General features: G+C 34.5%; 7 protein-coding genes across 7 annotated transcripts; 2 read left to right on the forward strand and 5 right to left on the reverse strand.

Annotated features, from left to right (window-relative positions):
* Positions 1 to 1510: 1510 nt before the first annotated feature.
* LOC131930798 (uncharacterized) lies at positions 1511 to 3444 on the reverse strand. The gene is made up of 2 exons (XM_059287427.1): positions 3412 to 3444; positions 1511 to 1846 (listed from the first exon to the last, which is right to left on the reverse strand). The coding sequence occupies exons 1-2, from the start codon at positions 3442 to 3444 to the stop codon at positions 1511 to 1513; spliced, it is 369 nt and encodes a 122-aa protein (XP_059143410.1).
* Positions 3445 to 6605: 3161 nt separating this feature from the next.
* LOC131930808 (uncharacterized) lies at positions 6606 to 7841 on the forward strand. Its single transcript, XM_059287435.1, has 3 exons — positions 6606 to 6708; positions 7133 to 7198; positions 7519 to 7841. Exons 1-3 carry the CDS (start codon positions 6606 to 6608, stop codon positions 7839 to 7841), a joined length of 492 nt encoding a protein of 163 aa, XP_059143418.1.
* A 6872-nt stretch (positions 7842 to 14713) lies between these two features.
* Positions 14714 to 17277, reverse strand: LOC131930848 (uncharacterized). The gene is made up of 3 exons (XM_059287513.1): positions 17234 to 17277; positions 15478 to 15544; positions 14714 to 15146 (listed from the first exon to the last, which is right to left on the reverse strand). Exons 2-3 carry the CDS (start codon positions 15533 to 15535, stop codon positions 14827 to 14829), a joined length of 378 nt encoding a protein of 125 aa, XP_059143496.1. The 5' UTR covers positions 15536 to 15544; positions 17234 to 17277; the 3' UTR covers positions 14714 to 14826.
* Positions 17278 to 32276: 14999 nt separating this feature from the next.
* LOC131930856 (uncharacterized) lies at positions 32277 to 34650 on the reverse strand. The gene is made up of 3 exons (XM_059287522.1): positions 34613 to 34650; positions 33031 to 33097; positions 32277 to 32707 (listed from the first exon to the last, which is right to left on the reverse strand). The coding sequence occupies exons 2-3, from the start codon at positions 33086 to 33088 to the stop codon at positions 32388 to 32390; spliced, it is 378 nt and encodes a 125-aa protein (XP_059143505.1). The 5' UTR covers positions 33089 to 33097; positions 34613 to 34650; the 3' UTR covers positions 32277 to 32387.
* An 8758-nt stretch (positions 34651 to 43408) lies between these two features.
* Positions 43409 to 44816, reverse strand: LOC131930901 (uncharacterized). Its single transcript, XM_059287564.1, has 3 exons — positions 44773 to 44816; positions 44177 to 44243; positions 43409 to 43844 (listed from the first exon to the last, which is right to left on the reverse strand). The coding sequence occupies exons 2-3, from the start codon at positions 44232 to 44234 to the stop codon at positions 43525 to 43527; spliced, it is 378 nt and encodes a 125-aa protein (XP_059143547.1). The 5' UTR covers positions 44235 to 44243; positions 44773 to 44816; the 3' UTR covers positions 43409 to 43524.
* Positions 44817 to 48389: 3573 nt separating this feature from the next.
* On the forward strand, positions 48390 to 57777 carry LOC131930817 (uncharacterized). Its single transcript, XM_059287445.1, has 5 exons — positions 48390 to 48955; positions 49106 to 49393; positions 49595 to 50018; positions 50277 to 50480; positions 57721 to 57777. The coding sequence occupies exons 1-5, from the start codon at positions 48390 to 48392 to the stop codon at positions 57775 to 57777; spliced, it is 1539 nt and encodes a 512-aa protein (XP_059143428.1).
* Positions 57778 to 62307: 4530 nt separating this feature from the next.
* On the reverse strand, positions 62308 to 63717 carry LOC131930911 (uncharacterized). Its single transcript, XM_059287572.1, has 3 exons — positions 63674 to 63717; positions 63078 to 63144; positions 62308 to 62744 (listed from the first exon to the last, which is right to left on the reverse strand). Exons 2-3 carry the CDS (start codon positions 63133 to 63135, stop codon positions 62425 to 62427), a joined length of 378 nt encoding a protein of 125 aa, XP_059143555.1. The 5' UTR covers positions 63136 to 63144; positions 63674 to 63717; the 3' UTR covers positions 62308 to 62424.
* Between the last annotated feature and the right edge of the window lie 8372 nt (positions 63718 to 72089).

Consider the following 72089-nt stretch of genomic DNA (forward strand, 5'->3'; position numbering starts at 1 on the left):
CTGAGATCTAAGAACAGCAGTAGTTATTACCCATGAATTATATTAGCCGTTGTAGTGTGGGTTTTGTAGGAGTCAATTGCAGTGTTTCTTCCAGACTTTTTACTCGGGGGGGGGGGGGGGCACTTGAAATTTTCGGGGGGGGGGGGGGGGCGGACACTGTTAAAAGTATATATTTTCTATATAAATTATACACATTTCATTTCGTTCGGGGGGGGGGGGGGTAAAAAAATTTCGGGGGGGGGGGGGGCTTTGGCAGATCTAGATAATCTATAATATATTACTGCATTTGATCAGATTCGTCTACTTAAACTCTAAACGCAAACAGTATTACTAACACTAACAGTATTTTTATTTAGAAATTTCGGCCACATATTTATATTATCCAAGAAACTGTCAATAACAGTATAAGGATCTTCAATTCCTAAGAGTTCAAGTTTTTTAACGTATTTTTCGTTTTCCGCGGGTGTGGTTCTTTACATAAAGTGAACGCGTCCAGCACTGGTGAACAGCTGATTGTGTTTTCGTCTGGTGTACACCACCGTGGCGGCGGACGTAGGTATCACATGATTTAGGTCACGTGTTTGCAAGGACTCTATGACAACATCAACAGTAGCGGTCCCATAGGGGCCGCAACCCAATAAACCCAATAAATTATAACTTATTATTTATCCCCCCTGGCTGGTAACAATAATATGTGTTACATTAATATTAATGAAGTCACATTTATGACTGAGGATTAGAGTTTTTCAGGCATCTCTTCGAGTGACACCTCCACTTCACACCCTCCCCAAAGCAAGTCAAACGCCCAAGAACGAAATTGAAAATATATTTTATATAGAAAATATATATACTTAAACCAGCTTACTATGTCTTTATCATAGGTTTAGTCAAATGAAGCGCTTAGTGCATTAAAGAAATAACTCGTTCTCGGCCTATTTTGTAGCGAAGGCGCTTTATATAGTTTTACTTCCCTTGGCATTAAGACGACCTAAAATAAGTCGTGGCTTAAACGATTCTCATTCTATCAAGTTATTTATCACATTCTGAGGAACAACAAGGGCTAAAACTAGAACATTATGACCTGATATATTAGATGTTATCAATTCCTGTGATACATGTGCGGAGGGTGAGGCATTCACTAATAAGCGTCGTATTCTCTGATGATACTTCATCGACCAATTGACGTTGGGTTGATGTGTTTGAAGTTTAAAAGGTTAGTGTTCTTTTACGATCTGGGGTTGCTAGACCCATAATTAACATATCTCTTTTTCAAATTAGTATTCGAAAAAAAAAGAATATCACATCATAGAATGTATTTGAATGATGAAATGTTTTAACAAGCCTAAAAAATATTTCGATTTAAAAAACAAAAACTAAAATAAAATAACACCAAATACTTTTGCCACAATTATTTTTTATGAAGCAGAAATTAAAATATAATTTTAAAGACGTTAGTATCGGAGCAGTTATGTAAAAATAAAGAGCCGTCTTTAAAGTATGTTTAAGGTTACTAATCGAATGCATACCAGCGCACTTGGGCACTGTAGATCAATGAATCTGCCCATGTCTCCAAAATGATTTGAGCACTTGTTGTTGTGATCACTCCCATGTGAAGAAAATACCTCATGTTTACGTCTTTATTTGTATCTATAGCTTCCAATGATAACACTACAGTCGGTGGCGTCCCGTAAGGCTTGGCGAACTTGATAGTTTGAACACTTTGCTTATGATCATTGCCAGTCGCCTGATAGGTGTTGGAGTTTCCGAAGGAGACAAAACCTTGTTCTTTGTGACCGGCCACTTCTTCAGCCAGCTCTTGTAAACATACTGATACTGAAAAAGTAATCTGTTTGATTACAATTTTCAATTATTATTGTTGATGATGTTGTCGTATAATTATTTTTTTCAGTGTTCAATGGGGTGTCAGTAAAACGGACTTACATAAGATGTACCATTTATATTAAAACAAAATCATTACGCGTGTTACATAATTCTTTATATAATGGTTTAAAAATAATATATGTGTAGACTAAATTTACATTTTCAGAATGTCATTTTAAAAAATAAATCTTCGAAATAGATACCTAATGGTTTTTAACGTCAATTATATACCTAATAACTTAGATGGTGCATTTTTTACAGTAAAACTTGACACTTACGGTCAACGGAGGAAGTTACTGAGATTAAACCCAAGACAACAAGGAGAGTTCGGTACATCTTACTTTTCACTGAAACAGACATTTTAAAATAAAACATGTCAGTTTGTTTATATAAATATGTAATTAGTATACTGTACTTTCAAAAAAAAGTAATAAAATAAAATGAAATATCTAAATTGTTATATTTTATTGCGGTAATACTTTCATTTTGAAGAATTAAATGTAAGGGCAGTACATTTAACAAGTATGCAAATCATGTATTGTTTTTTCAATTATATTGACAGCACATAATTTGCTTGGAAAACTATGATGCAATTAAATTGCTGAAAGATATGGTGGATTTCAAAGTTGGCAAAAATTGACATACGTTAATTATTCGTGAATTTTTAAATCAAGAGTATATTTGGATTGTCTGTATTAATTATCGGTAAAAACAAATATTGGTTTTGGTTTTGCTATAAATATAATTTAAGCTGACATCGAATAGAAGTTACTTATTTATATAGTATTTACTAAAATAGAAGGTATAAAATAATCGGTAATGCTGCTTCTATTATGTTTATAAGGTAAAAGTTTTATACCTTGAACAATATAGGTCGTAGAATAATATGAGTCTACAAATGTGTATATTTTAATTATTGCGCATATCCTTTTTTATAAACAAAATTAAAATGTTACAAATCAAATATTGTCTATTCAATTACGACACAAATATAAAACCGTACACACTAAAAAGAAGCCATATAGAAAAATATTTGAAAAAAACCTTACAGCGAAGAATTCTTTCCCTTCAAAGGCAAAATTGAGGTATGCTGTTGATTTGAAAACCACAGTGAAAATGACTACATTTTATATACACGTTTTAACAATATCTAACCACTTATTCTCAGATTAGTTTCAAAACGTTTTAACAAAACATTTTGAAACAAATCTGAGAATAAGTGGCTAGATATTGGAGAAAAATGTTTTTCATTTTGTAGTTGTTGGATTCAAGCTAATTATGCACCAGCTTAGCTGAACCAACAGGTGTCCTTTATTTGTTTGAGTAGGCGTATGAAATACGAGTAAGATTATAATATAGAACGATAACATCGCATTTTTTAAACACCCCGCATTCCAAATATTTCAGGCGCCCATGTTTGTTGAATTAACCATTTTATTTTATTATAACTACGTAGATACTAACGAACATAGATTATATTTTTTTAAACTTTAATATTTATATTTAATAAGCTACGTCTGTTTAACTCACCAGATCAATATAGGCCCCAGCTTCAACATACATTCTGTAAAATTAAAATTGCAGCGATTCAAAATCTGTTATAAAAAGTGCCCTTTAACTAAAATGCTTTAATTGTATTTTTTAAAGTATTTTTTTAAAAGTATCTATACTGCAGATAATGAATTGTTATTTTATGTTTTCTTCCGATGAGGCATCACTCTAAATGTAGACTGCAACATTGTAATATAATAATACACTACTATTTTAAATACTATGTAGTGGATCCCTTTTCTAATAATTATGAGGAGTCCCACGCTTTTCTTTAAAGTTATTTAAATAATAATTTTTATATTTTAAAAGAAAATAATTTATTTTCTAATTTTTTCTTCATTATTGTACATGTTTTTTTTTCAGTACTTAATTTTTTTACAAGCTTTTATTTAACTCACTTCCTCGACAGTCTGTCTGTCTGTCTAGACGGAAACGCAGGAGTGAAAATTCGGACAGTTCTACTTGACCGATACGATTCACAGTTGGCACGTGGGTCAAGACATGAAGACAATGCAATCTGAAACTAAATTTGACTTAATTGGATGCCTAATTAATTTTTTATGAATTAATAAAAATTTGGACCGAATTAGTAGGCATGTCTAGCCAACCACACCACACGCGTCATCACCTTCAATAGCTGCGCCATCACGTAATGGCTGCGTTCAAAAACCATTGCGCGCCTACTGAACGTGATGTTCAGTAGGCGCGCAATGGTTTTTAGTCATGTAACTCTATTGTAAATAAAACATGTAAAGTACTGAAAAGAAAATTCATAAAAAACGTTTTAATAACAAGCTTTTACTTTTATGTAATGATGCACTAAAAAGTAGAAAATAAATTATAGACTACTATTTAAATAACTATAAAGAAAAGCGTGGGTGTCTTCCTTAACATTAGTAAAGGTATCCAATAGATACTAAAGTTACCCACGCTTTTCTTTATAGTTATTTAAATAGTAGTCTATAATTTATTTTCTACTTTTTAGTGCATCATTACATAAAAGTAAAAGCTTGTTATTAAAACGTTTTTTATGAATTTTTTTTATTAAGTAGAGTTGCTTGAGTAAAAAAAAAATTGCACCGAATGAACATGAAATTACGTGTATTATTGTGCGGAATAGTAGTAAGTCACCCTAATAATTACTGAAAATATTAACTAATTTATTAGAAAATTAGGTAGTCATCCAATTAACTCAAATTTGATTTGAGATTTCATTGTCATCGATCCTTGACCCACAAGCCAAGTTGAAAAAAATCGCAAGTTAATTATTTAAAGAAAAGCTTGAAAACAAGAGTTTTTATAATGCTTCAGCTTTTGTACAGTAGTGTAGCCTTTGAAGGAGGAAGCATTTGAATTATAACCTACTATATTAAAGTAAACATCTCAGGTTACTGAATTCTTTGAATCCACTACCAATGCGTGTTTAACCCAGACAATTTAACAAAAGGACATTTTTTGAATGTATTTCGCGAAAGCTACGTATTAATCTTCATAGTTACTGGTCAAATTTATTCCTGCTCCATCGACCTCTCACCAGCCCCCCCCCCCCCCTTTGGGATGTTTTAAAAATGTAAAGTTAAAACATCATTGTTAATATGATTGTACGTAAAATATACAAGATAAAAAAAAACATCACCCATTGTAGGTTTAGAAACACGTTAAAAATATAAATATAAACAGCGGTTACTATTGTTTTACCAACGCCCCATGAAAAAATTTAAACAATATTAATTCGCAGTGTTATTACAGATGTAACTTTTATTTACCGTAAAGTTATAAACATTATTGCCGATACTATAGAATAGACATTGAAAATCACAAAGTAGTAAAATAAAAAATTAAATTTCAAATTTTTTTCGCATTCAATATATTTTTTTTTTACTTTAATGTGTTCTTTTCTAGAAAACATCCATTTCATGAATTCTTTTTTTTAAAATTTGCTTAGTAAAAAGAATTTACTGTATGTGAAAAAAAAAGTTGACTAGTTGTTTTTTACAAAGCGTAGTAAAAATTTGAAAACACGGAATTATTTTCTGTTTAGAAGTTTATGTCAGACGTCATTGTGCTTCAGATGTGATGAGATACCGTTCGGCTCCAAAGCAAATGGACAATGTAGGCTGTTAAACACATACGCCCACTCATATTTTTAAAAAAAATTCATCTTGGATGAACACAGTTATCTTCGACACGTGGGTGTCTAAAATATTTAAATCATGCGGGTATTAAAATTAAATACAATGTTGCTGTTAGGTACTCCGTGGTTATTGTCACACGTCGTTACAAGCTAAATATCAAAGGCAATTTGGTTCGGCTCAAGCATAATTAGCTTTGATCAAACAACTACAAAGACATTTCAAAAATTAAACTGTCATTTTCTATAATATCTAACAAATTATTCTCAGATTAACTTTAAAAAATTCATGAAAAGTTGTATATAAAATGTAGTTATTTTTGGTAAGGTTTCTGTACAACCAGACATCTACAATTTTGCTAGCGAAAACTACGATTTTTCCATGTAAGTAGTTTTATAATTTTGAAACTTTTAATGCATAACAGTTTGTGTTGTTATCATTGGCTTGCACAAAGTGAACAGGTGGGACTCTGGGTGTTTTTTCTTTTATTTGACTATACTTTAACTTAATCTTCTTAAATCCTTGGTTGCGCAGTCACAATCAACAACGGTAGTATGTAAATGCATTTTGTGTCATACTAGCGTCCTAAACTTTAGATTGAAAACAAATAAGAGAAATCAGTTCTTCACAGGAGCCCGCTTCTGTCGACATTTAAAGAAACCTTGCGATAAATTACTAAAATTTGATACATTCATGTGTTGTAGTGACCGAGTTGATATCATGTTATCTATCACTTTATATGTATTTGTTTTTTAAAAAGTCAAAAGGCTTTATCAGCAACTTGTGAGCAGAATCTGTTGAGTTTTGGCAAACTTGCTTGTTGCTTCAAAGTTGTTATTAACGTTTTATTTAACTTATCGATGTTCAATTAACAGGGAATAAAACTCGAGACTTTCGATGTAAAAGTCGTATGCTCTACCATCCAACCAACCCATTCCCATTAGACTCGTATTATAATTTGAATTAAACTCTGTGGAGAAAATATATTAAGTACAAACATGTTTTTCGAAACATCATTATTTTATAATGCGTATTATCGACATGGTCGAGTCGGTTAAACTGATGGTTGCAGATGAGGCTCAACTTGTGGACAACCACTCATCTAAGAGAAACAATTTAAAAATCAAACAACTGCTGCCTTGCTGTTTGTTGTTAGTTAGACAGAGAATATAAAAACAAATGCTAAAAGAAAATAATCGAGGTCAACGGCATATACGGATCATAAAAACTTTACACGTAATAGGCCTACTTAATTCTATTGAAATGAATCTCTTTCAAGTGAAAAAAATTATAAAGAAGAAAAAATAGTAAATATGTTATTAATAAGTCACTTCAGTTGGATCTTTCGATAAAATTATTTTTCATCGCAAGCATGTGTATATTATGTATGATGAAAATAAGATAAAGCAGTAGGTTTAAAACTTCCTTAAAAAATTTCTTCTTCACAATGCAAAATATATGCTGCCAAATCTTTACTGTATATATTTATTAATGGTATTTTATAATAATTACTGAGATAAGAACATAACAGCCCATTTGATATACTTCATATCTAAATGTCTCTTCAGTAATAAAAATGTACGGAAAACTCCTTGTTGTGCTGGGTTTAATTTCAGTAGTTTCATCAACTGACTGTAAGTATTTAGTTGTTACTTTGCACAGATATCATGTATCCTTTCAAATCCTTTATTTTGTTTAAAAGCATTTTTGCTAATGCGGTTCAATATTTTTCTGCAAAGTAAACGTAGTCTGCAATCAAAATTATTGAGATAGTTTAAAGACGAACTAATTATATTATGTGTAAAAGAACATTTATTTGTTTCACCTTAAATAGTTCATGTTATCTAGATCACATTTTATTGATACGCTATAATAATTTTGTAAAAGAACAAAATAAAGAAGACATAAACACTTTATTAACCTCGACTTAAAAGCAACGAAATTACTTTTTCAGTATCAGTATGTTTACAAGAGCTGGCTGAAGAATTGACCGAACACAAAGAACAAGGTTTTGTCTCCTTCGGAAACTCCAATACCTATCAGGTGATTGGCAATGATCATAAGCAAAGTGTTCAAGCTATCAAGTTCGCCAAGCCTTACGGGACGCCACCGACTGTAGTGTTATCATTGGAAGCTATAGATACAAATAAAGACGTAAACATGAGGTATTTTCTTCACATGGGAGTGATCACAACAACAAGTGCTCAAATCATTTTGGAGACATGGGCAGATTCATTGATCTACAGTGCCCAAGTGCGCTGGTATGCATTCGATTAGTAACCTTAAACATACTTTAAAGACGGCTCTTTATTTATACATAACTGCTCTGATACTAACGTCTTTAAAATTATATTTTAATTTCTGCTAAATAAAAAATGTTATTTTATTTTAGTTTGTTTTGTTTTTTAAATCGAAATATTTTTTAGGCTTGTTAAAACGTTTCGTCATTCAAATAGATTCTATGATGTGATATTTTTTTTTTCGAATACTAATTTGAAAAAGAGATATGTTAATTATGGGTCTAGCAACCCCAGATCGTAAAAGAACCCTAACCTTTTAAACTTCAAACACATCAACCCAACGTCAATTGGTCGATGAAGTATCATCAGAGAATACGACGCTTATTAGTGAATGCCTCACCCTCCGCACATGTATCACATGAATTGATAACATACAATATATCAGGTCATAATGTTCTAGTCTACAAACACATTTTAGTTTTAGCCCTTGTGGTTTCTCAGAATGTGATAAATAACTTGATAGCATGAGAATCGTTTAAGCCACGACTTATTTTAGGTCGTCTTAATGCCAAGGGAAGTAAAACTATATAAAGCGCCTTTGTTACAAAATAGGCCGAGAACGAGTTATTTCTTTAATGCACTAAGCGCTTTATTTGACTAAACCTATGATAAAGACACAGTAAGCTGGTTTAAGTATATATATTTTCTATATAAAATATATTTTCAATTTCGTTCTTGGGCGTTTGACTTGCTTTGGGGAGGATGTGAAGTGGAGGTGTCACTCGAAGAGATGCCTGAAAAACTCTAATCCTCAATCATAAATGTGACTTCATTAATATTAATGTAACACATATCATTGTTACCAGCCAGGGGGGGGGGGATAATTAATAAGTTATAATTTATTGGGTTTATTGGGTTGCGGCCCCTATGGGACCGCTACTGTTGATGTTGTTATAGAGTCCTTGCAAATATGTGACCTAAATCACGTGATACCTACGTCCGCCGCCACGGTGGTGTACGCCGGACGTAAACACAATCAGCTGTTCACCAGCGCTGGAGGCGTTCACTGTATGTAAAGAACCGCACCCGCGGAAAAGGAAAAATACGTTAAAAAACTTGAACTCTTAGGAATTGAAGATCCTTATACTGTTATTGACAGTTTAGTGGATAATATAAATATGTGGCCGAAATTTCTAAATAAAAATACTGTTATTGTTAGTAATACTGTTTGCGTTTAGAGTTTAAGTAGACGAATCTTATCAAATGCAGTAATATATTATAGGTTATCTAGATCTGGTTAATGTAGATTCTCGATTCTCTGTTAAGTACAAGATTTAGTAGCAATAGATCTAGTAAAACCACACTACTGAAGCAAACGTGAGACCACTTAACCAGAGTTTCTTTCAGGCATCTCTTCGGGGGGGGGGACCAAACCCCCCCCCCCCCCCCCCCGAATTTTTTTTACCGCCCCCCCCCCCCCCGAACGAAATGAAATGTATATAATTTATATAGAAAATATATACTTTTAACAGTGTCCACCCCCCCCCCCCCCGAAAATTTCAAGTGCCCCCCCCCCCCCCCCCCGAGAAAAAAGTCTGGAAGAAACACTGCACTTAACTCCTACAAAACCCACACTACAACGGCTAATATAATTCATGGGTAATAACCACTGCTGTTCTTAGATCTCAGCCAATCTGGGTAACATGTTATAAAATTTAAGACCCTTATAATCCAGCAGGAAAGTGATCAGACACATTAATACTGGTGTTCAAACCTCATGATGACCAGCTCCACCTTTTTCTAGCCTACAATAAAACCAAAGAGGAGTCAGCACCACTGCCCTCCCCTGAAAATTTTTCACCTCCGTGATACCCAGCCCCACAGAAATAGTATCTCTTATATAATTTTGACCCTCGGGGCCCAGCAGGGAGAAGAAAGGGGAAAGTCCCACTGCTCTCCCCTCAACATTTCTCACTTCGATGTCATGTTATGTCATTTATAGCACACATGGCTTATCAGGGGAAAGCATTAAAGCAGATTAGTTAGTACCATCCCTTTTTACATCCAAGAATGTTAACTCTGGACAGCTACACACTAGATGCCTACTGTAAACTACTAGACTGTAGGCCCTATGTAGACCTGCAATTGTATCAATTGTAGACTGGGTCCATTGTTATTATTCTAAACCATCTCACTTATAATGTTTCTTTCTTGGTTTGTTTCTTTTATAAACAGTGGATTTTTTTTTATAAAAATTAGCCCATTCATTAACCTAATATTAATGTGGTTATTTATTGTTGGTTTGTATGATCTAGATTCTACTACTAGGCTACATAAACTTAGTAGACTAATTACTAGATATCCATTTGAATTTAATTAAACTCAGTCTAGTATCAGATACATATTGCTGTAAAAAGACACAAAGTAGGTAGGCCTTAGTAATTTATTAAAGCCTTCTACTACAATAATCTCAACTACATGCTTGTATAAACTTTTTAAAATTTAATTTAAGTAGCAGATTGTAGATCTAAATCTAGTCATATAATCTATTTCAATTTCAGAAAATTTCGTTTGCTAAAAAAATGATTAGATTATAGAGCGAGATTTTAGATCTTAGAGACAATTAATTGCTTTAATAGGCCTATTATGACTACTTTTGATTTATTATGGCTGTATTTTAAATCGAATGTAGATCTAAATTTTGTAATCAAATTTAAGTAAACAAGTAGATTCTATGTCTACCCAGCGGAGCCAGTCACCCTAAATCCAGAATCTAGATCTGTGGTCCGAATTTTGTTTACGCTATGTTTGGAGCTAAATTCTAGATCGAGACGTTAAAACACAATCATTAGGCCTACTATTAAATCTTATTATTCTTATTATTACTTTTGACTTTGTTTTTTACTATTAGTATTTGTAAAGGTCGAGCATATTTGTTTTATTAATAGTTATCTTTTATAATTAAAATAAAGTTTATTATTCTACTGTCCTTACCTGAAACAAAGTGTTGAGAACAGATTCGCATATTATTTCCGCTGCTTCACTCACACCGCTGCGATAAATATTAGCTAAAAATTGACGGCGTCTACGTTCTGTTAACTGTCAATCTCTATCATCTTGGTTTAATATAACCCTTGGCAATCGAAATAAAGGAATCCCTTTAGATCTGCCACTTCGAGTATCACAACCTTTCACCGCACAGATCACCATTTTGAATGTAGGTCTGTACACCGAGATGGCGGATGTTTACATTCACAAACGGACGTGACGTCATATGAAAGGACTCTATTACAAGCTTTTATTTAACTCACTTCCTCTGTCTGTTGTCCGTCTAGATCGAAACGCCGGAGCGAAATTGCAGGCACTTCTAACTGACATATACGGTTTGTAATTGGTTCTTGGGTCAAGACTTGAAGACAGTGTATCGTGACATTAAATTTGACGTTATTGGTCGCCTGATTAATTTTTTATCAATTAATTAAAAGTTAGACTAAATTAGTAGGCAGTTCTATCCACACGCGTCCTCACGGCAAAAGCGCATCATCGCGTTCAATAGCTGCGCAATGGATTTAGTCATTCAGCTTTATTGTAAATAAAAACATGAAAATTACTAAAACAAATTCATAAAAAATGTTTCATTAACAAGCTTTTATTAGTCATCTAACTCTATTGTAAATAAAAACATGTAAAGTACTAAAAAAATTCATAAAAAACGTTTTAATAACAAGCGTTTATGTTATAATGCACTAAAAAGTAGAAAATAAATTATACACCTTCTATTTACATTACTATAAATAAAAGCGTGGGTCTCTTCCTAAATATTAGTAAAGGTATCCCATAGATAATAAAGTGGCCCACGCTTTTCTTTATATTAATTTAAATAGTAATGTATAATTTAATTTCTACTTTTTTAGTGCATTTATACATAAAAGATTTTTATTAAAACGTTTTTTATGAAAAAAAAATGTTGCATGCTCTTCGGTGAGCGATTTTTACCTGTGTTTCATGTCATGTGACATGGGATTATGTGTAGTTCGTACCTGTAGCCGTGTCAGTCAGACCCAAGGCTGCTGTGGACACGGAGGGTGACGTTGCCTATAGGTAGATCATGACAATGTAGACCTAATGAAGGTAATGTGGTAATATAAATTATGTTTATTATTAGAATACTTATTTGTGTATTCCTGCTAGTGTTGCATGTTGCACACTAGTTAGGTTGAGTATTTAAGTATTTAGTATTGTACTACTTATTGGTACTTGTTGGCTGTACTGTGTACTGGCCGTAACATATTTTATTACACCCGTGTTACTGTGTAGCGTACAAGTGGTATTTCCAGTGATGTAACCTATTGTTTACATTTAAGGGTTCTGTTTTCGCTATGTTCTACATTGTTTTTATGTGTTCTACTGTTCTCTACTGTCCTACATTGCCATTTATGGCTTAATGTTAATGTCAATAAAGCCAGTACTTGACAACACCAGCGTCATTTCATTATGTGCTTTATCTCAGGGTCAGCCCAAATATAACACTCACTCAATGGGGATACTTATTACCCATTGAGGTGTTGTGTTTAAAAGTTCACACGTCGTCACAAAAAGCCAAACGCTCCCCCATAAAATGACGTCCCACCTCAGCCTACAACCCCCCCCCCCCCCACACACACACACACAAAATTGCTGTTAACTTTTTTCTTAAAACATCGATATGTTTTCTAAAATCTTGACAGAACTCTGTCAACATAGAGTATTTTGATCAATTCCTATTACAATTTTTTGAAACCGTTTTCTAAAACGCGAAAAAAAGTCTAAAACTCGTTTTCTAACATTAACTTTTTTATAATGCAAAAACGTCACACCATCTGTACCCCTCATCACACACCGTCACAAAATTACGGACCCCCCCCCCACTCCACCCTACGAGTGTGACGTCGTTTATAGACGACCCCTGGGCAGCTTGAACGACTGCTCCCCTTTTGAGCATTTTCAGCAGAGCTGCGCCTTTATTGGAGATTTAAGTCAAATAAAATGTAAGCATGTTAGGACTGCTGCAAAGACAAAATATAATCACCTTTCAGAATCTACGAATTGAAGCTGTCAACCACTAGATCTAATTTTATGTTTTGTAAATGGGCCAACCTAATTTTTATAATTCACTTCATGCTTACTTTTTTGCCTTCTCGGTGCCTAATTGAATACTATGCAAGAACATGGCTCACATTGTCAGTCAACATCTTTAGGTCAGCTGATATGGGCAGAGGCGTAGAGACCCATTCTGCACCCCCGGTGAAGTATCAATTTTTCGCCACTTCGTGAATAAACCGGACTGTGGTCTCCAGATCAGCGGGTGCCCCATATAATTTTTTTTCCCTGAGTGGGGTGAGCAGGGGCCAGTGTCTGACTCGCGCCTGGCTATATAAAGAACATTCCTGGAGGACGTGCTCCGTATTTTCCGTGGCCTTGCCACAAGGGCATATTTCGCCACACCCAATTTTTAGTTTTTTTATGCATGTGTTGATTTAGTCTGTTATGGTCTGTTTTAAGTCGAAAGATTATGTATTGTTGTTTTCGTGTCAAATTTTAATATCCATCATCTTTGTAGTAGTGAGGGTGTGTGTCAGACCACATTTGCGTTTGTTTGTTTTTTAATATTCTTTTTATTTCTTTTGGGTGTAGCGAGTTTTCTGGATGTTTTTTCTTTCCCCCATTTTTTGCCAGCAGGTCCGCAATCTCATTACCCTGGATCTGGCAGTGGCCCGGGATCCACTGCAGCACAATTCTGCTGCAGCTATTTATTAGCCTTTCTAGTGCTGTCCTAGGTGATTGAGTATAGGACTCTGGATTTTTTAGGGATTGCAGGACAGATTTGGCATCTGTAAGAAATACTATCTGACTATTTGGAGATTCGGGGTGTTCTGACAGAAGGTTTTCTGCATGCTCTAAAGCTTCTTTTTCTGCCCTAAAATTGTCGGATAGGCTGCCTGTGGCTATTGACTTTTCAAGGCTTTCTCCGCTTGGCCATTTAATAAGGACGCCAGCCCCGCCATTTTTTGTGGCATCTTCAGCTGAGCCATCTGTGAATACTCTAATCCAGGTATTGCTGGGGTACTGATCCTTAATGTGCTTATTTGTTATTTTCTTTAGTTCTTCTTGATCATAGTCAGATTTTTTTCTATGGTGTCTATTGAGTCACTAATGGTTAAATGACAGTGGGAGATCCAAGTCGGGGAGCATTCATTATCCCGTAAAAGATTTTCTTGTGGTGCCACACAATTGATTTTGAAAAAGTTAAATCATATTGTGTAAAATTTGATACTCCAACTTGAAATGGACTTTTTAATTTTTTCTACCCCTTTTGGCGCCCCCTTAAGGTCGACCGCCCCACCCGCATTCCCCAGCAACGCCATTGATATAGGACATCTTTCCAAGATTTTTTGACTTTTCATTTTAAATAGGTTGTTACTATTTTTATCTGAGCCTGTGTTTCATTCAATAGTATGTTGTCGAGAACAGCTTTTGTAAAATCATATGTCTTTTAAAAAGCTTCACGAAAGCGGCTCTTCTTTTATATATATTATTTTGTGTTAAATGTATGATAAAACTCAAATATGTTAGTGGACTAGATCATTATAACCTGACATATTTTATGTTATCATTTTCTGTGATACAGGTGCGTATCTGATGTTTTCAAGTTACATGGGCGAGGCATGCACTAATAAGCATCGTTGTTTTGCAGTTTTAAAAGTTGAGGTTCTTTTACTCTATGGGGCTGTTAACCCCGCAATTTACCAACCTCTTCTTCAAATTAGTATTGAAAAAAAGGAATATCATAGAATGTATTTGAATGATAAAATGTTTTAACAATCCGAAAAATATTGCGATTTTAAAAAAAAAAGACTAAAATAAAATAATACCAAATACTTTTGCTTTTTATTGAGTAGAAATTAAAACATAATTTTAAAGACGATAGTATCAGAACAGTTATTTAAAAATAAAGAGCCGTCTTTAAATTCTGTTTAAGATTTCTAATCGAATGCATACCAGCGCACATAGGCACCGAAGATCTGTGTGTCTGCCCATGTAGCCAAAGTGATTTGAGCACCTGTTGTTGTGATCTGTCCCACACGAACCGAATACCTCAAGTTTGTGTCTTTACTTGCATCCATAGTTTCCACTGATAACACTACAGTCGGTGGCGTCACGTAAGGCTTGGCGAACTTGATAGTTTGAACACTTTGCTTATCATTCCCAGACACCTGATAGGTATTGGAGTCTCCAAAGGGGACAAGACCTTGTTCTTTGTGACCGGCCACTTCTTCAGCCAGCTTTTGTAAGCATGCTGGATCTGAAAACGTAATTTCGTTGATTACAATTTTAAATTGATGTTAATAACGTGTTTATATCGTCTTTATTTTGTTGTTTAACAAAATTATCATGCGTATCAATAAAATGTGACTTAGATCAAATGAAAAATTTATAGTGAAACAAATAAATGTTATTTTATACATAGTAGAATTAAGTTCGTCCTTAAACAATCTAAATAAATTCGATTGTAGACTACGTTTACTTTGCAGAAAAATAAATTGAATCCCATTATCAAAAAATACTTTTTTAAACAAAATAACGAATTTGAAAGGATACATGATATCTGTCTAAAGTAACACCTAAATACTTACAGCTAGTTGATGAAACTGCTGAAATTAAACCCAGCATAACAAGAAGTTTTCCGTACATTTTTTATTACTGAAACAGAAATTTAGATATGAAGTATGTCAAATGGGCTATTATGCACATTTCGCAGTAATGATTATGAAATACCCTTAATAAAGATATAAATCAAAGATTTGGCAGCATATATTTTGCATTGTGAAGAAGCTTTTTTTTAAGGAAGTTGATATTAAAAGTATTGACTTATTTATATATTTACTTTTTTTCTTCTTTGTAAATTTTTATTATGAAATAGATTCCTTTCAACACAACTAAGTATTAATTGCCAAATTGTTAGGATCCGCATCAGTCGTTGACTCCGGTTTAAGAATAATTTTTTCTTGTTGAATTTGCTTTTATAGAGTCTGTCCAACAAACAACAAACAGTAGTTTTTAAGTTGTTTCGATTTGATGAGTTGTTGTCCACAGCTGTCGAGCCACATCTCACAACCACGAGTTTAACCGACCCGGCCAAGTCGATAATACGCATTATGGTGTAATCACACTATAATGTTGTGTCCGAAAAAAATGTATCACTTTATATATTTTCTCCACAGAGTTAAGTTGCAATTATCATACGAGTCTTGTGGGAAGTGGGTGGTTGGATGGTTGAGTATACGACTTTTACCTCGATAGTTCCGAGTTCGATTCCCGGTTAATAGAACATCCCTAAGTCCACCCAAGCTGTAATGGTTACCTGAATCATGTTCGGCAAAGTAAAGGCGGCTGGGCGTTGAGCCGACCACACAATCACTTTATATTCCGTCGTCACTAAAACAGGCGTACAAGCTAAAGGGTCCAAGGTGGAGCCCCATCTGCTAGGTAATCAGATTGTATACCTAGATATGTATCCCGTACTACTTAAATAGAATTACATGCGAAGGACGAATAAAAAAAAAACGTGTATAATTTTGAAGCAACAAAAAAGTTATCCAGAACACAACAGATTCTGCTCACATGGTGGCCAAGCTTTTGGATTTCTTAAAACAAAAACAGATATAGTGTCAACATGGGTTTTGAACCCAAAACTGACGGGATGGACGACATGCTCTCAACTCGGTCACTACAACACATATCAATGAATCAAATTTTAGTAATTTATCGCGAGGTGTCTTTACATGTAGACGGCAGCGGGCTCCTGCGAGGAACGGATTTCTCGTTCACGTCCACTGTTATTTGTTTTTAATTCAATATAGGGTAAAGTACGCTCGCAGGACACGACAATGCACTTACATACTACTTTTAGCGATTATGACTGCGCAACCAAGGATTTAAGTAGATTGAAATAAGTATCGTCGCATTTTTAAAAAAAATGAATACTCGAGATACTAAGAGGACGGGTCTACGACAAATTCCCGAAAGACACTTGCCCGAATGCCGTTTGCCCGAAGGCCGATTTCCAGAATGGACACTTGCCCAAATGCGACAAATGCCCGAATGGCATTCGGGCGTTTGTCGCATTCGGGCAAGAGTCCATTCGGGCATTTGTCGCATTCGGGCAAGTGTCCATTCGGGCATATGTCGCATTCGGGCAAGTGTCTATTCGGGAAATCGGCCTTCGGGAAAACGGCAATCGGGCAAGTGTCTTACGGAAAAACGTCCGGCTCCCTAAGAGGACTATCTGACTCCCTAATCTTCAATGTCTGGAAGCGACTGACAACAACACAAATTGTTATACATGAAAACGAACATTTAAAGCGTCAAAATTACAAAACTACTACTTACAGGGAAGAAATCGTAATTTTTACAAGAAAAATTGTAGATGTCTGGCTGTACAGAAAATAACTGCATTTTATATACGTTTTCATGAATTTGTTAACATCAATCTGAATAATAATGAGTTAGGTATTGGAGAAATGTACAGTTTAATTTTTTAAATTGTCTTTGTAGTTGTTTGATCAAAGCTAATTATTCTTAAGCCCAGCATGTGAGGACAAACAACCACGCACTAATTAGCAGCAACATTGTATTTTAATACCCGCATTATTTAAATATTTTAGGCACCCACGTGTTGAAGATAATTACTTTTATCCGAGATGTTTCCAAGCATACTTTTGACAACCTACATTGTCCATCTGCTATAGAGCTGAACGCTTTGTCATCACATTTACAACACAGCTATTTCTGACATAAATTTCTAAACAGAAAATCATTTGTGTTTTTAAATGTTTACAACACTTTGTTTTTTTTTACACTATAAAATAATTTTCTTTTTAAGAAAGCAAATTAAAACAAAATATATAATAATATCTTTATAAAATGGACGTTTTCTAAAAAAAATAAAAAACATTAAAGCATTAAAGTTAGAAACTATTTTGATTGGAAACAAAGAACTCCCAAATTTATAATTTTACCACTTTGTGTTTTTTCAATTGTCTATGCTATCGTGTCATTAATAATGTTTTTAAATATTCAGTAAATAAAGCTTCCGATTGTAATAGCACTGCGAATTAATATCTATATATATATATATATAATTCTCTTCTGGGAGCCGTTAGAAAACAAGCTGCAAGCGCGCGCCTTGCAGTCCCCTCTTTTCCTCTCTATCGCTACCACTCCCATCCCCCCCCCCCCCCCTCACATGGTCAGGTGAGTTGTAGTTCACGCTAAATGTTTAGTTGGTGACGGCTATTAGGGGCAGATAATTCAGTTTGAAACTATTTTAAACTTAGAGGAGGTAACTAGGAGGAGGCTGCTTTCACGGGGGGGGGGGGATGGGGGTTTAGTGTTTTAAAGCAAATATTTTCAGTGGCAGCATTGGTAAAGTCGAATTCACAAATTATGAATTACTGAAAAGTAGAAAAAACAACTAAATAGCGGCGTATGATACACCGCGGGTCGGCTCGTTGTTTAAATTGTTTCATGGGCCGTTGGTAAAACAACGGTAACCGCTCCAGTAATTTATATTTTAAACGTATTCCTAACCCTACAACAGGTGTTGTTTTATCTTAGTTGTTCATGTGTCATGGACTTGTCCATGAGTCTGAAGAATGTATTTTCCATCCCCTTTACCCCCCTCATCCCCTTCTGGCCATTCGGCCAACGGCCGATATGTTATCTTGTTACTGCACGCTGTGATAGGCTTGAACGCGTTCATCAGGCTTTACATCGGACCGTACACGGAACATGTGTTAATGTGTATGCCCATATCTCCGTATAGGGTTTGCTAGCAACGAATGTTAACACTAGACAGGAATGAAAAAACACAGGAAAAAAAACACAGAAAAAAAAGTCACAGGAAAAAAGTAACAGGAAATAAACCGGGAGTGATCTCCCCTAAACTTTCTCGAATATTCTAATATAACACTACGTGGGATGTCAACTCTGAATATAGACATGATTTTTGTTTACTTAAACTTTTAAAAATAGAATAAAATCTAGTAGAAAAAAAAATGCGCACCAAGCTAGCACCAAAACCAAATGTGCGTAATAGTGCGCAATATTATTAGTACTTTAAAAATTTACATTAGTTTTTTGAGAAATCGGAAGTAGCGTAAATTACCTTTCCGGTCAACGGAAATTACTCAAAATTTAACAGAAGGTAGAGATCTAGATCTTTTACTTACATGTGAAATTTCATTTATCTATCTGAAATAGTACTCAAGTTATAGGCTTTTGAAAAATTCAAAGTAGAAAAAGTACCACTTCCGGTTGTCGGAAATCGCTCAAAAGTTGATACGGATCTACGATTTTGATATAATACTTATATATGAAATTTCATCAACCTAGCTGTAACGGTACTCAAGTTATCGTGTTTACACACGGACACACACACAGACACACAGACACACAGACACACACACACACAGACATACGGACAAGATTGCAAAATTATGTTTTTCCGTATCAGTGAGGTGTAAATCGTCGAGATCTGTAAAAATCTCGATTTTTTTTTGCACGATTACAATACTTTCTCTATACTTCGTATATACGAGAAAGTAAAAAAGTCACAGGAAAAAATGACACAAATATATATTTGCATGATATTTGTTAATACTTTTATGTATTAAATATTTAGAGAGTGCAAATTAACTTAGGATTAATTAAATGTAATGTAATGTGTGTAGGCTGTATACACATAGGAATTTTTATAATTCATCAAAAAATATTTATTATGAAGTATGTAGATTGTAATTATTTTAAACTTAAGATTAGAAGCATTTAATAGAATGCTCCAAAGTCCACGTTTTTCATCGTGTTTTTTTTAAATATCAATATTAAATTACCGTGAAATGGTAAGTTCATCTGACTTGCTGCCCTCAACTCATGGCAACAATAGTTATATTTAGTTCAACCACCTTTACTGCCCACATTTATCACGCTCATTACATAACATAACTTGGGATCAAAACAGAAAGCCGACAAGGTTCAAAGGCTGTCATTGACACATAACGTCAACAACACAAAATATGTTCGGACAATGCCTACTGAGGAGAAATGTGCCTAAATTTCTTTTATAATTAAATTTTCTACCGCGTATTTAACTAAATACGTAACAAAAGTTGAGATTGTTGTGATAATTATCTTAGAGAATTTTACTTACAATTGTTATAAATCATAATGCTTTTAACGTCAATAAATAATTTATGCGATCAAAAAATACAACCCACAACAATAAACATACAAAATTTTACAATTCATAACAAATTAATAAAAATATTTCTAAAAAGATTTTTGTGACTTTTTTTTCTGTGACTTTATTTCTGTGACTTTTTTCCGATAACATTTTTCCACTGTGACTTTTTTCCTAGCAAAAGTTGTGACTTTTTTCTGTGTTTTTTTCCTGTGACTTTTTTTTCCGTTCACCCATTCCCTTAGGCCCTGTACTTGACCCTATTTACACAGATGTGTTATTCACGGTTGAATGAACATTGGTAATCTATGGCTCATCGGTTCGTCACGCAGCGGTGGGGTGGGGTGGAGGAGCGTGTCTAGCCTCAAGCGTTGTACCCAGTGTTGTGAAGTAGGCTATTATCATAAGGCAATAAACTTGTGTAAGCTATAATTTAAGTATGGATAGACATTTTATTGAAGTGAGAAGACCGGCTAACAAACAAAACTTGATCTGGTTTGATGATAGCTGTTCTGAGAATACCACTTGATTGATTGGATGTGTAATACTTAATAGTCATAAATTCATTTCCTGTTGTATACATATAAACTTGTGTAAGCTATAATTTAAGTATGGATAGACATTTCATTGAAGTGAGAAGACCGGCTAACAAACAAAACTTGATCTGGTTTGATGATAGCTGTTCTGAGAATACCACTTGATTGATTGGATGTTTAATACTTAATAGTCATAAATTCATTTCCTGTTGTATACATATTTTCTGCGTACATAGAAAAATCTGTCTAAAATGTACTACATAAATCAAAGCGTATTTTATTAGTCAAATAGTTCTTCCACACATAACAAGAAGTCCTTTTCTGTTTACTATAAGAAGGAACACACAGTGCCTTTTTCCGCTCTTCTTTTCACGTTTTCTCAACTTTGCATTTTTACTCAAAATTCAACATTCAAATCGCTAAGGTTTTAGAACCCTTTGTCATACAAGACTAAAACATTTCACGTGCATTTAGCATTATACCCTTTACAAAACTACGTTTGTACATTAAGTTTACTACAATACTTTAGGAAAAAATGATATTTAGGTAGCACCACCCCCTAATTTTTGCAAATCAATTTACGAAAACATGTGTATTAAAAATTGAGTACGAGCTATCGCAATGAGTAAATGCAGAAATATATATTTTGGTTTGAGAAATCTAAATCTTTCATCCGCTTTTAAAAATCTCTTATTGGAACAAAGTTATAGCGCTTTGAATAGGTGATATTTTTCACACCTTTTCGCGGTTTCCATGGCTATTGACGGCTATATATTATTTTTGTTTATAATTTAACCACTATAAACATATGAACTTATTCAACGTCAAAGAAATGTGTTAAAAAAATTCTATCCGTGGTGCCTATCCTTAACTTTAAAAAAAAAGTGTAAATAATGAGGGGGGGGGGGAGTATTAAATGTAACAACTAACCTTGAATATTATTATATATAGATCTATAGCTATCGCAAAACACACGAAAAACATGAATATTAAGTGCGAAATTGTTTTAGTCATGCAACTTTATTTAATAGAAAAATTTAAAATACCAAAATAAAAGGATATAAAAACTTTTTAAGCACAAGCTTTTTATGTAATAATGAAGCAAAAATCAGAAAATAAATTATTTTATTTCAATATATAATAGATTGTAGGAAAAAAGTCACAAGAAAAAAAACACAGGAAAAAAACACAGAAAAAAAGTCACAGGAAAAAAAGTAACAGGAAAAAAAATCACAGGAAAAAGTCACAAATATTTTTACATGGAATTTGTTAATACTTTCATGTATTAAACATTCAGAGAGTGCAAATTAACTTAGGATTAATTAAATGTAATGTAATGTGTGTATGGTGTTACGCTTAGTAATTTTTAAAATTTATCTACAAATATTAAGCATGAAGTGTCTGAGTGTAATTATGTTAAACATAATATTAATAGCATTTAATAGAATGCTCCACAATCCGCGATTTCCATCGTGTTTTCTTTTTTTCAAATACCAACATCTAACTTACTGCCCTCAACTCATCGCAACAATAATTATGCTTAGTTAAACCACCTTTACTGCCCACATTTATCACGCTCATTACATAACAAAGCATGGGATCAAAATAGAAAACCGACAAGGTTCAAAGGCTGTCATTGACACAAAACGTCAAAAACACAAAATATGTTCGGACAATAATGTGCCTAAATTTCTTTTATAATTAACTTCTATAACCGCGTATTTAACTAAATACGTAACAAAAGTTGAAATTATTGTGTAAATTATGTTAGAGTACTTTTACTTACAATCAATAATGCTTTTAACGTCTATAAATAATTTATGCTATCAAAAAATACACCCACAACAATAAACATAAAGATTTTTACAATTCTTGACAAATAAATCAAAATATTTCTAAAAAGATTTTTGTGACTTTTTTCTGTGACTATTTCTGTCACTTTTTTTCCGCTAAAAAAAATTCGCTCACCATATAATACACTATTATTCAAATAACTTTAAAGAAAAGCGTGGGGTTATCTCATAAATATTTGAAAAGGGACCCAAATACACAATAAAAAGACCCACGATTTTTAAAAAAATAGTTATTAAAGTAGTAGTGTATTATTATGTTACAATGTTGCAGTCTACATTAAGAAAGATGTCTCTTTGGAAGGCAACATAAAATTACAGTTCAGTATCTGGAGTATATATAATTTTAAAAAAGCAATATGTTTACTATTAATGCATTTTTGTTAAAGGGCTATTCTTATATCAGATTTAGAAACGGGGCTTCTATTAATCTAGTGAGCTAAACAGACGTGGCATATAAAATATAAATATTGAAACTTAACAAAAAAATAATCTCTGTTCGTTGGTATCTACGAAGTAGTTAATAAAATAAACAGTTACATGGAATTAAACAGCCTTGGGCGTCAGAAATGTTTGAACTGCTGGATGTTTTAAAAATGCCATTTTATTTTTCTATAGGACGCCACACTCGAAAGGGGGTGGGGGGTCCGTAATTTTGTGACGTTGTGTGATGAGGGGGAGGGGGGCTTAGATGGTGCGACGTCACACTTTTGCATTATAAAAAAGCAATATTAGAAAACGAATTTTAGACGTCATTTCGCGTTTTAGAAAACTGTTTTAATAAATTGTAATAGAATTACTCTATTTTGACAGAGTTTACACAAGATATCTGAAAAAATATCGATGTTTTAAAAAAAATTAAACTGCAATTTAAGGTGGGGGGGGGGGGTTGTAGGCTGAGGTGTCACGTCATTTTAGGGGGGGGGGTCTGGCTTTTTGTGAGGACGAGTGATGTAGGTGAAGGGGAGGTAAAAATCGTTAAAAAAGCGTGACGTCATTTAGGTATGACCCAACAGAAAATTCTTTATCTTTCGTTTGCCTTCATAAACAAATAAATGACACCTGTTGGTTGAGCTCAGCTGGTGCATAATTAGCTTGAATCCAACATCTACAAAGACATTAAAAAGATTCAATTGTAGTTTTCTCCAATATCTAACAAACTATTCTCAGATTACTTTCAAAATGTTTTGTTAAAACTTGTATATAAAAATGTGATCTTTTCTCAGTTGTTTTCTAATCAACAGGATACTTCATTTTCGCCTTTTAAGAGAAAGACTTGTTCCCTGTAAAGTTTTATTTTTGTTATATTGTCTATAAAGCTTCCCATTAATGTGTAAGGTTTTATATTAGTATCGTAATTGAATAGAAAATATTTGATTTGTGTTATTATAAAAAAGATATACCCCATTATCAAAATATACGAAATGTATTCCTAAGCGAATTGTGGCCTAGATGTTCATAACGAAAGCGTGTGGGCATGGAGAGATTGTGTGTGAGAATGGCCTCCCCTTAGAAGTGTGTGAACTGTAGTGTGTAAGGTGTGGTGTATCGTCAACTTAGGTTAGAATGTAGTCCGTTTTTATCGTGTGAATGTTCACTGTTTCTCTGTATTATTTTGGAGATTTTATTGGACTGTTACAATTGAACTGCGTGGATTCCGTTTTCATTTGTGTTATACCTGATTCCAAAAGTAAATGGAAAGCTGTGTGTAACATCATATTTATCTACGACCTACATTGTTCAAGGTAGAAAGTGTTCGCTATAAACATATTAAGAAGCAGCATTACAGATTATTTTATGATAAGTGTTATTTTAGTATATACTAAATAAATAAGTAACTTCAATTAATGCTTCGGTTAAAATTATATTTATTGCAAAACCAATATTTTTCTTTATCAATAATTAATACACAAAATTCACACATTACTTTAATTTAAAAATTCAAAGAATAATTAACGTATCTCATTTTTACAAGCTTTTATTTAACTCACTTCCTCTGTCTGTTGTCCGTCTAGAAAAAGATTGAAACTTCTAGCTGACAGATACGGTTTGTAGTTGAAATGTGGGTCAAGACATGAAGACAATGCAACAAGACATTAAATTTGACTTAAATGAATGCCTAATTAATATTTTATGAATAATTTAGAATTTTGACCAAATTAGTAGGCAGTTCTTTCCAACTACTCCACACGCGTCATCATGTTCAATAGCGCGTCATCACGTTCAATGCACTAAAAAATAGAAAATTAATTATACACTACTATTTAAATCACTATAAAGAAAAGCGTGGGTCTACATGAGAGAATCTGCACTATGTGTAGAGCTGTAAAATAGTAATTAGGTAGAGAACAATTTTGTTTTCAGACTGTTAATCACACAGACGTTAATTAATGTATTGATTTATTCATTGGTAGAATAACCACATTAATTATAAAAGTTTAAAACAAAGACTTTAATTTAAGTGAATAGTGATATCACATGATATGTGTACTTTTTAGTATAATAAATGGCGGCTTCAATACAAGATTTCGTTTCCCATTCAGATCTTTAACGCGTTATAAAGCTAATATTCTGTCTGCCTTAGCTTTAACAATACGTCCGTTTGCTATTTTTATTACGTTTCAACGCTATTATCAATATGTTAACAGTTCTTTTTATTTTATTATACAATACATTTCTCTGGGTCTACAGATCAGCTGTCGAAGGAAGAAAAAGATACGAATCTAGATCTAGATCTTCTAGAGGTCACTAGACTTAACGTAAATTCTAGATCTAGACTTAATGTAATTTCTACATCTAGAATCTAGAAACTATTTCAGGTCTTAATTATTTTATATAAATCTTTGTTTAGCTTTAATGATCAACTTATTCGAGAATGCATGGGATTTATCTATCTAAGTTCTATAACTAGATGTAGATCTACGGCAAAATCTCGACTCAACGTAAATTCTACATATATATCTAGATCTAGATCTAGACTTAACTTAAATGCTACATCTAGAACCTAGAACTAGGATCTATATTGACTATATACTAAACTATTTCATGCCTTAATAATTTTATATAAATCTTTGTTTGTTTAGTTTTGGAATTGGCTAATTTGGGATATAGGCCCCTAATTAAATTTTAAAAAAATAGGACCTATTCGCGTAACGGGTTTCTTACTTTGCAGTACAGTATAGGGCTAATTTTATATTGCGTCCTCTCAGTATTATCTTGTTCTAAATACGCATTTTGATTTTTTCTAAAAACTCGACCCTATGATGTAGAAAAGCACTATGTTCAATCTCCACTTATCTACGTGACTCTAAGTCATCGGCTTCCTACCAAACTTTTCAATTTGACATTATTCTAACTACAAGTTGATGCATTTGGCCAGTATAATCTTGTTCTATGTCAATTTTATAATATGATTCTGTTCTAACAGTATATAGTTAACGCATAAATTTTCCTTGGATACGCTAGATTTATAATGTTCTACTAGACTACCCGTTATCTAGTTAGATAACTGTGGGTTTCGGGGGGTCATCCATAAATGACATCACGTCTGTCAGCACTTATCATCCCAAAATAACCAGACCCCACATTCAAAAAGAAGTTTTTTATATTAAAAAAAACTCTACTAAACTCTACTTCACCTGCCCAGTGCCCCGCTAAGTCTCAGACATGTTTGTATTTAAAAAAAACGATTCCGGCCGGGCATGGCTCTGACCACACTATCCCTTCATATGCTGAGAACATAGAAACAGGTGAACTCTACTTCACCTGCCCTGTGCCCCGCGAGGTCCTGATATTCAACCTTTTATCATTAACATATAGGCCTTAAAAAACAATTGAAAAATTGTTGTAAAAAGAAAATAAATCTTTTTACTATTACTAAATTCATTATTCTAAACTTTTATAATTAATGTGGTTAATCTACCCATGAATATATCAATAAATTAATTAACGGATTTAAATTAGTTTGTAATTAACAGTGTGTTTAAGAAAGAACAATATTTACCACTTAAAATCTTATTTTACAGCTCTACACATAATGCAGATTCTCCCCAATAACAAATCAAGAAACAAACAAACAAAAAAATTAGTTATCAAACGTCACTATTCAGTCAAAGTTTAGCCATTGTTCTAAAACTTTGAAATTAATGTGGTTAATCGACCTATGAATAAATCAATAAATTAATTAACGTCTTTAAATAAATGTGTTATTAACAGTCTGTCTGCAATCAAACATTATTCTCTACCTACATACTATTTTACAGCCCCCCCCCCCATATAGAGCAGTTTCCTTACAGTACCAAATCAGACAAACAAACAAAAAATATTCAAACATGTAAACAAACTTGAGTTTTAGAATCTAGTAGTATATATGTCCGATACTGCCAATGAAATTAGCTGTTTTGTCATGTGACTTGTGCGTCGTTGATCAAAATGGCGGTGTGTGAACATCTTTTAGTCGATTTTGGTTGTCATGCAAATAAACTGACTGAATTGCCAGATCCTGAATAGTAAGTATATTTATCTTTTATATATTGTCTTAATTGTGCTATTTTACACATATTTAGTTCAAAGTTTGTTTGTTAAAATATCTTAGTTGATAATAGGCCTAATATTGTTAATGTATACCGTAGTATACGCCTATACTCTATACTAATTGTATTGTTTAGTAGTATAGTATCTGTAGGGTTTAATTTGTATTTATATTATCAAAATCATAATGAGGAGGTGTTCCAATATATGGATGATGAAAACAATGTCTTTGTTACAGATCAAAATGTGAAGTAATTCATTGTTAGTAACTCATTAGTCTTAAAACCATGAATATAAGTTTATTCCTGGTTTTCAGTTTAGTATTAGTGTAGCAGAGGGGGGTGGGGGAAATAAGTCCTTCTGTTTTTGCACTTTGTACTGATGCAGTCTATCTTTATTTCTATCCACAGAGAAGTGCGAAAGAGAACAATAAAAACAACAGAGACCTGGTAATGCAGTGTCAATGATATGGGTATTGGCGCTGCCTGTATTCAAGTTGCGCAGCATCATTATGAGAAAAGAAACAGTGTTTATGTATATTCTCAATATTCAATTACAAGATTGGTTGTTTTTGCATTAGGAACTGTGTACATTGTGTAAAATTAATACATTACTTTTTAAGCTAATCCTGAGTTTTGCATTTATTGTATTAATACTTTAATTCCAGTTGTATCACAAGGCTGGGGGCGTGGTATGATCCGCACGTGACGCCATTTAGAGGGCGACACTAATGTGAAAAACACTTAAATTTACAGTCAATATAATTTTTTATCCAGTTAATCTTAAAATAAAATTATAGGGTAGAGGGTGACACAAAACCAAAAATGTAAAATTGTAAGAGGGTGGAGGGTTGACACCCTCAGTTACCACACCGAGCGTCAACCTAACCAGACTCACAGCTTGCTGAATCAATTTATGTTAATGTATGCAGATAACCCAAAGTTACAGAATAAACTTTACATTTTAATGCACAAACCCACTTATAAAGAACTGTAAAAACATTACTTGTCATGTAATGTACTCTAATATATAAATTTTGCCATGGAAGTGATAAAAAGTGAAAATAAATGACCAAGGACAGTCAGATTTACAAAAAGAAGATAATACTCATACACAAGTATGTTATTACTCATAAAAAAGTACATTACACTTCTGGAAATCTATTGAAACTGGCTGTAAAAAAACAAAATTTGACTTAGAACATTATACAATTTTCTTATCCTGATCTAGTTGATAGTATTTTGTTCTATCTCAAAAGTGAAAAATAATTATTTTGGGTTTCTGTTGCTACATAAAGTCATAAAAATAGCATCAATGCTCATTGTTTAATGCCCTTTAACATTTTATCAAAGAATAAATGAGTTTAAAATATTTTTAATAATAAATCAGACCCCGTGAAACTTCAAATGCGTTTTTCTAAAACTACATTTTGGGGGGTAGAAGAAGATAATACTAGGTAGACGATTGGTTAGTCAGTGCTCCTATAGCTAAGATGTTAGTGGAATGGCTGCCATGCGGGTGGTACGGGTCCGAGACACATCAAGACAAAAAGTTTAAAAATCTCTAGATGTTTTTTTTTTTTTAACATGAATGACGAAGTTGCCTATCGGGACCTCGCGGGACACAGGGCAGGTGAAGTAGAGTTCAGATGTTTCTTTGTCCTCAGCATATGAAGGGATAGTGTGATCAGAGACATGCTCGACCGGAATCGTTTTTTTAAACGATAAAAACACGTTGAGTTGAGTAGGTCACCTGTGACGTCAGAATATAAAGGAATAGTGTGGTCAGACCCATGCTCAGCCGAAATCGGTATTTTTAAAAAGATAATAAAACGTCTTATTGAATGTGGGTCTGGTTTTTTGCAACGATAAGTAACAGACGTGATGTTGTTGTTGTTTTTTTTGGATGACCTCCGAAACCCACAGTTATCCAATGGATGACGGTAGTCTAGTATACTACTAAAACTCAAGTTTTGTTTGCATTTTTAATATTTATTTTTTTTTTTTTTTTTTTTTTTTTTTTTTTTTATTTTTTTTTTGTCCGGTTGGCTAAAGGAGAGAAGCTGCACTATGTGTTGATGCTGTAAAATATTAATTAGGTAGAGAATTTTTTTTGTTTTCAGGCAGACTGTTAATCGCAATTTTTTTAAAGAAATTAATTAATTTATTGATTTTTTCCTTTGGTAGATTAACTACATTAATTACAGTGGTGTAGGCCAGTGTCAGCAAACGTCAGTAAAAAAATGTATTAATGTGTTTTTAAAATATTTTAAAAACTATATATAACTGAAATTCTCTTTTCATCTTCAGCAGTTTTTCTTTTGTTTCAGAAACATTTCTCATGGATGGGGGAAGAGGGGGGGGGGGGGGGGGGAGACTCTTGAAACTTTTTAAATGATCGCGATGGGGGGGGGGGGGCGATAAAAATATAAGGAGGAGGGGGCGGACAATAGTTTAAGTATATATTATCTAAATATAGTATTTTTTCTATTTCGTTCTTGGGGGTCCCTCGAAGAGATGCCTGAAAAACTCTAATCCTCAGTCATATGTGTGACTACATTAATATTAATGTAACACATATTATTGCTACCAGCCAGGGGGGATAAATAATAATGATGTTTTTGCATGCTCTTCGGTAAGCTATTTTTACCTGTTTCATGTCATGTGACATGGGATTATAGGTAGTTTGTGCCTGTAGCCGTGTCAGTCAGACCCAAGGCTGCTTTGGACACGGAGAGTGACGTTGCCTATACGACTGGTAAGTAGGTCAATAAACTGTTCTACGTCTCATGCAAGTTTTATTGAGCTGTAGAACATGTTGGTGACCTACTTACCAGCCCTATATGTAGATCATGACAATGTAGACCTAATAAAGGTAATGTGGTAATATAAATTATGATTAATTATTACAATACCTATTTGTGTATTCCTGCTAGTACTGCATGTTGCACACTAGTTAGGTTGAGTATTTAGGTATTTAGTATTGTATTACTTATTGGTACTTGTTGGCTGTACTGTGTACTGGCCGTAACATATTTTATTACACCCGTGTTACTGTGTAGCGTACACTTGGTATTTCCAGTGATGTAACCTATTGTTTACATTTAAGGGTTCTGTTTTTGCTGTGTTCTACGTTGTTTTTATGTGTTCTACTGTTCTCTACTGTCCTACATTGCCACTTATGGCTTAATGTTAATGTCAATAAAGCCAGTACTTGACAACACCAGCGTTGTTTCATTGTGTGCTTTATCTCAGGGTCAGCCCAAATGTAACACTCACTCAATGGGGATGCTTATTACCCATTGAGGTGTTGAGTTTAAAAAGACACACGTCGTCACAAAAAGCCAAACCCTCCCCCATAAAATGACGTCACATCTCAGCCTACACCCCCCCCCCCCCCCCCCCCACACACACACACACACACACAAAACTGCTGTTAACTTATTTCTTAAAACATCGATATTTTTCTAAAATCTTGACAGAACTCTCTCAACATAGAGTATTTTGATCAATTCCTATTACAATTTTTTTAAACGGGTTTCTAAAACGCGAAATAACGGCTAAAACTCGTTTTCTAACATTGCTTTTTTTAATAATGGAAAACGTCACACCCTTGGCAGCGTGAACGACTGCTCCTCTTTTGAGCATTTTTAGAAGAGCGGCGCCTTTATCGGAGATTTAAGTCAAATAAAATGGAAGCAAGTTAGGACTGCTGCAAAGACAAAATATAATCACCTTTCAGAAACTACGAATTGAAGCTGTCAACTACTAAAGCTAATTTTATGTGTTGTAAATGGGCCAACCTAATTTTTATAACTCACTTCATGCTTAGTTTTTCGCCTTCTCGGTGCCTGATCACCTTTCAGAAGTCACGAATTGAAGCACAAAATGGGCCAACCTAACTTTTATAACTCACGTCATGCTTACTTTTTCGCCTTCTCTGTGCCTGATTGAATACTATGCAAGAACAAGGCTTACATTGTAAGTGAACATCTTTACATAATAATAATGTTCTTTATGTCATACATGTAGCTGATGGATATACGCAGAGTTTCTTCCATGCATCTCTTGAGGGGGTTGGGTTGGCTACGTATAAGCCCCCTAAACGAAATAGAATGTATATAGAAAATATATACTTCCCCTGGATGCAGAAGTTTTTGGAAGAAAAACTGGATATACTCCATAAGTCACAGCTGATTACAAGTAGGCCTACAGGCCTAAGTTTGTTTGCTCGTGTTTTATTTGCCATAAATTAAAGGAGTGATCTATTTTCTTTTTCTCCTATCATTGAAGTATTTGTTTTGCCATTGCCTATCTTGTGCGGTTTTTAGCAAAAGTCGAAACTTTTAGCAAAGTCGTAACGATGCCGTCTGGTACTTTCTTTCAACAGAAAATGACAGGTCACTCGAAGGTCAGCTGATATAGGCAGCAGCGTAGAGACCCATTCTGCGCCCCCGTGAAGTATCATTTTTGCGCCCCCCCCCCCTCGCCCATTTATAAATATGGTTAAAGTTCATGAAAAAGCACCCCCACCCCCATACTCCCCTGAATTGGAAAAGTTAGTGGCACTTTTTACCATTCACTATCCCGTAAAGGATTTTCTTGTCGTGCCACACAATTGATGTAGAAACAGTTAAACCATATTTATGTAGAATTTAACACTCCAACTTAAAATGAACTTTTAAATTTTTTCTACCCCTTTTGGCGCCCCCTTAAGGTCGACCGCCCCACCCGCATTCTCCAGCAACGCCATTAGATATAGGACATTTTTCCAAGATGGTTTGAATTTTCATTTTAAATAGGCTGTTACTATTTTTATCTAAGCCTGTGTTTCATTCAATAGTATGTTGTCGAGAACAGCTTTTGTAAAATCATATGTCGTTTAAAAAGCTTCACGAAAGCTGCTCTTCTTTTATATATATTCTTTTTGTTATCGACTGTATGTATGATAAAACTCAAATGTGTTTTTGGACTAGATCATTATAACCTGAGATATTGTATGTTATAATTTCTGTGATCTTATGTTTACAAGTTACCTGTACGTGGCATGCACTATTAAGCATCATTGGTTGATATGTTTGCAGTTTTAAAGGTTGAGGTTCTTTTACTATCTGGGGCTGTTAACCCCGCAATTTACAAACCTCTTCTTCAAATTAGCTTTAAAAAAAAGAATATCACACCATTAAATGTATTTGAATGATGAAATGTTTTAACAATCCGAAAAATATTTAAATTTAAAAAAAAGACTAAAATAAATTAACACCAAATACTTTTGCCACTTTTGCTTTTTATTGAGCAGAAATTAAAACATAATTTTTAAAGACGTTAGTATCACAACAGTTATGTAAAAATAAAGAGCCGTCTGCCGTCTTTAAATTCTGATTAAGATTTCTAATCGAATGCATACCAGCGCACATAGGCACCGAAGATCTGTGTGTCTGCCCATGTAGCCAAAGTGATTTGAGCACCGGTTGTTGTGATCTGTCCCACAGCAACCGAATACCTCAAGTTTGTGTCTTTACTTGCATCCATAGTTTCCACTGTTACCACTACAGTCGGTGGCGTCCCGTAAGGCTTGGCGAACTTGATAGTTTGAACACTTCGCTTATCATTCCCAGACACCTGATAGGTGTTGGAGTTTCCAAAGGGGACAGAACCTTGTTCTATGTGACCGGCCACTTTTTCAGCTAGCTTTTGTAAGCATGCTGGATCTGAAAACGGAATGTCGTTGCTTACAATTTTAATTTGATGTTAATAACGTGTTTATATCGTCTTTATTTTGTTTTTTTTAACAAAATTATCATAAAATGTGATTTAGATTAAATGAACTATTTATAGTGAAACAAATAAATGTTATTTTATACATAGTAGAATTTAATTCGTCCTTAAACAATCTAAATAAATTCGATTGTAGACTATGTTTACTTTGCAGAAAAATAAATTGAATCCCATTAGCAGAAAATACTTTTTTAAACAAAATAAAGAATTTGAAAGGATACATGATATCTGTCTAAAGTAACAACTAAATACTTACAGTCAGTTGATGAAACTGCTGAAATTAAACCCAGCACAACAAGAAGTTTTCCGTACATTTTTTATTACTGAAACAGACATTTAGATATGAAGTATGTCAAATGGGCTATAATGCACATTTCGCAGTAATGATTATGAAATACCCTTAATAAAGATATAAATCAAAGATTTGGCAGCATATATTTTGCATTGTGAAGAAGACTTATCTTTAAGGAAGTTGATATTAAAAGTAGTGACTTATTTATATAATATTTAATATTTTTTCTAAATTGGTAAATGGAATAGATTCCTTTTCAACAAAATTAAGTATTAATTGTCAAATTGTTATGATCCATATAGGTCATTGACTCCGATTTGATCCTGTTATTCTTTTTGAATTTGCTATTATAGTCTCTGTCCAACTAACAACAAAATTACAATACCGCAGTTGTTTCTCATAGATGAGTGGTTGTCCACAGCTGTCGAGCCTCATCTTCCTACTACGAGTTTAACCGACCCGACCACGTCGATAATACGCATTATGGTATATTCACACGTTAATGTTTTATCCGAAAAAAATTTATCACTTAAGTTCGGTTCCAATTATAATACCAGTATTGTGGGAAATTGGTGGTTTGATGGTTGAGTATACGACTTTTACCTCGATAGTCCCGAGTTCGATTCCCGGTTAATAGAACATCCCAAAGTCCACCCAATCTGTAACGGTTACCTGACTCATGTTAGGCAAAGTAAAGGCGGCTGGGCGTTAAGCCGACCACACAATCACTTTATATTCCGACGTCACTAAAACACGCGAACTCTAATTCTTCTACCCCTATGGGCTATCAGGTTCGAAAGATACTTTACTTACTTTTTTTATATTCTTGTAATCTAGAGATAGTTTAAATTTGTCGAATAAAAATAAAAAACTTTACTACATATTACATGTTTGATGAAAACCAGTGTCATGCGATGAAATTTCCCATCGGGGACAAGCTAAAGGGTCCAAGTTGGAGCCCCATCTGCTGGGTAATCAGATTGTGTACCTAGATGTGTATCCCGTACTACTTAAATAGAATTACATGCGAAGGACGAATAAGACAACGTGTATAATAATTTTGAAGCAACAAAAAAGTTTTCCAGAACACAACAGAATCTGCTCACAAGCTTTTGGATTTCTTAAAAAAAAAAAAGGAAAAAGAGTGTCAACATGGGTTTTGAACCCGAAACGGACGGGATGGATGACATGCTCTCAACTCGGTCGCTACAACCCATATCAATGTATCAAATTTATCGCGAGGTGTCTCTACGTGTAGACGAGCTGTGACGAGCTGATTTCTCGATCACGCCAACTTTTATTTGTTTTTAATTCAATCTAGAGTTAAGTACGCTCAAAGAACACGTCAATGCACTGCGCGACCATGGATTTAAGTAGATTGAAATAAAGTATCGTCACATTTTTAAAAAAAACTGAATACTTGAGACACTAAGAGAACTATCTGAGTCCCCAATCTTCAATGTCTGGAAGCCACTGGTAATAACATAAATTGTTATACATGAAAAACGAACATTTAAATCGTCAAAATTACAAAACTACTACTTACAGGGAAGAAATCGTAATTTTTACAAGAAAAATTGTAGAAGTGCTGGCTGTACAGAAAATAACTGCATTTTATATACGTTTTCATGAATTTGTTAACATCAATCTGAATAATAATAAGTTAGGTATTGGAGAAATTTACAGTTTAATTTTTGAATTGTCTTTGTAGTTGTTTTAACAAAGCTAATTATTCTTAAGCTCAGCCGGTGGGGACAAACAACCACGGACTAATTAGCAGCAACATTGTATTTTAATACCCGCATTATTTAAATATTTTAGGCACCCACGTGACGAAGATAATTGCTTTTATCCAAGATGTTTCCAAGCATACTTTTGACAACCTACATTGTCCATATGCTTTACAGCCGAACGCTTTGTCATCACATTTACAGCACAGCGTTTTCTGACATAAATTTCTAAACAGAAAATCATTTATGTTTTGAAATGTTTACAAAGCTTTGTTAAAAAAATAGTAAACTTTTTACCATATATATAAATTATCTTTTTAGTAATCAAATATATATATATATAAATATATATATAAATATATATATCTTTATAAAATGGACGTTTTAAAAAATAACACCTTAAAGCATTACATTTAGAAACTATTCTGATTGGAAACAACGAAATCCCAAATTTATAATTTTACCACTTTGTGTTTTTTCAATTGACTATGCTATCGTGTCATTAATAATGTTTTTAAATATTCAGTAAATAAAGCTTCCAATTGTAATAGCACTGCGAATTAATATTGTTTAAATTGTCTTATGGGCCGTTGGTAAAACAACGGTAACCGCTCTTGTAATTTATATTCCTAACCCTACAACAGGTGTTGTTTTATCTTAGCTTGTTTTTTTACGTGTAATTAAACCAACAATGATGTTTTAACGTTACATTTAAAAAACGTGTAAAAGATGGGGACTAGGGGGAGTATTAAATGTAACAACTAACCTTGAAGATTATTACATATAGATATATAGCTCTCGCAAAACACACGAAAAACATGAACATTTAGTGCGAAATTGTTTTAGTCATGCAACTCTATTTAATAGAAAAATGTAAAATACTAAAATTAAGTATATAAAAAACGTTTTATGAACAAGCTTTTTATGTAATAATGAAGCAAAAATCAGAAAATAAATTATTTTATTTCAAAATATAGTACACTATTATTTGAATAACTTTAAAGAAAAGTGTGGGGTCACCTCATAAATATTTTAAAAAGGGACCCAATAGACAATAAAGTGACGCACGATTTTTAAAATAGTTATTAAAGTAGTAGTGTATTATTATATTACAATGTTGCAGTCTACATTGGAAGGCAACATAAAATTACAGTTAAGTATCTGGAGTATATATACTTTTAAAAATGCAATATGTTTACTATTAAAGCATTTTAGTTAAAGGGCTCTTCTTGTAACATATTTGGAACCGCTGCAATTTTAATTTTATCAAAATGTATGCTGAAGCAGGGGCTTCTATTAATTTGGTGAGCTAAACAGACGTGGCATATAAAATAAAAATATTGAAACTTAACAAAAACATAATCTCTGTTCGTTGGTATCTACGAAGTACTTAATAAAATTAACGGTTACATAGAATTTAACAGACTTGGGCGTCAGAAATGTTTGAACTGCTGGATATTTTTAAAATGCCATTTTATTTTTCTATAGGGGTCGTCCATAAATGACGTCGCACTCGTAATTTTGTGACGGTGTGTGATGAGGGGGAGGGGGGAGAGGTAGAGATGTTGCGACGTCACACTTTTGCATTATAAAAAAGCAATGTTAGAAAACGAATTTTAGACGTTATTTTGCGTTTTAGAAAGCTGTTTTAATAAATTGTAATAGAAAAAAAAAAGTACTCTATTTTGACAGAGTTTAGACAAGATTTTGGGAAAATATCGATGTTTTAAAAAAAACATTCAACTGCAAGTTTGAGGGGGGAGGTTGTAGGCTGAGGTGTGACGTCATTTTAGGGGGTGGGTCTGGCTTTTTGTGACGATGTGTGACGGAAGGGTGGGGGGAGGTAAAAATCTCCAAAAAGCGTGAAACATTTATGGATGACCCCATAAAAAATTCTTTATCGTTTGTTTGCCTTCATAAACAAATAAATGACACCTGTTGGTTGAGCTCAGCTGGTGCATAATTAGCTGGAATCCAACAACTACAAAGACATTAAAAAGATCAAATTGTAGTTTTCTCCAATATCTAACAAACTATTCTCAGATTATTTTCAAAATGTTTTGTTAAAACATGTATATAAAAATGTGATATTTTTCTCAATGGTTTTCAAATCAAAAGGATACTTCATTTTCGCCTTTTAAGAGAAAGACTTGTTCGCTGTAAAGTTTTATTTTTATACAGCTTCCCATTAAGGTGTAAGGTTTTATAATTGTATCGTAATTGAATAGAAAATATTTTATGTGTGCTATTATAAAAAAGATATACCCCATAATTAAAATATACAAAATATATTCGTAAGCGCATTGTGACGTGGCCTAGATGTTCATAACGAAAGCGTGTGGGTACGGAGAGATTATGTGTGAGAGTGGCCTCTCCTTAGAAGTGTGTGAACTGTAGTGTGTAAGGTGTGGTCTATCGTCAACTTAGGGTAGCATGTAGTCAGTTTTCATCGTGTGAATGTTCACTGTTTCTCTGTAGTAGTTTGGAATTTATATTGGACTGTTACAATTGAACTGTGTGGATTCTGTTTTTACCTGATTCCAAAAGTAAATGGAACGCTGAGTGTAACAAGCATAATATTCTACGACCTATATTGTTCAAGGTAGAAAGTGTTCGTTATAAACATATTAAGAAGCATCATTACAGATTATTTTATGATAAGTGTTATTTTAGTATATACTAAATAAATAGGTAACTTCTATTAATGCTTCTGTTAAAGTTATGTTTATTGCAAAACCAATATTTTTCTTTACCAATAATTAATACAGAAAAATCACACATACTTTAGATTTAAAAATTCAAGAATAATAATCGTATCTCATTTTCTCAGTAGCGTAGCAAGAGGGGGGCGGGGGGGGGGAACATATGTTCCCGGGCGCCGACCTTAGGGGCGCCAAAATGGGTTGGAAAAATAAATCGAAATCTCGAGGGGGGTGCAAATCGAAAAGTTTGTCCCCGGGCACCGGGAAGGGTCGCTACGCCTCTGCATTTTCTATACTCACTTCCTCTGTCTTTTGTCCGTCAGTCGGCCGCCTAGAATTAGATCGAAACGCTCGAGCGAAATTACTGGCACTTCTAGCTGACAGACATGTTTCGTAGTTGAAATGTGGGTCAAGACATGAAGACAATGCAACATGACATTAAATTTTGACCAAATTAGTAGGCATTTCTATCCAACTACTCCACACGCGTCATTCATCACGTCCAATAGCGCGTCATCACAATCAGTGCATTAAAAAGTAGAAAATTAACTAAACACTACTATTCAAATCAATATAAAGAAAAGCGTGGGTCTACGGGAGAGAATCTGCATTATGTGTAGAGCTGTTAAATAGTAATTAAGTAGGGAACAATTTTTGTTTTCAGACAAACTGTTAATCACAAATTTATTTAAAGACGTTAATTAATTTGGTAGATTAACCACATTAATTATAAAAGTTTAAAACAATGACTTTACTTTTAGTGAATATTGACGTCACAGTATTTGTTTACTTTTTAGTACAATAAATGGCGGCTTCAATAGAAGATTTTGTTTCCCATTCAGATCTTTAACGCGTTATAAAGCTAATTTTCTGTTCGCTATAACTTAACAATACGTCCGTTTGCTATTTTTGCTACGTTTCAACGTTATTATCAATGTTTAAACAGTTCTTTTTATTTTTTTATTATGCAATACATTTCTCTAGATCTACAGATCAGCTGTCGAAGGAAGAAAAAGTTATGAATCTAGATCTAGATCTTCTAGGTCACTAGAATTAACGTAAATTCTAGAACTAGACGTAATGTAAATTCTACATCTAGAATCTAGAATCTATTTTAGGCCTTAATTATTTCATATAAATCTTTGCTTAGCTTCAATGATCAACTTATTCGAGAATGCATGGGATTTATCTATCTAGGTTTTAGATCTAGATCTACGGCAAAACCTAGAATCTAGACCCAACGTAAATTCTACATCTAGATCTAGATCTAGACTTAACGTAAATTCTACATCTAGAACCTAGAACTAGAATCTATATACTTCCTTCCTTCCTTATACGGAAACCGGCTCAGAAGGTTCACTTCCTTTAGCGAGGCAAACTCTACCATAACACCAAGTTCCCCACATATCGGTCGTTCACTTCTGTGGGCTCTCACCGGGCTTTCCTTCCCCACCCACCAGACGCGGGATGTGGGGACGTCGTCCTACCGCCTGGTACCCAGCTTGATCGCGGGGGGCGTTCGGTCGTTCTTTGAGCTTAGCGCATACAGCAGCTCTACTCGACTAATTCAAAAACCTCTAGTTGTCATTCCACGCTCACTAGGGGGGTCATGAGCTTGGTCCGACTAGTGGCACTCTTCCGAAGCCACGTGAAGACCGCAACTTAAAGTCAAGATATCTGGTTAGGGTCGAGAGCAAACGCCTCTTGGTTCCCGGCAGTCTTGCACCTCTCCTCCGCCACGCTGTAGGGGAATTGGGAGTCCGACATACCAGGCTCTTCGGAACTAGGATCTATATACTAAACTATTTCACGCCTTAATTATTGTATATATTTCTTTGTTTAGCTTTGGAATTGGCTAAATTGGGATATAGGCCCTATATTAATTTAAAATAATAGGACCTATTCGCGTAACTGGTTAGTCAGTGCTCCTATAGCTAATATGTTAGTGGAATGGCTACCATGCGGGTGGTACTGGTTCGGAACACATCAAGACAAAAAAATTTTTAAATTCGCGGAATACAGAGCAGGTGAAGTAGAGTTCAGATGTTACTTTGTCCTCAGCATATGAACGGGTAGTGTAGTCAGAGACATGCTCGGCCGGAATCGTTTTTTTTAAACGATAAAAACATATTGAGTTGAGTAGGTCACCTGTGACGTCAGTATATGATGGGATAGTGTGGTCAAACCCATGCTCAGCCGAAATCGGTGTTTTTAAAAGATAATAAAACGTCTTTTTGAATGTGGGGTCTGGTTTTTTGTGACGATAAGTGACATGTTTTTTAAGGATGACCTCCGAAACCCACAGTTATCCAATGGATGACGGGTAGTCTATTATACTACTAAAACTCAAGTTTGTTTACATATTTGAATATTTTTATTTTTTCTATTTTTTCCGATTGGCTACAGGAGAGAATCTCCACTATGTGTAGAGCTGTTAAATAGTAATTAGATAGAGAACAATTTTTGTTTTCAGACTGTTAATCACAATTTTTTTAAAGAGGTAAATTAATTTATTGATTTATTCATTGGTAGATTAACCAAATTAATTACAATGGTGTAGGCAGTGTTTCTTCCAGACTTTTTTCTCCGGGGGGGGGGGGGGCACTTGAAATTTTCAGGGGGGGTGGGGCGGTAGACTTTCTTCGGGAGGGGGCGGACACTGTTAAAAGTATATGTCTTCTATATAAATTATATACATTTCAGTTTGTTCGGAGGGGGGGGGGGGGGCGGTAGAATTTTTTAGGAGAGATGCCTGGAAGATACTCTGGGTGTATGTCAGTGTCAGCAAACGTAAGTAAAATTGTATATTAATGTGTTTTTACAATATTTTAAAACCTATATTTCTAACCGAAATTCTCTTTTCATCTTCAGCAGTTTTTCTTTTCCTTCAGAAACATTTCTCATGGATGGACGGAAGGGGGAGGGGGTGACTCTTGAAACTTTTTAAATTATTATTTAAGGACGATGGGTGGACACTGGTTTAAATATATATATTTTCTATATAAATTATTTTTTTCTATTTCGGTCTTGAGCGTTTGACTTGCTTTGGGGAGGATGTGAAGTGAAGGTGTCCCTCGAAGAGATGCCTGAAAAACTCTAATCCTCAGTCATAAATGTGACTTCATTAATATTAATGTAACACATATCATTGTTACCAGCCAGGGGGATAAATAATAAGTTGTAATTTATTAGGTTGCGGCCCCTAAGGGACCGCAACTGTTGATGTTTTTTGCATGCTCTTCGATTTTTACCTGTGTTTTGTGTCATGTGACATGGGTAGTTCGTGCCTGTGGCCGTGTCAGTCAGACCCAAGGCTGTTGTGGACACGGAGAGTGACGTTGCTTATAAGGCTGGTAAGTAGGTCAATAAACAGTTCTACGGCTCGTGCAGGTTTTATTGAGCCGTAGAACATGTTGGTGACCTACTTACCAGCCCTATAGGTAGATAATGTAGACCTAATGAAGGTAATGTAGTTATATAAATTAAGATTAATTATTAGAATACCTATTTGTGTATTCCTGCAAGTACTGCATGTTGCACACTAGTTAGGTTGAGTATTCATTTAAGTATTATTATTGTACTGCATATTGGTACTTGTTGGCTGTACTGTGTACTGGCCGTAACATATTTTATTACACCCGTGTAATAGTGTAGCCTACACGTGGTATTTCCAGTGGTGTAACCTATTGTTTACATTTGCTTAAGGGCTACAGTTCTGTTTTTCTGTGTTCCACTGTTCTACTGTCCTACATCGCCGTTTATGGCTTGATGTTAATAAAACCATTAGTTGACAACACCAGCGTCGTTTCATTGTGTGCTTTATCTCAGGGTCAGCCCAAATGTAACACTCACTAAATGAGGATATTTATTACCCACTGAGGTGTTGTGTTTAAAAGGTCACACGTCGTCACAAAAAGCTAGACCCTCCCCCATAAAATGATGTCACACCTAAGCCTACCATCCCCCCCCCCCCCTCAAAATTGCTGTCGAATTTTTCTTAAAACATCGATATTTTTCCAAAATCTTGTCAGAACTCTGTCAACATAGAGTATTTTGATCAATTCCTATTACAATGTTTTAAAACCGTTTTCTAAAACGCGAAATAACGGCTACAACCTGTTTTCTAACATTGCTTTTTTTATAATGCAAAAACGTCACACCATCTGAACCCCTCATAACACACCGTCACAAAATTAAGGACACCCCCCCCCCCCCACCACTTACCCCTACGAGTGTGACGTCATTTATGGACGACCCCTGGGCAGCGTGAACGACTGCTCCCCTTTTGAGCATTTTCAGCAGAGCGGCGCCGTTATCGGAGATTTAAGTCAAATAAAATGGAAGCAAGTTAGGACTGCTGCAAAGACAGCAAAATATAATCACCTTTCAGAAACTACGAATTGAAGCTGTCACTAAAGCTAATTGTATGTGTTGCAAATGGGCCAACCTAATTTTTATAACTCACTTCATGCTTAGTTTTTCGCCATCTCGGTGCCTGATCACCTTTCAGAAGTCACGAATTGAAGCACAAAATGGGCCAACCTAACTTTTATAACTCACGTCATGCTTAGTTTTTCGCCTTCTCGGTGCCTAATTGAATACTTGAAGAACATGGCTCACATTGTCAGTCAAATTCTTTACATAATAATAATGTTCTTTATGTCATACATATAGCTGATGGATATACGCAGAGTTTCTTCCATGCATCTCTTGAGGGGGTTGGGTTGGCTACGTATAAGCCCCCTAAACGAAATAGAATTTATATAGAAAATATATACTTCCCCTGGTTGCAGAAGTTTTTGGAAGAAAAACTGGATATACGCCGTCAGTCACAGCAGATTACAAGTAGACCTACAGGCCTAAGTTTGTTTGCTCGTGTTTTATTTGCCATAAATTAAATGAGTGATCTATTTTCTTTTTCTCCTATCATTGGAGTATTTGTTTTGCCATTGCCTATCTTGTGCGGTTTTTAGCAAAAGTCGAAACTCTTTTAGCAAAGTCGTAACGATGCCGTCTGGTACTTTCTTTCAACAGAAAATGACAGGTCACTTGAAGGTCAGCTGATATAAGCAGCAGCGTAGAGACCCATTCTGCGCCCCCGTGAAGAATCATTTTTGCGCCCCCCCCCCTCGCCCATTTATAAATATGGTTAAAGTTAATGAAAAAGCACCCCCACCCCCATCCTCCCCTGAATTGGAAAAGCTAGTGGAACTTTTTACCATTCATTATCCCGTAAAGGATTTTCTTGTGGTGCCACACAATTGACCTATAAACAGTTAAACCATATTTGTGTAGAATTTAACACTCCAACTTAAAATGAACTTTTAAATTTTTTCTACCCCTTTTGGCGCCCCCTTAAGGTCGACCGCCCCACCCGCATTCTCCAGCAACGCCATTAGATATAGGACATCTTTCCAAGATGGTTTTAATTTTCATTTTAAATAGGCTGTTACTATTTTTATCTAAGCCTGTGTTTCATTCAATAGTATGTTGTCGAGAACAGCTTTTGTAAAATCATGTCATTTAAAAAGCTTCACGAAAGCGGCTCTTCTTTTATATATATTCTTTTTGTTATCGACTGTATGTATGATAAAACTCAAATGTGTTTTTGGACTAGATCATTATAACCTGAGATATTGTATGTTATAATTTCTGTGATCTTATGTTTACAAGTTACCTGTACGTGGCATGCACTAATAAGCATCATTGGTTGATATGTTTGCAGTTTTAAAGGTTGAGGTTCTTTTACTATCTGGGGCTGTTAACCCCGCAATTTACAAACCTCTTCTTCAAATTAGCTTTGAAAAAAGGAATATCACACCATTGAATGTATTTGAATGATGAAATGTTTTAACAATCCGAAAAATATTTAAATTTTTAAAAAAAAGACTAAAATAAATTAACACCAAATACTTTTGCCACTTTTGCTTTTTATTGAGCAGAAATTAAAACATAATTTTAAAGACGTTAGTATCAGAACAGTTATGGAAAAATAAAGAGCCGTCTTTAAATTCTGTTTAAGATTTCTAATCGAATGCATACCAGCGCACATAGGCACCGAAGATCTGTGTGTCTGCCCATGTAGCCAAAGTGATTTGAGCACCGGTTGTTGTGATCTGTCCCACACGAACCGAATACCTCAAGTTTGTGTCTTTACTTGTATCCATAGTTTCCACTGATAACACTACAGTCGGTGGCGTCCCGTAAGGCTTGGCGAACTTGATAGTTTGAACACTTTGCTTATCATTCCCAGACACCTGATAGGTGTTGGAGTTTCCAAAGGGGACAAGACCTTGTTCTTTGTGACCGGCCACTTCTTCAGCCAGCTTTTGTAAGCATGCTGGATCTGAAAACGTAATGTCGTTGCTTACAATTTTAATTTGATGTTAATAACGTGTTTATATCGTCTTTATTTTGTTGTTTAACAAAATTATCATGGGTATCAATAAAATGTGACTTAGATCAAATGAAAGATTTACAGTGAAACAGATAAATGTTATATTATACATATTAGAATTTAGTTCGTCCTTAAACAATCTAAATAAATTCGATTGTAGACTACGTTTACTTTGCAGAAAAATAAATTGAATCCCATTAGCAAAAAATACTTTTTTTAAACAAAATAAAGAATTTGAAAGGATACATGATATCTGTCTAAAGTAACAACTAAATACTTACAGCTAGTTGATGAAACTGCTGAAATTAAACCCAGCACAACAAGAAGTTTTCCGTACATTTTTAATTACTGAAACAGACATTTAGATATGAAGTAAGTCAAATGGGCTATTATGCACTTTTCGCAGTAATGATTATGAAATACCCTTAATATAGATATAAATCAAAGATTTGGCAGCATATATTTTGCATTGTGAAGAATCCTTTTTTAAGGAAGTTGATATTAAAAGTAGTGACTTATTTATATATTTACTATTTTTCTTCTTTCTAAATTTTTTATTATGGAATAGATTCCTTTCAACACAACTAAGTATTAATTCGGGCATTTGTCGCATTCGGGCAAGTGTCCATTCGCGCGTTTGTTGCATTCGGGCAAGTGTCCATTCGGGCATTTGTCGCATTCGGGCAAGTGTCCATTCGGGGAATTGGCCTTCACGAAAACGGCATTCGGGCAAGTGTCTTTCGGGAAAACGTCCGGCTCCCTCAGATTACTATCTGAGTCCCCAATCTTCAAGGCCTGGAAGCCACTGATAACAACACAAAATGTGATACATGAAAACGAACATTTAAATCGTCAAAATTACAAAATTACTACTTACAGGGAAGAAATCGTAATTTTTACAAGAAAAATTGTAGATGTCTGGCTGTACAGAAAATAACTGCATTTTATATACGTTTTCATGAATTTGTTAACATCAATCTAAATAATAATGAGTTAGGTATTGGAGAAATGTACAGTTTAATTTTTGAATTGTCTTTGTAGTTGTTTGATCAAAGCTAATTATTCTTAAGCCCAGCATGTGAGGACAAACAACCACGCACTAATTAGCAGCAACATTGTATTTTAATACCCGCATTATTTAAATACTTTAGGCACCCACGTGTTGAAGATAATTACTTTTATCCGAAATGTTTCCAAGCATACTTTTGACAACCTACATTGTCCATCTGCTATAGAGCTGAACGCTTTGTCATCACATTTACAGCACAGCTATTTCTGACATAAATTTCTAAACAGAAAATCATTTGTGTTTTTAATGTTTACAACACTTTGTTTAAAAAAAAATAGTACATTTTTTACACTATAAAATAATTTTCTTTTTAAGTAAGCAAATTAAAACAAAATATATAATAATATCTTTATGAAATGGACGTTTTCTAAAAAAAATAAAAAACATTAAAGCATTAAAGTTAGAAACTATTTTGATTGGAAACAAAGAACTCCCAAATTTATAATTTTACCACTTTGTGTTTTTTTCAATTGTCTATGCTATCGTGTCATTAATAATGTTTTTAAATATTCAGTAAATAAAGCTTCCGATTGTAATAGCACTGCGAATTAATATTGTTTAAATTGTTTCATGGGCCGTTGGTAAAACAACGGTAACCGCTCTTGTAATTTATATTTTAAACGTATTCCTAACCCCAACAGGTGTTGTGTTACCTTAGCTTGTTTATGTGGCATGGACATGATCATGAGTTTGAAGAATGTACTTTCCATCCCCTTTATCCCCCTCATCCCCTTCTTGTCATTCAGCCAACGGCTGATTTGTTATCTTGTTACTGCACGCTGTGATAGGCTTGAACGCGTTCAACAGGCTTTACATCGGACTGTATAAGGCACATGTGTTAATGTGTATGCCCATCTCTCCGTATAGGGTTTGGTAGAAACGAATGTAAATACTAGACAGGAAAGAAAAAACACAGGAAAAAAAAGTCAAAGGAAAAAAAGTCACAGGAAAAAAGTCACAGGAAAAAATGTCACAAATATATATTTGCATGATATCTGTTAATACTTTTATGTATTAAATATTTAGAGAGTGCAAATTAACTTAGGATTAATTAAATGTAATGTAATGTGTGATGGCTGTATACACATAGGAATTTTTATAATTCATCTTCTTTCTTCTTCTTCTTCGTTCTTAATTGAGAATATGGTGGAGGATTCAGACAACAAGTCCAATTTCGTGAATAAACCGGACTGTGGTCTCCAGATCAGCAGGTGCCCCATATAATTTTTTTCCCTGAGTGGGGTGAGCAGGGGCCAGTGTCTGACTCGCGCCTGGCTAAATAAAGAACATTCCTGGAGGACCTGCTCCGTATTTTCCGTGGCCTGGATGTTTTTTCTTTCTAAAAATAGTTATTATGAAGTTTGTAGATTGTAACTAGACTACCCGTCATCCGTTGGATAACTGTGGGTTTCGGGGGTCATCCATCAAAAAACAACACGTCTGTCACTTAGAGGCATAGCAACCCTTCCCGGCGCCCGGGGACGAACTTTTCGATTTGAAAACCCCCCCGCAGGATTTCGATTTGCAACCCCCCCCCCCCCCCCAAACTTTTGATGTGCACCCCCCCCTCAAGATTTCGATTTGAACCCCCCCCCCCACTCAAACTTTCGATTTGCACCCCCCTCAACCTTTCAATTTATTTTTCCAACCCATTTTGGCGCCCTTTAAGGTCGGCGCCCGGGGACATATGTCGTCCCCCCCTCCTCGTTACGCTACTGCAGTGTCACTTATCGTCACAAAAAACAGACCCCACATTCAAAAATATGTTTTTTATCTTTTAAAAACACCGAAAACACCGATTTCGGACTATCCCTTCATATTCTGACGTCACAGGTGACCTACCCAACTCTACTTCACCTGCCCAGTGTCCCGCCAAGTCTCAGACAACATGTTTTATCGTTTAAAAACGATTCCAACCGAGCCTGTCTCTGACCACACTTTCCTTTCATATGCTTAGGACAAAGAAACAGATGAACTCTACTTCACCTGCCCTGTATCCTGCCAAGTTTAGATAGGCAACTTTATCATTCACATCTGAAAAAAAAAATTGAAAAAAAAATATCATTGACGTATTGGACTAGAACCTGTGCCACCCGCATGAGAGCCGATTACACTACCAACTTAGCTATTTTCTCGTGACGTCACAAGTGAATTTTTATACTATACTATGAGTCTCCTTATGCAACTTGATTTACGCGCATAGATCTAGAACTAAGTCTAGTAGTAGTAACTTTCAAATTAAATTTTATCTTAAATTAGCCAAACAAAGATTTTTATATAAAATAAAGAAGGTCTGAAATTATCTAGATCTAGATAGAATTATCTAGATCTAGATTCTACGACTCGTTTGCTTAAGTCTTAAGTTTAGTTTTTCTTGCTAGATCTAGAATCTAGATTTTCTAATAGGCCCGGGAGCGAGCATTTCAAAATTACCATATTCCAAACAAATATGTATATGAAATAATAAAGGTCTAAAATAGTTTAGTATATAGAAAATCATTATTAACTAAATCTAGATAGAATTATCTATATTTTAGATCTACGACTGAGCTATATTTAGAATTTACGTTTATAATTTAGCAAAATTAGCGGTATCGAAGCCGCGTATGAATCTTAAGCTACGCAAATAGGCCCAGATCCAGCATTTCAAAATTTGCATAGTCGAAACAAAGATTTATACAAAATAATAAAGGTCTAAAATATTTTAGTATATAGAAACTCATTATTATCTAAATCTAGATAGAATTATCTATATTCTAGATCTACGACTGGTTTGCTTAAGTCTCGTTTTTTTTTGGATTGTATTTAGATCTATAACTAATAAATCTTTGATTTGACCTAGATGCTAGATCTAGATCTAGATCTATAAATAACTTTCTTGGACAGATTGTAGATGTAGAGAAATTTATCGTAAAACTAAATGAAAAAGACAGTTGAAAATTGATATAAGTGTTGGAACGTAATAAATACAGTAAACGGACGTATTGTCTTGGGGGAGCTACCATCTCCTACCGAGCGCGTCCCCAGGTGGCGGATAGGGGAGAGGCCCTTAGATATGAGGGTTAGCTGTGAATACCAAATAAACAGCCGTGGACCAACTGGTTTGTGGTCATGGAGGATGAGGTGGGATATCCATTGGTTAGGATATCTAATAAAAAAACATCTCATAAATCCAAGGAAATGACTTCAACGGCGAGCATGGGGCGCTATAACTCCAAACCCGGGCAGATGGGGCTCGTTAGCTGGGGACAGCAACCCATCTAGGAGAGACAACTCCAAAATCAAACAGCTACTGCCTTGTAGTTTGTTCTTGGGTGATCAAAGGCTATGGAAGCAAATCCAGAAAGAAAAGCAGGCTGAAGTCGGAGTCAACGGGCCATCTAGTATGGCGCATAACATGCTGGCACGCACTGCTTAATTTTATGATGGAGGAAAGAAATAGGACTAACAGAAGTGGCGTCCTGCCTGTGGAATCCCGCCGCGCAGGTAGGGGGCCGGGCTCTCCGCTTCGAAGGAGCCCACAAAAGCGAGCTGGTAGTTCCTCTATTCTTGCCTGGACAGCCAGGGGCAAGGATCAGAAGGTAAATTATACTGGCCAAAATAGTGAGGAAAACAACAAATTACTTGTTATCCTGCAGTGGAATGCAGAGGGAGTTCATAAAAAAAAGGAAGCCTTAAAAATATTCCTACATGAAAATAAAGTAGACGTTGCTTGTATTCAAGAAACTCACCTCAACAACAATCTTCGCTTCTCTATTAGAGGATACACCTGCATAAGGCAGGACAGGGAAAACAGACCTAAAGGAGGTATCCTCATTCTCATAAAAAATGACATTCCAACAACAGATATCGTTATACCAAACTCAACAGCATCTGAGATAATGGGCACCAAACTCATACTTGCAGAAGGTAACCTAAATATCTTCAATTGCTACTGTCCTCCTGATAAGGACCTGGAACTGGACCGCATCTCCCTGCCAAACAGCGAAGAGTGCCTGGTTGTGGGAGACATGAACAGCCACTCCCAGAGCTGGGGTTACCCTGACCTCAATGCTAAAGGAGAGGAAATTGAAGAATGGCAAGCAGAAAATAGGCTCATCCTTCTAAATAAACCTGATGACAAACCAACCTTTTACTCAAGGTCTTGGTTAACCACGTCTACCCCCGACCTAGCTTTTGCTACTAATGGAATATCCAAAAAATGCAAAAGAGAAGTTGCAGATCAACTAGCCACTAGCGACCACCGACCAATCCTGATCCAGATAGAAACATCAAACAGGCCAATTGAAGCCTACCCCCGCCCTAGATGGAACTACAAAAAAGCTAATTGGGAGCTCTTCTCTTCCCTCACAGACTCCTACACAAGACCAATCAACTGTAAAACCAAACAGGTGAACAAGTCATACACAGCCTTCTCAAAAGCAGTTCTGTTAGCAGCCAAAAAATCTATTCCAAGGGGAGCAAGGAAAAATTATATCCCAAACTGGACTCCAGACCTCCAGATACTCCATGACGAGACAATTGATGCTAGAAACATTGTTGAGGAAAATCCCACAGTAGAAAATAACATAAAATTAAAATCAGCAAACGCAGTTTTTAGAAAAAAGTATCTAACTGCATTGAGGAAAAGCTGGCAAGAAAAAACAGAACACCTCAATGTAGATAGAGATGGTCATAAACTATGGAGTATTGCAAAAAGGCTAAACCAAGAAGAAAACAGAGCTACTCCCATAGTCATCGACATTGAAAACACGATCAAAACAGAAAAGGATGCAGCAAAAGAATTTATAACCCACTTCAGCAAAGTGGGACAAATAAATATCAGCCACCATAGAGTAGAAGAGGTTAAAAATCAAACTGAAGTTAAAGAAAAACTACAGAAAGTCTCTCCACCCTCCTCCACTGGAATGATAGCTCGAATTAGCAAGAAGGAGCTCGGAGAAGCAATGAAGCTCCTCAAACTTAAGCAAGCTCCAGGCCCTGACAAAATCTCAAATGATATGCTCATGCACCTGGGCCCCAATGCTAAGAAAAAACTGCTCCAAATATTTAATGCAAGCTGGAAATCTGGGAAATTCCCAAATATTTGGAAAAAAGCAATCATGATACCTGTTCTAAAAATAGGAAAACCCAGGAACAAAGTCGATAGCTATCGCCCAATAAGTTTAACAAGCTGCGTTTGTAAACTGATGGAAAGAGTAGTAAACAACAGACTGACCTGGTTTCTAGAATCGAACAATCTACTAGCAGACGAACAGGCAGGCTTCAGGAAGTGCAGATCTACTGAAGACCAAATCACCTTCATTTCTCAGGAAATAGAAGATGGCTTTCAAGAAAAAAAACCAACCTCAATAGTGTGGGTCGACTTTGAAAAAGCCTTTGACAAGGTTTGGGAACAAGGCTTAATTCTAAAGCTAATAAACCATCAAGTATCTCATAACATGCTAAACTGGATAAAAGGTTACCTAAGCAACCGAAAAGCATCAGTCTCCATGCAAGGAAAAAGAAGTCACACAGTAACTATAAAAAATGGAGTCCCTCAAGGAGGAGTCTTGGCTCCTACTCTCTTCCTCATTTATATAAATGACTTAAATGAAAACATCCCAAGGAGAGTAAAAAGAAGCATGTTTGCAGACGACCTTTCACTAATCAGCACAGAGGAATATATTGGTACCTCAAAATTTCGTCTTCAAGAAACACTTGACAAGCTCGGCAAATGGACCAAAAACTGGGGCTTATCCATCAATACCAAGAAAAAGACTTATTCAATCTTCACCTTATCAACTAAACATCAAAAAATGAAACTTACCCTAGAAAACCAAGAGCTAGAAAAAAATGACCACCCCAAATACCTAGGAGTCACTTTTGACACTCGACTTACCTGGAGAAAACAAATAGAAAACACACAAAGTAATGGGATCAAAAGACTTAATCTAATGAGGAAACTGGCAGGAACAGACTGGGGAGCAAATCACCACATCCTGAAAAAAACCTACACCAGCTATGTGAGACCTACGTTAGAATATGGTGCTTCGGCTTGGGGCTCAGCAGCAAAAACAAATATTAGCAAAATTGACAAAGTTCAGAACATTGGATTGAGAATAATGACAGGAGCCATGAAAACAACACCCATAAAAGCTATGGAGGAAATAGCCGCTCTTAGCTCAATAGAAGAAAGAAGAGAATCAAAAATCCTCACTCAATACACAAAGCTAGAGGCACTGGAAAACCATAACCTAAAACAAAAACTCCAGAAACCCAGTCCATCAACCAGACTACAAAGAACAAGTTTCATCAAAGAAGCAAAGAATCTGAAAAAGAAATATGAAATCGAAAATATCATTCCTGAAGCAATAAAAACTCAAAACCTCTCCCCGCCTTGGATCTCCCACTGTCACTTAACCATTATTGACTCAATAGACACCATAGGAAAAAAAATCTGACTATGATCTAGAAGAACTTAAGAAAATAACAAACAAACACATTAAGGATCAGTACCCCAGCAACACCTGGATTAGAGTTTTCACAGATGGCTCAGCTGAAGATGCCACAAAAAACGGCGGGGCTGGCATCCTTATTGAATGGCCAAGCGGAGAAAGCCTGGAAAAGGCAATAGCCACAGGCAGCCTATCCGACAATTTTAGGGCAGAAAAAGAAGCTTTAGAACACGCAGCAAACCTCCTGTCAGAACACCCTGAATCACCGAATAGTCAGATTGTATTTCTTACAGATGCCAAATCAGTCCTGCAATTCCTACAAAATCCGGAGTCCTTTATTCAAACACTTATGACAGCACTAGAGAGGCTAAAAAATACCTGCAGCAGAATTGTGCTGCAGTGGATCCCGGGCCACTGCCAGATCCAGGGTAACGAGATCGCAGACCAGCTGGCAAAAATTGGGGGAAAGAAACCACAACCGGAAATTTCGCTACACCCAAAAGAAATAAAAAGAATAATTAAAAACAAACAAACGCAAATGAGGTCTGTCACACACCCTCACTACATTAAAGACGACGGCTATTACAATTTAACACGAAAACAACAATACATAATCTTTCGACTCAGAACAGGCCACAACAGACTAAATCAACACATGCACAAAAAACTGAAGGTTGGGTGTAGCGAAATGTGCCCTTGTGGCAAGGCCCCGGAAAACACTGAGCACGTACTCCAAGAATGTACTCTGTATAGCCAGGCAAGAGGCAGACACTGGCCCCAGCCCACCCCACTCAGGGAAAAATTATATGGGACACCTGACAAACTGGAAACCACAGTCCGGTTTGTCCACGAAGTTGGACTTGTTGTCTGAATCCTCCACCATATTCAAAAATTAAGAACGAAGAAGAAGAAAGGACGTATTGTTAAAGTTAAAGCCGACAGAAAATTAGCTTTAGAACGCGTTAAACATTGGAATGGGAACACAATCTTCTTCGATAGGCCGCCATTGTTGAGGTAAAAAAATAAACACATCATGTGACGTCACTGTTTCCGTCGAGTCTAGTGGTTTTTCAAATCTTTTTTTTAAAAAAAGTGGTTAATCTACCTATGAATAAATCAATAAATTAATTAACGTCTTTAAGTAAATGTGTCATTAACAGTCTGTCTTAAAACAAAAATTTTCTCTACCTACATACTATTTTACAGCTGTCCACGATGAATACAAGTATTCACAATACTCGATCAGCCAAACAAAAAAACAAACAAACAAAAAAACAAAAAAAAAATATTCAAACATGTAAACAAACTTGAGTTTTAGTAGTATATAGATAGATTAATTTAAACTTAAGATTAGTAGCATTTAATAGAATGCTCCAAAGTCCACGTTTTTCATCGTGTTTTTTTTTTAAATATCAATATTAAATTACCGTGAAATGGTAAGTTCATCTGACTTGCTGCCCTCAACTCATGGCAACAATAGTTATATTTAGTTCAACCACCTTTACTGCCCACATTAACACGCTCATTACATAACAATACTTAGGATCAAAACAGAAAGCCGACAAGGTTCAAAGGCTGTCATTGACACATAACGTCAACAACACAAAATATGTTCGGACAATGCCTACTGAGGAGAAACCGACCAGAGAATAGCCTAGGGCAAAATGTGCCTAAATTTCTTTTATAATTAACTTTTCTACCGCGTATTTACCTAAATACGTAACAAAAGTTGAGATTGTTGAGTTAATTATCTTAGATTATTTTTACTTACAATTGTAATAAATCATAATGCTTTTAACGTCTATAAATAATTTATGCTATAAAAAAATACACCCACAACAATAAACATAATTTTTTTTACAATTCTTAACAAATAAATCAAAATATTTCTAAAAAGATTTTTGTGACTTTTTTCTGTGACTATTTCTGTGACTTTGTTTCAGATAAAAATTTCGCTCACCATATAATACACTATTATTTAAATAACTTTAAAGAAAAACGTGGTGTTATCTCATAAGTATTTGATAAGGGACCCAATACACAATAAAAAGACACACGATTTTTAAAAAAAATGTTATTAAAGTAGTAGTGTATTATTATATTACAATGTTGCAGTCTACATTTAGAAAGATGCCTCATCGGAAGGCAACATAAAATTACAGTTCAGTATCTGGAGTATATATAATTTTTAAAAAGCAATATGTTTACTATTAATGCATTTTAGTTAAAGGGCTATTCTTAAATCAGATTTGGAACCGCTGCAATTTTAATTTTTCAAAATGTATGCTGAAGCTGGGGCTTCTATTAATCTAGTGAGCTAAACAGACGTGGCATATAAAATAAAAATATTGAAACTTAACAAAAAGATAATCTCTGTTCATTGGTATCTACGAAGTAGTTAATAAAATAAACGGTTACATAGAATTTAACAGCCTTGGGCGTCAGAAATGTTTGAACTGCTGGATGTTTTAAAAATGCTATTTTATTTTTCTATAGGGGTCGTCCATAAATGATGTCACACTCGTAATTTTGTGACAGTGTGTGATGAGGGGGAGGGAGGGAGGGGTAAAGATGGTGCGACGTCACACTTTTGCGTTATAAAAAAGCAATGTAGAAAACGAATTTTAGACGTTATTTCGCGTTTTCGAAAACTGTTTTAATACGTTGTAATAGAATAAAAGAATACTCTATTTTGACAGAGTTTACACAAGATTTTGGAAAAATATCGATGTAAAAAAAAATTCAACTGCATTTTTGATGGGGGGGGGGAGGTTGTAGGCTGAGGTGTCACGTCATTTTAGGGGGGGGGGGGGTCTGGCTTTTTGTGAGGACGTGTGATGTAGGGGAGGGGGAGGTAAAAATAGTTTAAAAAGCGTGACGTCATTTATGTATGACCCAATAGAAAATTCTTTATCTTTCGTTTGCCTTCATTAACAAATAAATGACACCTGTTGGTTGGGCTCAGCTGGTGCATAATTAGCTTGAATCCAACATCTACAAAGACATTAAAAAGATTAAACTGTAGTTTTCTCCAATATCTAACAAACTATTCTCAGATTACTTTCAAAATGTTTTGTTAAAACGTGTATATAAAAATGTGATATTTTTTTCCGTGGTTTTCTAATCAACAAGATACTTCATTTTCGCCTTTTAAGAGAAAGACTTGTTCACTGTAAAGTTTTATTTTTGTTATATTGTCTGTAAAGCTTCCCATTAATGTGTAAGGTTTTATATTTGTATCGTAATTGAATAGAAAATATTTGATTTGTGTTATTATAAAAAAGATATACCCCATAATCAAAATATACAAAATGTATTCCTAAGCGTATTGTGGCCTAGATGTTCATAACGAAAACGTGTGGGCACGGAGAGATTGTGTGTGAGAGTGGCCTCCCCATAGAAGTGTATGAACTGTAGTGTGTAAGGGTGTGGTGTATCGTCAACTTAGATTATAATGTAGTCCGTTTTTATCATGTGAATGTTCACTGTTTCTCTGTAGTAATTTGGAAATTTTATTGGACTGTTACAATTGAACTGCGTGGATTTCGTTTTCATTTGTGTTATACCTGATTCCAAAAGTAAATGGAAAGCTGGGTGTAACATGCATATTATTCTACGACCTATATTGTTCAAGGTAGAAAGTGTCTATATATATAATTCTCTTCTGGGAGCCGTTAGAAAACAAGCCGCAAGCGCCTCCTTGCAGTCCCCTCTCTTTCTCTCTATCACTATCACTACCACCCCCACCCCACCCCCACATTGTCTGGTGAGCTGTGGTCACGTTAAATATTTACAAAGCTAAATGTTTACAAATCGTAGAGCCGGGTTTATATTAGGGGCAGATAATTTAGTTCGATTTTAAACTTACAGGAGGTAACTAAGAAATAACTAAGAGGAAGCTGCTTTCACGGGGGGGGGGGGGGGGGGGGGAGGAGGGGTAGGGTCGGGGTTAGGGGAAAGGGGGGGGGGTTAGTTTTTAAAGCAAATATTTTCAGTGGCAGCATTGGTACTGTCGAATTCACAAATTATGAATTACTGAAAAGAAGAAACTAAAACAACTAAATAGCGGCGTATGATACGCTGCGGGTCGGCTCGTTCGTTATAAACATATTAAGAAGCAGCATTACAGATTATTTTATGATAAGTGTTATTTTAGTATATACTAAAAAAATAAGTAACTTCCATTAATGCTTCGGTTAAAATTATATTTATTGCAAAACCAATATTTTCTTTATCAATAATTAATACACAAAATTCACACATTACTTTAAATTTAAAAATTCAAGAATAATTAACGTATCTCATTTTTACAAGCTTTTATTTAACTCACTTCCTCTGTCTGTCGTCCGTCACTCGTCCGTCTAGAATAAGATCGAAAAGTCCGAGCGAAATTACTTGCACTTCTAACTGACAGATACGGTTTGTAGTTGAAATGTGGGTCAAGACATGAAGACAATGCAACATGACATTAAATTTGACTTAATTGAATGCCTAATTAATATTTTATGAATAATTTAAAATTTTGACCAAATTAGTAGGCAGTTTTTTCCAACTACTCCACACGCGTCATCACGTTCAATAGCGCGTCATCATTTTCAATGCACTAAAAAATAGAAAATTAATTATACACTACTATTTAAATCACTATAAAGAAAAGCGTGGGTCTACAGGAGAGAATCCGCACTATGTGTAGAGCTGTAAAATAGTAATTAGGTAGAGAACAATTTTTTGTTTTCAGACAGACTGTTAATCACACAGACGTTAATTAATGTATTGATTTATTCATTGGTAGAATAACCACATTAATTATAAAAGTTTAAAACAAATACTTTACTTTGAGTGAATAGTGATGTAACTTGATATGTGTACTTTTTAGTATAATAAATGGCGGCTTCAATACAAGATTTCTTTTCCCATTCAGATCTTTAACGCGTTATAAAGCTAATTTTCTGTCGGCCTTAACTTTTACAATACGTCCGTTTGCTATTTTTATTACGTTTCAACGCTATTATCAATATGTTAACAGTTCTTTCTATTTTATTATACAATACATTTCTCTAGGTCTACAGATCAGCTGTCGAAGGAAGAAAAAGATATGAATCTAGATCTAGATTTTCTAGGTCACTAGACTTAACGTAAATTCTAGATTTAGACTTAATGTAAATTCTACATCTAGAATCTAGAATCTATTTCAGGCCTTAATTATTTTATATAAATCTTTGTTTACCTTTAATGCTCAACTTAATCGAGAATGCATGGGATTTATCTATCTAAGTTCTAGATCTAGATCTATATCTACGGCAAAAACTAGAACCTAGGCTCAACGTAAATTCTACATATAGATCTAGATCTAGATCTACATTTAACGTAAATTCTACATCTAGAACCTAGAACTAGGATCTATATTGACTATATACTAAACTATTTCATGCCTTAATAATTTTATATAAATCTTTGTTTGTTTAGTTTTGGAATTGGCTAGAGCGGGATTCTTACTTTGCAGTATAGGACTAATTTTACATTTACAAATTATTATCTTGTTCTAACTACAAATTTTCTAACTATGTTCAATCTCCACTTATCTACGTAACTCTAAGTCATCTGCTTCCTACCAAACTTTTCAATTTGACATTGTTCTAACTACAAGTCGATGCATTTGGTCAGTATAATCTTGTTCTACGTCAATTTTATAATATGATTCTGTTCTAACAGTATATAATTAACGCATAAATTGTCCTTGGATACGCTAGAATTATAATGTTCTATGTCCGATTCTGCCAATGAAATTAGTCATGTGACTTGTGCGTCGTTGATCAAAATGGCGGCGTGTGAACATCTTTTAATCGATTTTGGTTGTCATGCAAATAAACTGACTGAATTGTCAGATCCTGAATCGTAAGTATATTTATCTTTTATATGTTGTCTTAATTGTGCTATTTTACACATATTTAGTTCAAAGTTTGTTAATATATCTTAATTGATAATAGGCCTAATATTGTTAATGTATACCGTAGTATACGCCTATACTAATTGTATTGTTTAGTAGTATAGTATCTGTAGGGTTTACTTTGTAAGTGTTTATATTATCAAAATCATAATGAGGAGGTGTTCCAATATATGGATGATGAAAACAATGTCTTTGTTACAGATCAAAATGTGAAGTAATTCATTGTTAGTAACTCATTAGTCTTAAAACCATGAATATAAGTTTATTCCTGGCTTTCAGTTTTTATTAGTGTAGCAGAGGGAGGTGGGGGAAATAAGTCCTTCTGTTTTTGCACTTTGTACTGATGTAGTCTATCTTTATTTCTATTCACAGAGAAGTGCGAAAGAGAACAATAAAAACATCAGAGACCTGGTAATGCAGTGTCAATGATATGGGTATTGGCGCTGCCTGTATTCAAGTTGCGCAGCATCATTATGAGAAAAGAAACAGTGTTTATGTATATTCTCAATATTCAATTACAAGACTGGTTGTTTTTGCATTAGGAACTGTGTACATTGTGTAAAATTAATACATTACTTTTTAAGCTAATCCTGAGTTTTGCATTTATTGTATTAATACTTTAATTCCAGTTGTATCACAAGGCTGGGGACGTGGTATGATCCGCACGTGACGCCATTTAGAGGGCGACACCAATGTGAAAAACACTAAAATTTACAGTCAATATAATTCTTTATTCAGTTAATCTTAAAATAAAATTATAGGGTAGAGGGTGACACAAAACCAAAAATGTAAAATTGTAAGAGGGTGGAGGGTTGACACCCTCAGTTACCACACCGAGTGTCACCCTAACTAGACTCACCACTGACTGAATCAAATTATGTTAATGTATGCAGATAACCCAAAGTTACAGAATAAACTTTACATTGTAATGCACAAACCCACTTATAACGAACTGTAAAAACATTACATGTCATGTAATGTACTCTAATATATAAATTTTGCCATGGAAGTGATAAAAAGTGAAAATAAATGACCAAGGGCAGTCAGATTTACAGAAAGAAGATATTACTCATACAAAAGTATATTATTACTCATAAAAAAGTCGTTTACACTTCTGAAAATCTATTGAAACTGGCTATAAAAAAACAAAATTTGACTTAGAACATTATACAATTTTCTTATCCTGATCTAGTTGATAGTATTTTGTTCTATCTCAAAAGTGAAAAATAATTATTTTGGGTTTCTGTTGCTTCATAAAGTCATAAAAATAGCATCAATGCTCATTGTTTAATGCCCTTTAACATTTTATCAAAGAATACATGAGTTTAAAATATTTTTAATAGGTAAATCGGGACCTCGCGGGACACAGGGCAGGTGAAGTAGAGTTCAGATGTTTCTTTGTCCTCAGCATATGAAGGGATAGTGTGGTCAGAGACATGCTCGGCCGGAATCGTTTTTTTAAACGATAAAAACATGTTGAGTTGAGTAGGTCACCTGTGACGTCAGAATATAAAGGTGGAGTGTGGTCAGACCCATGCTCAGCCGAAATCGGTATTTTTTAAAAGATAATAAAACGTCTTATTGAATGTGGGTCTGGTTTTTGCAACGATAAGTAACAGGCGTGATGTTGTTGTTTTTTTTTTGGATGACCTCCGAAACCCACAGTTATCCAATTGATGACGGTAGTCTAGTATACTACTAAAACTCAAGTTTGTTTGCATTTTTTAATATATATTTTTTTGTCCGGTTGGCTACAGGAGAGAAGCTGCACTATGTGTTGAGCTGTAAAATAGTAATTAGGTAGAGAACATTTTTTTTGTTTTCAGGCAGACTGTTAATCAGAATTTTTTAAAGAAGTTAATTTATTTTTTTATTTTTTCCTTTGGTAGATTAACCACATTAATTACAGTGGTGTAGGCCAGTGTCAGCAAACGTCAGTAAAAAATTGTATTGATGTGTTTTTAAAATATTTTAAAACCTATATTTCTAACCGAAATTCTCTTTTCATCTTCAGCAGTTTTTCTTTTGTTTCAGAAACATTTCTCAGGGATGGGGGAAGAGGGGGGGGGGAAGACTCTTGAAACCTTTTGAATGATCGCGATGGGGGGGGGGCGATAAAAATTTAAGGAGGAGGGGGCGGACACTGGTTTAAGTATATATTTTCTAAATAAAGTATTTTTTCTATTTCGTTCTTGGGTGTCCCTCGAAGAGATGCCTGAAAAGCTGTAATCCTCACATATGTGTGACTACATTAATATTAATGTAACACATATTATTACTACCAGCCAGGGGGGATAAATAATAAGTTGTAATTTATTGGGTTGCGGCCCCTATGGGACCGCAACTGTTGATGTTTTTTTGCACGCTCTTCGGTGAGCGATTTTTACAATAAACAGTTCTACGGCTCATGCAGGTTATATTGAGCTGTAAAACATGTTGGTGACCTACTTACCAGCCCTATAGGTAGATCATGACAATGTAGACCTAATGAAGGTAATGTGGTATTATAAATTATGATTAATTATTACAATACCTATTTGTGTATTCCTGCTAGTACTGCATGTTGCACACTAGTTAGGTTGAGTATTTAGGTATTTAGTATTGTACTATTTATTGGTACTTGTTGGCTGTACTGTGTACTGGCCGTAACATATTTTATTACACCCGTGTTACTGTGTAGCGTACACGTGGTATTTCCAGTGATGTAACCTATTGTTTACATTTAAGGGTTCTGTTTTCGCTGTGTTCTACATTGTTTTTATGTGTTCTACTGTTTTCTACTGTCCTACATTGCCATTTATGGCTTAATGTTAATGTCAATAAAGCCAGTACTTGACAACACCAGCGTTGTTTCATTGTGTGCTTTATCTCAGGGTCAGCCAAAATGTAACACTCACTCAATGGGGGTGCTTATTACCCATTGAGGTGTTGTGTTTAAAAAGACACACGTCGTCACAAAAAGCCAAACCCTCCCCCATAAAATGACGTCACACCTCAGCCTACAGCCTACAACCCCCCATCCCAACACAAAATTGCTGTTAACTTTTTTCCTGAAACATCGATATTTTTTCTAAAATCTTGACAGAACTCTGTTAACATAGAGTATTTTGATCAATTCCTATTACAATTTTTTGAAACCGTTTTCTAAAACGCGAAATAACGTCTAAAACTCGTTTTCTAACATTGGCTTTTTTATAATGCAAAAACGTCACACCATCTGAATCCCTCATCACACACCATCACAAAATTACGGACCCCCCCCCCCTCCCCACTTCACCCTCCGAGTGTGACGTCATTATGGACAACCCTTGGCAGCGTGAACGACTACTTTCCTTTTGAGCATTTTCAGCAGAGCCGCGCCTTTATCGGAGATTTAAGTCAAATAAAATGGAAGCAAGTTAGGACTGCTGCAAAGACGAAATATAATCACCTTTCAGAAATTACGAATTGAAGCTGTCAACCACTAAAGTTAATTTTATGTGTTGTAAATGGGCCAACCTAATTTTTATAACTCACTTCATGCTTAGTTTTTCGCCTTCTCGGTGCCTGATCACCTTTCAGAAGTCACGAATTGAAGCACAAAATGGGCCAACCTAACTTTTATAACTCACGTCATGCTTAGTATTTCGCCTTCTCGGTGCCTAATTGAATACTTGAAGAACATGGCTCACATTGTCAGTCAACATCTTAACATAATAATAATATTCTTTATGTCATACATATAGCTGATGGATATACGCAGAGTTTCTTCCATGCATCTCTTGAGGGGGTTGGGTTGGCTACGTATAAGCCCCTAAACTAAATAGAATTTATATAGAAAATATATACTTCCCCTGGTTGCAGAAGTTTTTGGAAGAAAAACTGGATATACGCCGTCAGTCACAGCAGATTACAAGTAGACCTACAGGCCTAAGTTTGTTTGCTCGTGTTTTATTTGCCATAAATTAAATGAGTGATCTATTTTCTTTTTCTCCTATCATTGGAGTATTTGTTTTGCCATTGCCTATCTTGTGCGGTTTTTAGCAAAAGTCGAAACTCTTTTAGCAAAGTCGTAACGATGCCGTCTGGTACTTTCTTTCAACAGAAAATGACAGGTCACTTGAAGGTCAGCTGATATAAGCAGCAGCGTAGAGACCCATTCTGCGCCCCCGTGAAGAATCATTTTGCGCCCCCCCTTCCCTCGCCCATTTATAAATATGGTTAAAGTTAATGAAAAAGCACCCCCACCCCCATCCTCCCCTGAATTGGAAAAGTTAGTGGAACTTTTTACCATTCATTATCCCGTAAAGGATTTTCTTGTGGTGCCACAGAATTGACCTAGAAACAGTTAAACCATATTTGTGTAGAATTTAACACTCCAACTTAAAATGAACTTTTAAATTTTTTCTACCCCTTTTGGCGCCCCCTTAAGGTCGACCGCCCCACCCGCATTCTCCAGCAACGCCATTAGATATAGGACATCTTTCCAAGATGGTTTGAATTTTCATTTTAAATAGGCTGTTACTATTTTTATCTAAGCCTGTGTTTCATTCAATAGTATGTTGTCGAGAACAGCTTTTGTAAAATCATGTCGTTTAAAAAGCTTCACGAAAGCGGCTCTTCTTTTATATATATTCTTTTTGTTATCGACTGTATGTATGATAAAACTCAAATGTGTTTGTTGACTAGATCATTATAACCTGAGATATTGTATGTTATAATTTCTGTGATCTTATGTTTACAAGTTACCTGTGCGTGGCATGCACTAATAAGCATCATAGGTTGATATGTTTGCCGTTTTAAAAGTTGAGGTTCTTTTACTATCTGGGGCTGTTAACCCCGCAATTTACAAACCTCTTCTTCAAATTAGCTTTAAAAAAAGAATATCACACCATTAAATGTATTTGAATGATGAAATGTTTTAACAATCCGAAAAATATTTAAATTTAAAAAAAAAGACTAAAATAAATTAACACCAAATACTTTTGCCACTTTTGCTTTTTATTGAGCAGAAATTAAAACATAATTTTTAAAGACGTTAGTAGCAAAACAGTTATGTAAAAAAAAAGAGCCGTCTTTAAATTGTGTTTAAGATTTCTAATCGAATGCATACCAGCGCACATAGGCACCGAAGATCTGTGTGTCTGCCCATGTAGCCAAAGTGATTTGAGCACCAGTTGTTGTGATCTGTCCCACACGAACCGAATACCTCAAGTTTGTGTCTTTACTTGCATCCATAGTTTCCACTGATAACACTACAGTCGGTGGCGTCCCGTAAGGCTTGGCGAACTTGATAGTTTGAACACTTTGCTTATCATTCCCAGACACCTGATAGGTATTGGAGTTTCCAAAGGGGACAAGACCTTGTTCTTTGTGACCGGCCACTTCTTCAGCCAGCTTTTGTAAGCATGCTGGATCTGAAAACGTTATGTCGTTGCTTACAATTTTAATTTGATGTTAATAACGTGTTTATATCGTCTTTATTTTGTTGTTTAACAAAATTATCATGGGTATCAATAAAATGTTACTTAGATCAAATGAACTATTTATAGTGAAACAAATAAATGTTATTTTATACATAGTAGAATTTATTTCGTCCTTAAACAATCTAAATAAATTCGATTGTAGACTACGTTTACTTTGCAGAAAAATAAATTGAATCCCATTAGCAAAAAAATACTTTTTTTAAACAAAATAAAGAATTTGAAAGGATACATGATATCTGTCTAAAGTAACACCTAAATACTTACAGCTAGTTGATGAAACTGCTGAAATTAAACCCAGCACAACAAGAAGTTTTCCGTACATTTTTAATTACTGAAACAGACATTTAGATATGAAGTAAGTCAAATGGGCTATTATGCATTTTTCGCAGTAATAATTATGAAATACCCTTAATAAAGATATAAATCAAAGATTTGGCAGCATATATTTTGCATTGTGAAGAATCCTTTTTTAAGGAAGTTGATATTAACAGTAGTTACTTATTTATCTATCTACTATTTTTCTTCTTTCTAAATTTTTTATTATGGAATAGATTCCTTTCAACACAACTAAGTATTAATTCGGGCATTTGTCGCATTCGGGCAAGTGTCCATTCGCGCATTTGTTGCATTCGGGCAAGTGTCAATTCGGGCATATGTCGCATTCGGGCAAGTGTCCATTCGGGAAATCGGCCTTCACGAAAACGGCATTCGGGCAAATGTCTTTCGGGAAAACGTCCGGCTCCCTCAGATGACTATCTGAGTCCCCAATCTTCAAGGCCTGGAAGCCACTGATAACAACACAAATTGTTATACATGAAAACGAACATTTAAATCGTCAAAATTACAAAATTACTACTTACAGGGAAGAAATCGTAATTTTTACAAGAAAAATTGTAGATGTATGGCTGTACAGAAAATAACTGCATTTTATATACGTTTTCATGAATTTGTTAACATCAATCTAAATAATAATGAGAGGTATTGGAGAAATGTACAGTTTAAGTTTTTTTAAATTGTCTTTGTAGTTGTTTGATCAAAGCTAATTATTCTTAAGCCCAGCATGTGAGGACAAACAACCACACACTAATTAGCAGCAGAATTGTATTTTAATACCCGCATTATTTAAATATTTTAGGCACCCACGTGTCGAAGATAATTACTTTTATCCGAGATGTTTCCAAGCATACTTTTGACAACCTACATTGTCCATCTGCTATAGAGCTGAACGCTTTGTCATCACATTTACAGCACAGCTATTTCTGACATAAATTTCTAAACAGAAAATCATTTGTGTTTTTAAATGTTTACAACACTTTGTTTTAAAAAAATAGTACATTTTTTACACTATAAAATAATTTTCTTTTTAAGTAAGCAAATTAAAACAAAATATAATAATATCTTTATAAAATGGACGTTTTCTAAAAAAAATAGAAAAACATTAAAGCATTAAAGTTAGAAACTATTTTGACTGGAAACAAAGAACTCCCAAATTTATAATTTTACCACTTTGTGTTTTTTCAATTGTCTATGCTATCGTGTCATTAATAATGTTTTTAAATATTCAGTAAATAAAGCTTCCAATTGTAATAGCACTGCGAATTAATATTGTTTAAATTGTTTCATGGGCCGTTGGTAAAACAACGGTAACCGCTCCTGTAATTTATATTTTAAACGTATTCCTAACCCTACAACAGGTGTTGTTTTATCTTAGCTTGTTTATGTGTCATGTCCATGAGTTTGAAGAATGTATTTTCCATCCCCTTTACCCCCCCCCCCCCCCCCCTCATCCCCTTCTGGCCATTCAGCCAACGGTCGGATTGTTATCTTGTTACTGCACGCTGTAATAGGCTTGAACGCGTTCATCAGGCTTTACATCGGACTGTATACGGCACATGTGTTAATGTCTATGCCCATCTCTCCGTATAGGGTTTGCTAGCAACGAATGTAAATACTAGACAGGAAAGAAAAAACACAGGAAAAAAAAAATAGAAAAAAAAGTCACAGGAAAAAAGTCACAGGAAAAAAATCACAAATATATTACAGTTGAGTATCTGGAGTATATATAATTTTAAAAAAGCAATATGTTTACTATTAAGGCATTTTAGTTAAAGGGCTATTCTTATATCAGATTTGGAATCGCTGCAATTTTAATTTTTGAAAATGTATGCTGAAGCAAGGGCTTCTATTAATCTAGTGAGCTAAACAGACGTGGCATATAAAATATAAATATTGAAACTTAACAAAAACACAATCTCTGTTCGTAGATATCTACGAAGTAGTTAATAAAATAAAGAGTTACATAGAATTAAACAGCCTTGGTCGTCAGAAATGTTTAAACTGCTGGATATTTTTTGAAAATGCCTCTTTATTTTTCTACTAGGGATGCTGCCCAGCTTCGCTTAGGCTATTGAAAACATTGAAAATTTGAATGCTTAATTTATTCGCCCGAGGGTCGGTCTACGACCTCATGAGTTATGAAGAGGTTCCTACGTGGACATTTTTTTTCGATTTATAGCTCATATAAGGCGCCGGTCAGTCGAGGTCAGTTTTGACCCCCTCATCGTAGACTTTTCGGCCAACCGGCCCCCGTGTTATGTCGCCCCAAGGCAAGATCTTGCCAAATTTGAAGCGCCTGCGGCGCCGGGCACCCGACAACTTTGCTTTATATATTATAGAGATTAGCAAATTGCATAGATAAACAAAGATTTCAAAAAAGTAATTAAGGCCTGAAATACTTTAGTATAGAAATGTATTATTTGAATCGATTCTAGATCTAGTTAGGGTCTACATCTGTGTAAGTCTAGTTTTTCCGTAGATCTAGATAATCTAGATCTAGATCTAGAATATCTAGATCTAGAATATCTAGATTTAGAATCCTAATAGATTTTTTTTTTTTTAAGTTTAGCCCGAGCAAAATTGTATTGTATAAATTTTATAGCGTACGTAGATCTAAATAATATTTGAATGAAATAGTTCATTTCTTTTTATTCTAAACTCGGAAGATGACGTCATCAGTTTCGTGCTCTTTTTTTAGTGTAAACAATAAGCGACGTCTTTGTTCAATGCGTTCTTGTCCCAAGTTTAAACATTTTTCCGGTTGCATAATTAAAATTGTTTTTCTACATTCAAATACGCCTTTATTTTTTATTTTTCTTCTTTAAATCAAATTGTGGTTATACAATTAAAACATCTAACATATTATTTTCAACAAAAGTCCGTATAAAGTTCTCCATATATCGCTGCAGTTTCTGATGTAATGTCCGGCGAAAATATTTTGCGGACTGACAGAGAGAGAGAGAGAGAGAGAGAGAAGTATGCACGTTGGCCATTATATATTAGGGTAGGACGCCACACTCGTAGGGGGGAGGGGGTCCGTAATTTTGTGACGTTGGTGATTAGGGGGAGGGGGGCTCAGATGGTGCGACGTCACACGTTTGCATTATAAAAAAGCAATGTTAGAAAACGAATTTTAGACGTTATTTCGCGTTTTAGAAAACTGTTTTAATAAATTGTGATAGAATAAAAACAAATACTCTATTTTGACAGAGTTAACACAAGATTTTGAAAAAATATCGATGTTTAAAATAAATTCAACTGCAATTTTGAGGGGGGGGGGATTGTAGGCTGAGGTGTCACGTCATTTTAGGGGGGGGGTGGCTTTTTGTGAGGACGTGTGATGTAGGGGAGGGGGGAGGTAAAAATGATCAAAAAAGCGTGACGTCATTTATGTATGACCCAATAGAAAATTCTTTATCTTTCGTTTGCCTTCATAAACAAATAAATGACACATGTTGGTTGGGCTCAGCTCGTGCATAATTAGCTTGAATCCAACATCTACAAAGACATTAAAAAGATTCAATTGTAGTTTTCTCCAATATCTAACAATCTATTCTCAGCTTACTTTCAAAATGTTTTGTTAAAACTTGTACATAAAAATGTGATCTTTTCTCAGTTGTTTTCGCCTTCTAAGAGAAAGACTTGTTCCCTGTAAAGTTTTATTTTGTTATATTGTCTATAAAGCTTTCCATTAATGTGTAAGGTTTCATATTAGTATCGTAATTGAATAGAAAATATTTGATTTGTGTTATTATAAAAAAGATATACCCCATAATCAAAATATACAAAATGTATTCCTAAGCGTATTGTGGCCTAGATGTTCATAACGAAAGCGTGTGGGCACGGAGAGATTGTGTGTGAGAATGGCCTCCCCTTAGAAGTGTGTAGCTGTAGTGTGTAAGGTGTGGTGTATCGTCAACTTAGGTTAGAATGTAGTCCGTTTTTATCGTGTGAATGTTCACTGTTTCTCTGTATTATTTTGGAGATTTTATTAGACTGTTACAATTGAACTGCGTGGATTCCGTTTTCATTTGTGTTATACCTGATTCCAAAAGTAAATGGAAAGCTGGGTGTAACAAGAATATTTATCTACGACCTACATTGTTCAAGGTAGAAAGTGTTCGTTATAAACATATTAAGAAGCAGCATTACAGATTATTTTATGATAAGTGTTATTTTAGTATATACTAAATAAATAAGTAACTTCAATTAATGCTTCGGTTAAAATTATATTTATTGCAAAACCGATATTTTCTTTATCAATAATTAATACACAAAATTCACACATTACTTTAAATTTAAAAATTCAAGAATAATTAACGTATCTCATTTTTACAAGCTTTTATTTAACTCACTTCCTCTGTCTGTCGTCCGTCAGTCGTCCGTCTAGAATAAGATCGAAAAGTCCGAGCGAAATTAATTGCACTTCTAGCTGACAGATACGGTTTGTAGTTGAAATGTGGGTCAAGACATGAAGACAATGCAACATGACATTAAATTTGACTTAATTGAATGCCTAATTAATTTTTTATGAATAATTTAAAATTTTGACCAAATTAGTAGGCATTTCTTTCCAACTACTCCACACGCGTCATCACGTTCAATAACGCGTCATCACGTTCAATGCACTAAAAAATAGAAAATTAATTATACACTACTATTTAAATCACTATAAAGAAAAGCGTAAGTCTACGTGAGAGAATCTGCAGTATGTGTAGAGCTGTAAAATAGTAATTAGGTAGAGAACAATTTTTGTTTTCAGACAGAATGTTAATCACACAGACGTTAATTAATGTATTGATTTATTCATTGGTAGAATAACCATATTAATTATAAAAGTTTAAAACAAAGACTTTACTTTGAGTGAATAGTGTTGTCACATGATATGTGTACTTTTTAAAACAATAATGGCGGCTTCAATACAAGATTTCGTTTCCCATTCAGATCTTTAACGCGTTATAAAGCTAATATTCTGTCGGCCTTAACTTTTACAATACGTCCGTTTGCTATTTTTATTACGTTTCCACGCTATTATCAATATGTTAACAGTTCTTTTTATTTTATTATACAATACATTTCTCTAGGTCTACAGATCAGCTGTCGAAGGAAGAAAAAGATACTAATCTAGATCTAGATCTTCTAGAGGTCACTAGACTTAACGTAAATTCTAGATCTAGAATCTAGAATCTATTTCAGGTCTTAATTATTTTATATAAATCTTTGTTTAGCTTTAATGATCAACTAATTCGAGAATGCATGGGATTTATCTAAGTTCTAGATCTAGATGTAGATCTACGGCAAAATCTAGACTCAACGTAAATTCTACATATAGATCTAGATCTAGATCTAGACTTAACGTAAATTCTACATCTAGAACCTAGAACTAGGATTTATATTGACTATATACTAAACTATTTCATGCCTTAATAATTTTATATAAATCTTTGTTTGTTTAGTTTTGGAATTGGCTAATTGGGGATATAGGCCCCTAATTAATTTTTTTTTAAAATAGGACCTATTCGCGTAACGGGTTTCTTACTTTGCAGTACAGTATAGGACTAATTTTATATTGCGTCCACTCAGTGTTATCTTGTTCTAACTACACATTTTGATTTTTTTCGAAAAACATGACCCTATGATGTAGAAAAGCCCTATGTTCAATCTTCACTTATCTACGTGACTCTAAGTCATCTGCTTTTAACCAAACTTTTCAATTTGACATTGTTCTAACTACAAGTTGATGCATTTGGCCAGTATAATCTTGTTCTATGTCAATTTTATATTATGATTCTGTTCTAACAGTATATAATTAATGCATAAATTTTCCTTGGATACGCTAGAATTATAATGTTCTACTAGACTACCCGTTATCTAGTTAGATAACTGTGGGTTTCTGGGGGTCATCCATAAATGACATCACGTCTGTTAGCACTTATCATCCCAAAATAACCAGACCCCACATTCAAAAAGAAGTTTTTTATATTAAAAAAAAACTCTACTAAACTCTACTTCACCTGCCCAGTGCCCCGCTAAGTCTCAGACATGTTTGTATTTTAAAAAAAAACGATTCCGGCCGGGCATGGCTCTGACCACACCATCCCTTCATATGCTGAGAACATAGAAACAGGTGAACTCTACTTCACCTGCCCTGTGCCCCGCGAGGTCCTGATAGTCAACCTTATCATTCACATATAGGCCTTAAAAAAACAATTGAAAACATTGTTGTAAAAAGAAAATAAATCTTTTTACTATTACTAAATTCATTATTCTAAAGTTTTATAATTAATGTAGTTAATCTACCCATGAATATATCAATAAATTAATTAACGGATTTAAATTAGTTTGTAATTAACAGTGTGTTTAATAAAGAACAATATTTACCACTTAAAATCTTATTTTACAGCTCTACACATAATGCAGGTTCTCCCCAATAACAAATCAAGAAACAAACAAACAAAAAAATTAGTTATCAAACGTCACTATTCAGTCAAAGTTTAGCCATTGTTCTAAAACTTTCAAATTAATGTGTTTAATCTACCTATGAATAAATCAATAAATTAATTAACGTCTTTAAATAAATGTGTTATTAACAGTCTGTCTGCAATCAAACATTATTCTCTACCTACATACTATTTTACAGCCCCCCCCCCCCCCATATAGAGCAGTTTCCTTACAGTACCAAATCAGTCAAACAAAAAAAATATTCAAACATGTAAACAAACTTGAGTTTTAGTAGTATATAGATGTCCGATTCTGCCAATGAAATTAGCTGTTTAAGTCATGTGACTTGTGCGTCGTTGATCAAAATGGCGGCGTGTGAACATCTTTTAGTCGATTTTGGTTGTCATGCAAATAAACTGACTGAATTGCCAGATCCTGAATCGTAAATATATTTATCTTTTATATGTTGTATTAATTGTGCTATTTTACACATATTTAGTTCAAAGTTTGTTTGTTAAAATATCTTAGTTGATAATAGGCCTAATATTGTTAATGTATACCGTAGTATACGCCTATACTCTATACTAATTGTATTGTTTAGTAGGGTTTAATTTGTATTTATATTATCAAAATCATAAAGAGGAGGTGTTCCAATATATGGATGATGAAAACAATGTCTTTGTTACAGATCAAAATGTGAAGTAATTCATTGTTAGTAACTCATTAGTCTTAAAACCATGAATATAAGTTTATTCCTGGTTTTCAGTTTAGTATTAGTGTAGCAGAGGGGGGTGGGGGAAATAGGTCCTTCTGTTTTTGCACTTTGTACTGATGTAGTCTATCTTTATTTCTATTCACAGAGAAGTGCGAAAGAGAACAATAAAAACAACAGAGACCTGGTAATGCAGTGTCAATGATATGGGTATTGGCGCTGCCTGTATTCAAGTTGCGCAGCATCATTATGAGAAAAGAAACAGTGTTTATGTATATTCTCAATATTCAATTACAAGACTGGTTGTTTTTGCATTAGGAACTGTGTACATTGTGTAAAATTAATACATTACTTTTTAAGCTAATCCTGAGTTTTGCATTTATTGTATTAATACTTTAATTCCAGTTGTATCACAAGGCTGGGGACGTGGTATGATCCGCACGTGACGCCATTTAGAGGGCGACACCAATGTGAAAAACACTAAAATTTACAGTCAATATAATTCTTTATTCAGTTAATCTTAAAATAAAATTATAGGGTAGAGGGTGACACAAAACCAAAAATGTAAAATTGTAAGAGGGTGGAGGGTTGACACCCTCAGTTACCACACCGAGTGTCACCCTAACTAGACTCACCACTGACTGAATCAAATTATGTTAATGTATGCAGATAACCCAAAGTTACAGAATAAACTTTACATTTTAATGCACAAACCCACTTATAACGAACTGTAAAAACATTACATGTCATGTAATGTACTCTAATATATAAATTTTGCCATGGAAGTGATAAAAAGTGAAAATAAATGACCAAGGGCAGTCAGATTTACTGAAAGAAGATATTACTCATACAAAAGTATATTATTACTCATAAAAAAGTAGTTTACACTTCTGAAAATCTATTGAAACTGGCTATAAAAAAACAAAATTTGACTTAGAACATTATACAATTTTCTTATCCTGATCTAGTTGATAGTATTTTGTTCTATCTCAAAAGTGAAAAATAATTATTTTGGGTTTCTGTTGCTTCATAAAGTCATAAAAATAGCATCAATGCTCATTGTTTAATGCCCTTTAACATTTTATCAAAGAATACATGAGTTTAAAATATTTTTAATAGGTAAATCGGGACCTCGCGGGACACAGGGCAGGTGAAGTAGAGTTCAGATGTTTCTTTGTCCTCAGCATATGAAGGGATAGTGTGGTCAGAGACATGCTCGGCCGGAATTGTTTTTTTAAACGATAAAAACATGTTGAGTTGAGTAGGTCACCTGTGACGGCAGAATATAAAGGAATAGTGTAGTCAGACCATTGCATGCCGAAATCGGTATTTTTTAAAAGATAATAAAACGTTTTTTTGAATGTTAGTCTGGTTTTTTGCAACGATAAGTAACAGACGTGATGTTGTTTTTTTTTGGGTGACCTCCGAAACCCACAGTTATCCAATGGATGACGGTAGTCTAGTATACTACTAAAACTCAAGTTTGTTTGCATTTTTAAATATTTTTTTTTTGTTTTTTTGTTGTTTTTTTTTGTTTGTCCGGTTGGCTACAGGAGAGAAGCTGCACTATGTGTTGAGCTGTAAAATAGTAATTAGGTAGAGAATTTTTTTTTGTTTTCAGGCAGACTGTTAATCGCAATTTATTTAAAGAAGTTAATTAATTTATTGATTTTTTTCCTTTGGTAGATTAACCACATTAATTACAGTGGTGTAGGCCAGTGTCAGCAAACGTAAGTAAAAAAATGTTTTAATGTGTTTTTAAAATATTTTAAAACCTATATTTCTAA

This window comes from Physella acuta, unplaced genomic scaffold, assembly GCF_028476545.2.
Source record: "Physella acuta isolate Inbredline_101_S28 unplaced genomic scaffold, ASM2847654v3 ptg000101l, whole genome shotgun sequence".
Lineage (NCBI taxonomy): Eukaryota > Metazoa > Mollusca > Gastropoda > Physidae > Physella > Physella acuta.

Excerpts from the sequence above, each read along its gene's own strand:
- LOC131930798 (XM_059287427.1), bottom strand. The coding sequence starts at position 3,444 with ATGTATGTTGAAGCTGGGGCCTATATTGATCTG. Across the intron at positions 1,847-3,411 it reads CTGGGGCCTATATTGATCTG|ATTACTTTTTCAGTATCAGT; the intron begins GTGAGTTAAACA and ends GTAATCAAACAG.
- LOC131930808 (XM_059287435.1), top strand. The coding sequence starts at position 6,606 with ATGGTCGAGTCGGTTAAACTGATGGTTGCAGATGAGGCTCAACTTGTG. Across the intron at positions 6,709-7,132 it reads CAAACAACTGCTGCCTTGCT|TAATAAAAATGTACGGAAAA; the intron begins GTTTGTTGTTAG and ends ATGTCTCTTCAG. Across the intron at positions 7,199-7,518 it reads AGTAGTTTCATCAACTGACT|TATCAGTATGTTTACAAGAG; the intron begins GTAAGTATTTAG and ends TTACTTTTTCAG.
- LOC131930848 (XM_059287513.1), bottom strand. The coding sequence starts at position 15,535 with ATGTACGGAAAACTTCTTGTTATGCTGGGTTTAATTTCAGCAGTTTCA. Across the intron at positions 15,147-15,477 it reads AGCAGTTTCATCAACTAGCT|ATCCAGCATGCTTACAAAAG; the intron begins GTAAGTATTTAG and ends TTACGTTTTCAG.
- LOC131930856 (XM_059287522.1), bottom strand. The coding sequence starts at position 33,088 with ATGTACGGAAAACTTCTTGTTGTGCTGGGTTTAATTTCAGCAGTTTCA. Across the intron at positions 32,708-33,030 it reads AGCAGTTTCATCAACTGACT|ATCCAGCATGCTTACAAAAG; the intron begins GTAAGTATTTAG and ends TTCCGTTTTCAG.
- LOC131930901 (XM_059287564.1), bottom strand. The coding sequence starts at position 44,234 with ATGTACGGAAAACTTCTTGTTGTGCTGGGTTTAATTTCAGCAGTTTCA. Across the intron at positions 43,845-44,176 it reads AGCAGTTTCATCAACTAGCT|ATCCAGCATGCTTACAAAAG; the intron begins GTAAGTATTTAG and ends TTACGTTTTCAG.
- LOC131930817 (XM_059287445.1), top strand. The coding sequence starts at position 48,390 with ATGGAGGAAAGAAATAGGACTAACAGAAGTGGCGTCCTGCCTGTGGAA. Across the intron at positions 48,956-49,105 it reads TCCCTGCCAAACAGCGAAGA|GTCTTGGTTAACCACGTCTA; the intron begins GTGCCTGGTTGT and ends CTTTTACTCAAG. Across the intron at positions 49,394-49,594 it reads GCCTTCTCAAAAGCAGTTCT|CTGGCAAGAAAAAACAGAAC; the intron begins GTTAGCAGCCAA and ends ATTGAGGAAAAG.
- LOC131930911 (XM_059287572.1), bottom strand. The coding sequence starts at position 63,135 with ATGTACGGAAAACTTCTTGTTGTGCTGGGTTTAATTTCAGCAGTTTCA. Across the intron at positions 62,745-63,077 it reads AGCAGTTTCATCAACTAGCT|ATCCAGCATGCTTACAAAAG; the intron begins GTAAGTATTTAG and ends TAACGTTTTCAG.